The sequence below is a fragment of the Hydra viridissima genome, unplaced genomic scaffold, assembly GCF_058129835.1.
Source record: "Hydra viridissima isolate aposymbiotic clone 2 unplaced genomic scaffold, HvirCarnegie_v1 scaffold_7, whole genome shotgun sequence".
Lineage (NCBI taxonomy): Eukaryota > Metazoa > Cnidaria > Hydrozoa > Anthoathecata > Hydridae > Hydra > Hydra viridissima.
Genome location: NW_028324306.1, coordinates 5,388,156 through 5,449,352, shown reverse-complemented (window position 1 = coordinate 5,449,352; position 61,197 = coordinate 5,388,156). Strand labels below are relative to the sequence as shown.

Here is a 61,197-nt window from a genome sequence, read left to right as displayed (position 1 = left end):
AAATGGCTTCTATATCGACGTAATAAGAATTAACAACATGTTTCTATCAAGAATCAGCTATCACTGTGACAGTATTGAATACAAATTTATAGACAGTTTGTGCAAAGCTGGAAAAAATAATAATTGCAAAGCGCGAGCGCCCATTAATTGTTGCAGAAAACAAAGTTGCAAGAAAGAGACGCACAACAAGCATTGAAAACCGTTCTAAAGATATAAGATTTAATATTTGTAGCCACTTCCCAGTATTTCAAGAAAAGCAGTCGTCGTAGGCAGTCTGGAAATGGGTTGTTTTTACTTAATATATGAAATGCAAGAACAACCTGTCTTTTTAATCCTTTACATGTCAGGGTTGCCGTATGCAACAAATATAATAAGATTACTTTAATTCTATAAATTTTTAACTAGCCCGAATGCATTTTACTAATTGCATTAGCAATTAGTAAACAAAGATTGCCCAGTAAACATCGAACAGTTGGTAAGTAGTTGGCCCGATCCTAATAACCAACTATTAGCTACAGTTGGGCCAACAGTCGGCTATTTAGTTGGTACCGTGAAAAAAACGTAACGCTTTTACCAACACTTAGCCAACTGTTTTTAAACAATTGTTTGCCATTAACGGCCCAACAGTAATAAAACAGTTGGCTAACAGTTGGTACCATTACCGGCCCAACTATATGATTTTTTTTCGCGATTTCTTAAATTCACTTTCGCGCTTAAATTGAAAGTGCAAAAGTTATAAATCATGTTTTGAATATTGCTTAATAACAAAGTATAACTTTGCTTTTTAATATTTAATTTTCTATCTAATAGTGATTGTTTGTATATCAGACTTTACCAAACAGTACTACTGTCGACACAAAATATTGTATTATTTATAGATAACTTAGTTGAATACAAAAAAAAGAACAAATTTTTTATCATTACACTTTTATTTCCAGACCATTAAAGAAAAATATTTACAAATAAAGAACTAAAGATATTCTATTATTGTAGTTAATATTATTAAAGGTTTGAAACTAATATTGGCAACTTTAATTAAAAACAATATTGTAAAACGCTAATATTTAAAAACGTGGCGATTTATTAGATAATTATTAATAATAATAAAAAAAATTAGATTTATAAATAAAATCAAGAAAAATAAGCTTTTATAAATTTTCAAAAGAAAATAATAACTAAATATTCTTTTCATTGATTAACTGCAACTGATTTTTTATAACCTTGCGTTTCGTCTGTCTATTTATTCGCCCATCTCCTTGATCATTTGCGCCCTGAAACCATCTTGAAACCATCGGGTAAATATCTTTATCCTTGGAATTAAGATACTGAACTCTTACTGCTGCTAAAAGAATAAAATGAAAATAAATTTAAAAACTCAATTTATTTTTTGTTTAAATATAAATTATTTTTAAGTTATTTTTAAGCTCTTATACGTATACTTTGCAAATCAAGAATTACATTAACTGGTTAGCAGTTTTAAAAATATGTGCATATGATAATAAGTTCAAGTCACCAAGGGAGAATATAATATCTTACAAATTCACAACTAATGACAACACTGGCAATTGTCATAAGTACTAACATATTATATTCTTTCTTAGTGTTGTAAACATATTTTTGTAAATATAAAAATATGGTTGACTTTAATAGACTAAAAATTTACATAACTAGTAATACTTACATAGTAAGCACTTTAACACAAAATGATAACATCGCAACTTAACCTTGCCCATTCCAGTAGCTATCATCTTACTTGAAGATCCATTTAGATGACATAAAACGCTAAAATTTTTGGAAAACATGGCTCCCAACACACATCATATGTATTTTGGACGTTCAACTTTACCGCCAATAGAACGCAGATATTCGACCTAAAAACAAATAATGCTACATATTACAACTTTTTTTATTTAAACTATTTTTTCAAAGGTAAATGAAAATGTAATGCGGTATAATATAACTAAGGTATTATTAAATTACCTTTGATAAATTACAATTATAAGACTTATAAAAAAACTTATCTTTGATCTTATAAATTAATAGTTACTAGTTTAAACGCAACCTGAAGACTGCTAGAAACATTATAATACAAAAAATAATTTCAAACTTTATAGAGAGCCATCTCAGATTTCATCTGTATCATAAGGTTAAGCCTCTCCAAATCTTCCTTACTTTCCATTGGAAGGCCAGGGGGAACAACAATATCTTCATTATCCAAAAAACTTTGAACTTCTAAAAACTTATTTTATTGCTCCAGTTCTGTTAATCTTAACTCCAAAGCTGCTAACTTCTCTATAAACATACATAAATAATTAAATAATATTTGATTGCATTTGAATCTTATTGGAAAACTGGTTTCAAAAACACAATCTAGTTTTTAAATTGAAGACATACATGGATAAAGGTGTTATGGAACTCAAATATTTGGAGTTAAAATTTTAAACATTCATGTTATTTATCCCTGTAGGTGAATTGATTGCTGTAAAAATGGTATTCTAGCACATTTTTGTGCTGTGTTATTAAGGCCATGGAAAAGAGCGTTATTTAAAACCTTTATCTGCGTAAAAAAGTAGAAATGTGTATTTTTGTAAAATGAAATATGTATTTTTTTAAAGCCTTCATCCATTTATGACTTTAGTTAAAACACAAATTATTTTTTTTTACAAAAAATATAAATAGTTTTCTTTTGTCAATATATGTCAGCATCATAATCAATGTATGTATGTGTAACACATATACAATGTATAACAAGTAGTAAAACAAAAAAAAAACAAAAAAACAAATAGTTTATCCAAAACCTTACTTTCCTGATTCCCAAAATTTTGAACAGTTTTCTCATAGTTTTCAGAAGTTGAAGTCCCTTTTAATAAAATGCTATAATTATATGCATTATATGAATATATATATATATATATATATATATATATATATATATATATATATATATATATATATATATATATATATATATATATATATATATATATATATATATAAATGTTATATATGCTTAATATGAAATGTATATGTCATATTGATATATATATATATATATAAATGAACATATATATATATATATATATATATATATATATATATATATATATATATATATATATATATACAAATGTTATATATGCTTAATATAAAATGTATATGTCATATTGTATATGCAATTGCATATACCATTTATTTATATACTGCATATATTATGTCAATATTGTATATGGCATATATTATATGCAATATATACAAAATACATAGGGATGTCTGCCAATATTTTTAGGTGGATTTCTCTGACTTTTCCCTGATATTTTCCTGATCTTCTACCTGTTTTCCTTGATTTAATTTAAAGTTACCCAAATTCAACTTCACAAAAATTGACCTAGATTTGTTTAGAAAAATGCTCTTCAACTGCAAAAATGTAAACAATAATACAACCCACACTAAATGTATCAAGTATTGATACATTTAATATGGGTTGTATAATTGTTTACATTTTTGCAAGTGAAGATTCAAGATTCGCTTGATGCAAGTGAAGTTCATAAAACTATCTGCCAAATAAACTTTTATATTACATGTACTATGTACAACTTATTTAAGTTATGTAAGTTTGATGAAGAGCCATTTTCCCTGATTTCTCCCTGATTTTTTTAAAATTCAACCTAATTTTCTTGATTATCCAAGATTTTTTGCAGATATCTGATTTCCCTGACTTTTCCCTGAATTCCCCTGATCTGGCAGACACTCTGTATATATATATATATATATATATATATATATATATATATATATATATATATATATATATATATATATATATATATATATATATATATATATATATATATATATAGATAGATAGATACATACAAACATACATACATATACATACAGAAATACACACATAAACATACTACTATACACGCACATATACATTTTAGCTGTATTTCAACTTTTGATAATAGTTAAAATAGAGCTAAAATGTCTTATACAAATACAACAATGGTTTCATCATAAAAATAAATTGAAAACTCAACCAATGTTAAAAATTATATCTGAATGTGTCACTAATGGATAAATGTAAAATATTTCTACTTACCAGCGTAACGGTTATATTAAGAGGTGTACGAGAGTTTGAGTTTAAAAGTTTAATTAAAGGGTAGAAAAAGCGTTTGAAAAAAAAAAAATGATAAAAAGCTTCAAACTAAACTAACTCTATTGAATAGTTTTAATCAATGAATGAATCTATTTGAATAATTTTAAAAATTAGTCGCATGGTCTAAGTGAATATATTTATAATATACATTTACAAACTTACGGGGAACTTTTACGATTCAAAAACACGCGGTATACAGTCGGTTAATGGTTGGCGAGAAATGCCAACAGTTAGCCAACTGTAGCCAATACTGGCCCATGAGTTGGACCAACTAAAGCGTGTTTACTGGGTGCAGTTAAGTGGCATTTTTTATGAGAATCATTGCCTAGGTTGTCGCTACATTTTTCGGAATAAAATAGGTATCTATTTCAGGCAATCAAGCGGTGTCAGAACTTTTAGTTTATTATTATATTTATAGTGAATGTTAATTATAAGAATTTGATCTGTATTTTTACATCATTTGTTTTTTACAAGATTTGACTTAATAATGCATAACTTCATAAAAATTTTTTTGTTGCCATACTGTAACTTTGTCCAATCATGGATATATTTTGTATCAAATCTTATTTTAGATATATCCTTACTTCATATCTTCAAAGTAAATAATAATATTCTGATTTCATATGTTTCCCTATATATATATATATATAAATATATATATATATATATATATATATATATATATATATATATATATATATATATATATATATATATATATATATATATATATATATATATAATATTTATTGCAAGAATATTTCTGCTTTTAGTTATTTTATCCACATTAGCATGAAAAATCAGTATTTCAAGCATTATAGGCAAAGAGACAAAGCTGTGTCGTCTATTCTCAAAAAAAGCTCCTTTTGATTGAAAAAACATGGGATCATCGTTGCCTAGAAATAACACTACTTATGTAGATTCCTTTCTTAATGAATCTATTTTAAATTTATACCCAATCTTGTTCTGTGGTTCATGAAACAGATTTTGATTTTGAAGAGACTTCTTTTTCTGCATATCCATTGGATAGTAGTAGAAGTGAAGAAAGCTGTGCAGTTAAGGAAGACAAACCTTTCCAAAACGATTCTTCTAACTTTGTACTAAAACACAACGTTTCCAGACAACTTTTAGAAGATCTTCTTAAGCTATTAAGGGCAAGTAGCCATCCAGAACTCCCTAAATCTTACTGTGGTTTGTGTAACAACAATGTATCTGACTATAAAATTCAAGAAAGGTATGGTGGCGAGTATATTTATCTTAAAAATTCTTTATCAAAGTTTGCAGAGTAAGAATTAGAAAAACAAACCTTGGAAATCAGTTTTAATATTGATGCCTTAACTGTGTTTAATTGTAAAAAAACATCATTTTGGACTATTTTAAGCCTTATTAGGAAAACGGTGTTTGTTGTTGCTTTGTTGTATGGAACGAAAAAACCTACGCTGGAGCAGGAATTTCTCCAAGAATTTTCGGAAGAACTTGATACTCTTTCTGAATATGGTTTAGCATCAAGCATAGGTACTCACAAAATTGTGGTCAAGGCATTGTCTGTGATGCACCAGGATGATAATTTTTTAAATGTATTGTTGGCCACACTGGTTATGAATCCTGTAAGCAATGTTTGGTAAGAGGAAATTGGTTAGGTAGGGTTGTTTTTAACAGTGATGATCTCTTATCTTTGAGAGTTTCAGTAGATTTTGACAATTTAGAGAATCTTGAATGTGTGAGAGTGATGTCATCTACACGGCCGTTATATTTTTTATTGTAATTACGGACCATTAAGTAGTTGATCTGATTTTGTAATAGCACGCGTGTCAATATGGCCGCCTTTTAATGTTAACATATAGATTATATATTTATTTAGTACTAATTCCTCCATTATGACTTACCCCAACTTAACAGAAAGTGGTCACCAAATTGGAAAATCTCTATTTATTGAAATGGTTTGCTGCCTTAGTCAAATTGTTCTGGACTACATGCACTTGGTGTGTCTTTGAATTATGAAACGAGTATTAACTTTAATGATTAATGGACCGAGGATTTGCAGGCTACCTGCAGCTACAAAAGAATCAATATCTTCAGACTTGTCCATGTTGAGTCAAAAGCTTCCCTCTGATTTTGCAAGACAATCTCGATCACTTGATGAGCTCAGCTACTAGAAAGCCACCAAATTTAGACAATTCCTTTTGTATACTTGTCCCCTTGTGTTAAAAAAAACCGTGCTTAAAAGGTTTTATGATATTTTTCTAGTTTTACAAGTTGCAATGTCAATAATTTTAAACAATAATGATGGCAAGTGAAACTACTTTTTAGATTATGCTAGATATCTTGTTCAGTATTTAGTAGCAAATGCAAAGCATGTCTTTGGAGAGACCTTCTCAGTTTATAATGTTCACTCTCTCATTCATCTTGCTGATGATGTCAAAAACTATAATTGCTTCTTATATCAATTGTCCGCATTACATTTTTGAGAATTTTTTACAGTAAATTAAAAAATGCATTAAAAGTGTTCACAATCCAATTGCTCAACTTTGTTGTAGATTGGCTTCACCAAGAATTTCAAATGAGAGTGGAAAAAAGTAAAAAATCTGTAAAAAGATTAAGAGACTCATGGTTCATCCGTGGAAGCGGGAAATTGTGTTTTGTTAAGGAAAAAATTGACAAATGCACTTATAAATGTGATGTCTTCAGGAGAAGGGACTTGTTTTGTTAGAGATAATTTGAACAGAAAGGCAGAAGATGTACTTTTGAAAGCCGATGAGTTGTTTAAAAAAGGTGATGTATCACCATTTGAAAGTGGTCATGCAATTTTTCCATTGTTGGATAGTAAAGAACGCTAAATGCAATATTTGGCCATATAATAAACATGATTTTTAGATTATTTATATAAATAACAAAGTATATATACCATATTATCCCTGATAAATGTCCCCTAAACCCAAACTCATATTAAATTACGGATACAAGCCCTTTGATATATCCACTATATATTAAAATACATTAATCACAAAAACTATTAACTGGATATATTAGGGAAACTGACAACAAAGGGGATAAGGTTGTAAACTCAACAAAGAAAGACTATAATTCCCTTCGGACATCTGCTGATGTAAAATGGGTTTAGATCGCGTTTAAATGACAATTAAATAAATCTGAACGTTTAGAAATGAAATTTAAACGGATTCGGAATATTTAGAAAGCGTTTAAACGCTTAATAAAGGCCTCATCGGGCATTTTGACATTTAATAGACATTTAGTTGATGTTTAATGTTTCAAAATTTATTTTAAATCCGATTAATTTAAAGTAAATTTTGAATTTTACTTTAAATTAATTGAATTCGATTTCATTAAAAAATAAAAAAATAAAAGAGGATTTTTTTTCGTTAGAAAACAAATTGAATAAAAGCGATTATTGTTTTTTTAAAGAAATGTGTTAAAAATGCCTTATAACTTAAGCCACAAAACAACACATTTAGAAGACATTCACAATTACTTTTTTTTTTGGAATAAAAAAAAATTTCTTTCAAATAAATGTGTTGATGACATGGAGTTTTTAGACAACACATTTTAATTAAACATTATTTTATAAAGTATCTTTTTTAACGCAAAATAATATGCAAAAAATGTGATTAGTATATATTTTAATGACATTTAAAAATTTTTTCCATGCTTTCTCTAAGGTCATTTGAATAATTGTAGATTTCTTTGGTTTCCTTATTTCTGACTTCAATAAAAAGTAAATATTTTTAAATGAAATATCTACCTATAAGAACCTAGAAAAGAATAAACCTAAGGTATGTTTAATTTTTATACTTTTTAATTTTTTTTTTGATTATTATGTAATTAGTTTATTACTTTGAATTTTGTTTTATAACCTAGGAATATTATAACATAACATAAGATTAAAAGTATGAAGCAAAAATGAAAAGTTAGTTCTGTAGTTTCCAAAAACGATTTTTTTTAAAGAGGACCTTTAAAGCTAAGGTCACCTTAGCTTAGCTTTTTTTAAAGCTAAGGTCATCTTAGCTACACCTTAACGGTGTAGCAATACTTTCATAATTGTTTTATTAAATTGTCAGAATGAAAGCTTTATAACATTGAACTTAAGTTAGTTTTTTTGTTTTTGTAATCACTATTTTGTCAGCGATGCATCTTTCTTACTTAATAAAGTCACCTGTAAAAAAATTATACGTTTTCAAAACAACATGCAACTGACGACTCATATTTTCTTTTTTTTCTAATTTCTTGCTTCTGTTCCCACGTACCAGAGTGATCCTTAAGCCAGGATTAGTAAAGATATATTGTTTCTATACCAGTGACCATCAGAAATAAATTGTGATTAAAATTAAGATATGTGAAGTTTTAAATTAAGTAAAATTTTACTAAATTTAAAACTGAGTACAATACTTTTAAAAGTTAGTACCATACTTTTCTATGGTCATATGTGATTGCAAGTGAGTTCATATGTGATTGCAAGTGCCTTGGGTTACATGTGAATAAACCTAATTTTGTAAGTGTTTAACTAATTCTAGCAATTCTAGTAAACGAAGATTTCCGAGAAAGACCCCCAGTTGTCCATTATTTCAACTTTTAAGAAAATTGGAATTTGAAGATTTTAAAATCTAATTAAAAATAGTAATTTTTACAATACCGTCAAAAATTTTTGGACGATATCGTAAAAATAACATTGAATATATTTAGTTTAAAATCATGTCGTGTGAAATAAGTGATAAATTCATTTTTTTTTAAATTTTGACTTAGACTACTTTCATAATTATGGGCACAATTCTCCTGCAGTCACCTTTTGCGTCAAGAAGAAGTTTGAATTCTAAGATTCCTATATTCAAATTGAGTGTGGCTGCTACACCAAAACTAATAAAATGGTACAATCAAGTAGGATCTCTAAATTTCGTAATACTTTTAATGTACATAACTTTCACCTTTGGATGAAATTGACCTATGAACGTTATAATTCCTACACAAAAAATCCCAATAATAAAAGTTTTTTTAAATCAATTTTTTTATAAAATTTTAGTAAAGTTTTCGTTAAAAATGACTTTGCAAGATGATGTAATGATATAATTATTTACATCGTAGCTAAAGCATCAGTACTTTCACAATCTCTTTGTCTGTTAACTAGAAAATTTAATTCCAGGATTCCATTATTGAGGCAGAGAGAGCCTATATCAAAAGACAATATTGTGGATCAACCAAGTAATACTTATTTTTTTAGAGTTGGTGTTTTTATATTTTTGTTTTTTATATATTACTTATGCTATTTAAAAAGGAATTTTTATTTAAAACTTTTTGCATAATTAATGTAATGCAATGGTTTTTTATATTGTAGTTAAACCATCTGTATTTCCATAAACACCTCTAAAATTAAACAGAAACTTTCAAACAAGCAGCAGTTTTATGGCAACTGCACCCCAAATAAATGAAATGATCAAGCGAGTAAGTTATCAAACTTTAAGTTTTTTAATTTTGTCTGATGTGACCAATGTAGTTGCTTAAGATAGAATCTTTCTTTTACTATTATCTCTGGATCTTATAACTGTGAAATATGGACTTTGATTAAATATTGCATAAAATTTAAGCATGAATGTTACAACATACATTTTAAAATAGATTTAAAAAAGCAACTTAAGATTTAAAAAAGTAATTAAGCTAGTGTACCAATATTTTAGTTGTTTTTTAAAAATCTTTTTCTTATATGAATAATGTAATGTTTTTTACAGAGTTCCAGGGAAAAGTTCTCTATCAGCTAGGTTATTTGGTAAATGAAATTAAAGATTTCAAAATAGCAGTTGAAATGATGGGTATACAAAGTTCAGAGCACATAAAAAGTGGTGAAGTTCATCTGGAAGTTATTGCTGAACCTATTCAGACCTTGAATGGATTTAGAAATTTAGAGGAGCAGTGTGGAATACTTGTAAATAAAATAACTTAAGTTAGTGTGTAGCTCATATTTTCTATTTCAAGTTCAATATACTATCATTTAAAATTTGACTATGATTTTAAAATTTTCATTCAAGACTGTTTGTTTTGATGTCTAAAATAGGTTTTGCTTTTACTGAATAAGCAGAATTTATATTTTGATTCTAAACTGGAATTCCATATCTATTAAAAAAGGCATTTTTAGAAATAGTTTATTTGTAGTTTCACCTTCTTTCACGAATGGGGGGAACATCTACTAAAGATACTTCAAAAAATCTCTTAAAACAATTTTTTTCTAATTTTGTTATGTCGCATTTAAGTATGGATGGAAAAGGCACACTTAAAAAATTTCCATTTAGAGACGCTACTTTATGTCAACTTGTTGTTGGTAAAGTATTAACTTTTTTGTTTAACTAAAATCAAACTTAGGTTATAATTCTATTCTTTAATGTACTTCATACCTTAAAGACCATTTAAACTATGAAAATAATATTTGAAGGGTATGGTATAAACCTATGATACGTTGAATAGGGCTTTCAAAGAGCATAGCGCCATCTGATTAGTAAAATGATTAGTAGAATATAAAAGTAATGAAGCAATTTAACCGATTTTATTAATTTGTTGGTGCTCTATCCACGGCTCCTTTTGTATCACTGTTGATTTTTTGTATTTAACTTTTTGCATCCACATGCTTAAATCTTCTGACCCTTAATCCAACATTTAGTGTAAAAGTTAATACTGATTTAATCGTTTTTTGAAAAGTATCGGAAATACATTCACTGATTGGTTCCCATCTTAGCATGGCTTCCTTCCGTATAGGTGGAGCTGAAAAAAGCCAATTAAATGCTTATTTTTCAAATTCTCAAGATGGAGAAGCTGGATTGATCAATTTAAGTAAAAACGATGGCGAGAATGATCATGAGGACGATCTTGATGGCAATAATAATTATTAAATTGTCATGAGTTTAAATGTATTTTCGTCAAAGTTAAAAATAAATAAAATAAAAAAAAAATATTTTTGACGTTTAATTCCTTTAGACGTGTAAAGACAACGCTTAACTTTTTTGACGTGGAAGTTAAGAAAAGTTAAACGTTGTCTAAATTTAGACAACAATCGTTTTAGATTACGGGTAATTCCATGTAAAAGTGGGACACTCATTTCAGTCACCCCTTGGGTTTTCTTTAAATTTTAACCAGTGGAACCTATTAATGAATAATGAAAAAATGCAAAATTTGAACTCCCAAATCCAAACGGTTCAAAAGTTATGGCATTTTGAAATTCAGCTTAAAACGCCCTGTTTTTTTCCACTTCCGCCATTATGAACTTTGTAGTAGAACTTTTAATTGAATAATTTAAGATCTAGTGGAATAACGTGGCTAAAATTTGGTACCTGACCATTTTCAAGGGTGCTGAATTCAAAAATGTAGATAAATTTGAGATACTTAAATTTTTTGACAGTTATTTTTTTATTTTAAAATGGCCAGTCAAATTTTTTGTTCTGTTACCATGGGTTGCCCTTTCATTAATTCCCGGAGTTGCCCAAGTCTCATCGATTCCATTTTTTTTTTCAAATGAAGTAGATGATCTCAGGCTATCTTTATAAAAAAGATGGTTTTGGTTTCTTAAAGCATAATAAAGATATGTCCTTTTGAAATTCAGACAAAAAATTTCTTTATTTGGCCGCTATTCTCTTTTATAGCGATGCTTTTTGTGTGAATAACTTAAGTTCTAGTAGAGAAATATGACTGAAAATTGGTACCTGACCATTTTTAAAGGTGTTGAATACAAAGATGAAGAGAAATCAACCCAAATCCTAATCTTTTAAAATAATTTTTAAATTTTAAAATGTCAACAATCCCTTTTTTTTTCTTGTAACCATAACTTTTATTTCACTTATTTCTGTAGTTGCCTTACTCTAATTGTGAAATAAGATGTTTTGGAAATGTTTAGGCCTCTGAAATAAAATAAAAAGTTATTTTGTTTTGAATAACTTGCATATTTATAATCAATATTTTCAAAAATATACATGGAAGTAAAATTTACTATATAGTAAATTTTATTTCCATGTTTATGTTTTATTTTTTATTTTATATTTATGTTTTATTTTTCAATGTCTTGTATATACAAGACATTGAAAAAATAATTTCTTTTTTTATTATTCTAATAATTAGGTATTATTTCAAAATATTGGTTGCATGCTAAAATTTTAGCTTACATGCTCAAATGTTGTGTTAAAAAATAAGAAACTAAAATGCAAACTTTCTTGAAAAATATTATAAACCTGCTTTATTGAAAAAAGCTCAAAAATGAAAAGGACTAAACCAAGTATAACTAAAATTGAAGTTTATATCATTTAAATAATGAAAGTAAAATATTAATCAACTTTCACTGAAAAGATAAAACTTGTTCAAATAGAGTTTCATCTTCTTTTGAGATATGGTACTTACGCCCAGAAGATGCTGAAGGTGTTTTAACAAGAGAAATTACATTCATTCTTGGCACCCAACAATTATCATCCCGCTTTGGCCAGTAGTACGACCGACTTGGATAATGTGGATGCATAAACTTTACCATAAAATCATCATTCTCTATATCAACTTCAGAAACCATATCAAGCCAGTAAAAATTGTCGTATTTGCAAAATAGGTATTGTGACATCATAACATTGTCAATTTTAATAATTTCAAATTTTTGTTTTTTGAGGAAGTCAAATGTTAGTGCAAAATCATCATCATCGGATACCCTTTTCATTTTTATTATTGAATGAGAAGATGGTATAAATTGATGGAAACTTCTTGTCCCAGGAATAGTGGTTGCTATTAAAAGTCTATCAGTAAGTCTGTTTCTTACTAGCTCCATTTCTTCAGCAGTGATGTACACAAACGTAATCCCACTGATTGACTTTTGACAGTATTCAAACATTGCTTTAGAAGACAGTATATGACCTGTGGTTGGACTCTGCAAGCTAGCTGTTGCAACAAGCCTTTTAACAGTGCCACCTATTCCATCGCATGGAGATTTGCCATGGCTTGTTGCAAAGAAATTCCAGTGCAATGAACAGAAAAATCTTGAGCGTGGTGACATAAATTGAAAAAATGTTTGCAGTTTTTATACTGCCCTGCACAGCCATCAGAAAAATAATGAATTTTTGTAATTGTGGGACAAAGATGAGTTTTTATATAATTAATGGTTTTATGCATAACTTCATTGATAAATCCAACATCATGATTCAAATCATCTGAAATTACACAAAAAGAAGATATTTCCAATTTCACTTTCTTGTAGTAGATGACAACTGGATGAAGGGAACATTGACTCTTGCTCCAATGGTAACTCTGTATCTCGTTTTGTACTACAAAAGTGTAATTCTCTGCAAAATCTGCCAGTACAATAGCCTCATCAATACTAATTGTTTCTTTCAGATGCTTTAGATAGCTAGATTGTGATTTTGCTATAAATGAATGAGAAGTAATATTATCAAGTTTTTCACACAGGAGCTCTATGAATTCATTTAATGGAAGTTTTATTGTTAATAGTTCAATTCTATCTGTTGTTGTCCACTGTTTAAAATCCACTGACTGTTCATTTTCATCACTGTCATATTGCTCTTTTGGATCATCATTTTGTGTGAGATACTCCTGGAAATAATTTTGGGCAGCTTGTATGCCAGGACAACTATTGCATCGGTGAATCATACAAACTTTAGATTTTCTGCTGCAGACAATCTATTCAATGATTTCATGGTAAGATGTTTCAAGGCCTATAGCACTCAACATTAATTTAACATTTTGGTGTATTGTACACACACAAACAGAATGTGTACCTTTTGGACCAGCAAGAATGCACCATTTAGGCCGAAGACTGCAAAATTTAGAAAAACCCATTTTATGGCCTGGGTACTTTGTCTTATATGCCACATAGAGCTCCTTTAAGTTACAGAAAATCAATTTTTTTGACATGTATTTTTTTTCCCCAACACTTACAGTCTTTTTTACCTGGCATTTGCCTTGAATACTCATCGTCACAGTAAAAAAGCTTTACAAGTTCTATAACATCTTTACTGATTCGATGCCGTTCAACCAGATCAGGGTATGCTATGATGCCTTTTTGGTCGCATAAAAGCTTTGCATTTTGAATTTTGCGTTTGGACACTGAAAACTCTTCTGCTGCTTTTCTGATAGACCAAGATTTTGAGGGTTAATGTCAAAATTTGAAGTTGCTGCCTTCTGTTAGAAACCTTAAGTTTTTCTTTCATGCATTCTACAAGGTAGTCTAGATCACGAGCTTTGGTTTGAATTTCCTTTAGAACTTCATTTTTTGGTGCAACAAGATCAGATTCGGTTACATCCAGAGCAGTTGCAAGCTTCTTAATAACTGCTTCTTCAACCTGCTTTATCTTTCTCTTTCCAAGTGAAGGCTTGTTAGAGGTTTTGGGTAAATGAACTTTTAGAGGAGACACTTCAAGAGTGCATAAAGTACTGTTGAGCAATGATCTTGTTGATTCCAGTATAATTTCTTTTTCCATATTATCTTCAGTTAACTTTATCTCCAACTCGTTCTCTTCTGATTCTTCACTTGACGCTAATTTATGTCTGCATTGTGGACAAAGTTTTTCACCTGGAACTACGAATTTGCCTTTACTGCAAAGGTACTTTGCTGTATCCAAGTTAATTTCACGAAGACTACCTAAAAAAAGGGAAGAGCACTTTTAATATGTATAAAAATATTAATAAAACCTTAAAAAGTTTAAAATTGTATGGCATTTAATAGTGCACTTTCAGAAGTCAGCTAAAAGGTTAAATATAGCTAAATTAGAATTTGGCTGCCAATAATTTCATTATTGTAACTCACAACATTTTCAAAAAACTAAAAGTTATGATTACTGTAAATACCTTTTATAACTTTGTTATGCGTATTAAATGGATTGCAGCATCGTGTTAATTTAGTTGTATAACGCTTCAAATAAATATGTTTATGATGGAGACAAGTTGTTGGTTTGACATTTATCATTGAGAGCCCAGTCCTCCACATTAATATTTCTCTTTCATATTCAGGAATATCTTCAAAAGGTTCAATTCCCAGCAACGATGTATATGTTGTGAGATGACATTCACTTTCTAGGTTGATTCCAATGGAGCACTGTTAGCTGTTTGTCATGACTAAGAAACTGAATTACCAAACAAGATTTAATAATTATTTAATCTAAAATTAAAATAATTTTTTTTCATTGAAATTTGTTATTGTTAACTGTTGTTTCAAAACTATATTTAGGCGACATAACTGACGCCCCAAAACTATATTTATACATCACAGCAGGCATTAGAAAAATTTATTTTTCATAATAACTCACTTCACAAAAATTTATTTATATATCAAAACCAACCTTAATAAACTGTTTTTACACACCACAATTGAACCCATGACAGTTAGGCAATTTGTGAAAATATTACCCCGTTTTATGGTTAAGTAATATTATACCATTTTAAAATTCAAAAATAATTCTAAAAGATTAGGATTTAGGTTGATTTCTCTTCATCTTTGTATTCAACACCTTTAAAAATGGTCAGGTACCAATTTTCAGTCATATTTCTCTACTAGAACTTAAGTTATTCACACAAAAAGCATCGCTATAAAAGAGAATAGCGGCCAAATAAAGAAATTTTTTGTCTGAATTTCAAAAGGACATATCTTTATTATGCTTTAAGAAACCAAAACCATCTTTTTTATAAAGATAGCCTGAGATCATCTACTTCATTTGAAAAAAAAAATGGAATCGATGAGACTTGGGCAACTCCGGGAATTAATGAAAGGGCAACCCATGGTAACAGAACAAAAAATTTGACTGGCCATTTTAAAATAAAAAAATAACTGTCAAAAAATTTAAGTATCTCAAATTTATCTACATTTTTGAATTCAGCACCCTTGAAAATGGTCAGGTACCAAATTTTAGCCACGTTATTCCACTAGATCTTAAATTATTCAATTAAAAGTTCTACTACAAAGTTCATAATGGCGGAAGTGGAAAAAAACAGGGCGTTTTAAGCTGAATTTCAAAATGCCATAACTTTTGAACCGTTTGGATTTGGGAGTTCAAATTTTGCATTTTTTCATTATTCGTTAATAGGTACCACTGGTTCAAATTTCAAAGAAATCTGAGAGGGTGACTAAAAAATTTCAATTTTTTGTCTCACTTTTACATGGAATTACCCTTACATTTAAGTAGTTAGTACGTCTTTTTTATTGAGTTATTATTACAATTTATATTCACAATGTTTTATATAAGTTAAGCTAGTTAAGTTTTATATAGCCTGTAAAATAATTTATTTGATCATGTTCTATTACAATTTTAAATGCATAAATGAACAATAAGATGTCTTCTCATTACTTTTCAGTATTTAGTATGAATGTTAAACTCATACTTAATACTGAAAAGTAATGTAAAACAACCGTTTCATTTGTTACATTCCTACGGCGTTTAAAACTAACATTTTGGGTGGAATTCAAGAACCGAACTTCAAATTTGAAGTCGAACTTCAAACCTAAAATGCGACTTGAGTGAATGCAAGAAGCGAAATTGAACTGAAGTCAGACTTGAAAAACAAGAAACTTTGGATTTTCAAGTCATTTTTCAAGTCTGCCCCAGATAAATCTTGATACCAAACTTGAAAAAAAAAAACAATCCGCCATTATCATTTTGCTGATGCGTAACAAAACTGTACTATTACTATATAACTTATTACAACCTTTGCAAATATGAAAATGAGTTTTTAACAAGCAAAAGTAGTTACTTGGGTATATTGACGTGATTAACTAAAAGGTTACATTGTGAAAGTATATTTGTCAATAAATTTGTTACAGAAAACTGAATACTATCAACATTTTATACCAGCAAATGATAATATACTCAAGTAACAATAAATAAACTCTTTTAGAGAATAATAGGAGATTTGGAGGAGCTGAAAGTTAATCTGTTTGATGTGTGGTTAAGAACATTTCAATTCAAATGGCCAACAGAAGCTGATTCTTTAATAAATCAGCAAAATTGATTATAAGTTTTCATGGTTCTCTGATTTTGCTCTTTCATACAAACTTCGAACTTTTCTTAGATAAAGAAAATATATATATACATATATATTTTTCATTTTTAGATATTGCGAAATTCAAGGATTTCCAGGATGTTTAGAAGCATTTGATGGAACACATATTCCTATAATAATTCCTTGTGGAGAAAGCGCACAAATATATCGAGAGAAAAAGCGATTTTTTCTTTGAATTGCCAAAACATTGAAGGTCATTGAAGACAATGAAATACAAAAAAGCAATTTTTAAAAATAAGTCAGTCCAAAACTTGATTTCTCTTTGTTTATGCAAAAATATCATTTGTGAATGCTTCAGCACCATATTCTTCATTGCTATTTTGAATGCCTCCACAATTATCATTTTGTAAAAGGGCAATGTTGCACTATGCTCGGAAAGATCACTTTACTTGGCCAAAACTATTAAAACTTAAAATAACGGAATTTTTAACTGGAATATGAATTTGCTGTATATTTTAAGTGTTTTTGTATAAAATAATTAATTTTTTTTAAAAAACTATCAACATTTAGAATTAAAATTTAAAAAAAAAACTTTTACATTAAACTTTTTTTTCTTTTCATTCTGAGTTTTTATTTTTTTAGTTCTAAATTAGAAAACATACGATATCTACGAGTAAATAAGTTGTTTCTGGATATTGAAAATGTAATTTACACACGTATTTACGAAAATATTACAACTTTATTAATCTCTTTAATTTAAATACAATTCATTATCCAAAAATGTATTTTCCTCTTCAAGTTGTTCTTGATAATCGTCCTCGTCGTCATCCATATTTTCTAAATTCTCAGTCGCACATGTTTCACCGATATCCTCACAATACAATAATTCCTTTACTTCTGGTGGCAGTGTTAAACGCTTCCTTTGGTGCACACGTGTATTTAAGCGAAGAGATGAAATTAATGGATCCGATGATCCAGAACTCTATGAAATACATCGAAAACATTATCAATGCGGCTAATCTTACGTGCATGGTGCAGTCTGTCGCTTTTAAATATTTTGTTTTGTGACTCAGCTGCATCCTCTCCGAAGTAACCAACAGGAAGTGCTGTATTCTGCATTATTTGCTTTGAGTGAACTATAAATATATGTACTGTGGGAGTCATTGGCAACCAGGGGTACTTGCTTTGATGTAATTGACCAGTTTGAAAGCAATACTCTTCAAATTTATCCAAATTTAGGGAAAGTTGACAAGATAAACATATTAATATTATTCTCATTCGAGATATTAATTCGGTGTCTAAAACTTTCGAAAATTTATCATATTCCGTAAATGCTCTACGCGATGTGCTGCCGTCATTTGTGGAACCACAACCACCTGCTCTCGGAACATCAACACGAAGACTTAGTTCTTTCCAAAACTCATTCTGAGTATACTCTTTTCTTTTCTTAATTGCATCTTTATCTTTATCCGATCTTCTTTGCCATTTTTTTACTTCCATCTGGTATCCTAAATGTAGTACGAACTCAAAAAATCAAATCCAGCAGTGCAGTGGACTAATTCCGTACTTTAGATTTCCATCTCTAGGATAAAATTTTACGCTGTTATAATCTGTGCCTTTAAGAAAGTCAGTTTGAGTAGCATGGCATATTGGAAATTTTTGATTTAATTTTGTATCGGTTAAAACATTCAAAACTTTTCCATCTATAACAGTTAAAAACATTCTGAACGTTATTTCGATTGTCTTACCAGCTTCGACTTCAACACGTAAGTTTTCAAGCTCTTGAATTTGTTTATTTAATTTAGCAGCTTCTCTTGTTATCACTTCCATCGTTTCACTCGTGTACTCTAATTTTAAAGGCCGACAAATTCTTGTGGACTGCGGAAAACAATTATTCCAAATCGGGGCTCCCGCAATACTCAAGAGTCTCAAGGGAAGCACTGTTGTGGCCAAAAGACATGAATCAGCATTTCGTGATGTACTTTGATCAAGGAAAAATTGCTTATATTGAGATTGACCAGAGCTGCTGTCAAAACCGTAGCTAAATATCATTTCCGTTGATATGAAGTTACCCGTAATTGTCGCAAATACTTCCTTTTGCATCTCTATAATTCTTTTAGCCGTATGCGTTTAAAGCATTTGTAAAGAAACCTTTGCACATTTGTCGTCTACAAGTACACCATCGGGTCTGCACTTTTTATTGCTAATATATTATCAAAGGGTGGATAAATATTAGAGTTACGTTGCTTGCTTTCAGTCTGGATGGAACAGTATTGGCTCTTCGAAAAACTGTTTTCGAGAAGAAATGCTAACGCTTCCTCATCAGACATTACAATAGGTGCTTTTACATCATCGACATATAGCTTCCTAATCTTGGATGGTCTTGATGGACTTTCGATGCTTTCTTTTAAAACAACTGCCAAATCTACTTGTCCTTGTTTTCGAGCCAAAATTGATGCTGCTTGAACTAACAGATTTGTTTCGTTGTATTCTGACATCGAGAGGGTTGCTGCTTGTCTCCTTTTACTTCGTTCAGATTTCTCAGAGTACTTAAGTTGCGGGCGTCTAGTTAGTGATACAATTTTTTCATCTGGGCTTAGTTCTACTGTGCATTGAGTCTCTGTGGAAGCAATTTCTAAATTTATTTGTCTGTTTATTGTAGTTTCTGAGCAAAGCCAGGCAGAATATGTAATTTGAAAATCATCTATTTTTCTTTGACACTTTTCCCACTTTGCAGACAAATTATTGTTAAGCATGCGTGCTTTTTCTGTTAAATATTTATCGCATTCATCTAAAATTTTATCGGCTCCACATTTTTGTATAAAATAATTTGTTAGTGCGTCCTTCTTTTTTCCTTTCTTCTGCTGGGTCAACCAAATATCAAAAACTGCTGAATTCTGTAAACATAAGACGACTGAAAAAAAAGAATTTACTCAAAAACCGCAAAAAACCGCAAATCGAGATAAACATTTTCAAAAACTAAACACTTCAAAGTAATTTTGGTTTTTAATCTTATGCTTAACACTCCTAAACGAAATGTGTTAAGCTTACTAAACTTAAAAAATAAAATAAATTCCAAAATGTTAAAGACTTTTGGAAAAAGTTATTTTGTTTTTTAGAGTATCCAATTTTTGAGTATTATATTTTACAAAATTAATAAACTTACCATCACCTTCGTTTTCCATTTAAACTTTTATTTAACACGCTTTGTTTTCAGCTTTAACAAGCAATTGAAGTAAGCACTATAAAACACCGAACGCATTTCTGTTTAAAAATGAAGCAAACAAATTCAATTTCGATGACTCACCGAATAACGGTGAATTGCATATTACAACAACAAAATTAATTTTTGGTTGTTTTGGAGTGTTAACTACTAGATTTAAAAAACAAAAACATATTTCGTGAGTGTAAACATTTTGACCTTTGGCCAATAAAAGTGATGTTTCCGACAATAGTGTTTTGTTAAGCACAAAATAAGATATTATCCCAGCCAACATTGACAGACGGGTACCATACTGGGCCCATACGGGTCCGCAACTGGGTATCGTATGGGAAGACCAACGGTATCCCGTCGGATCCCTGCCGCGGTTTCCATATGGGGCCCATATGGGTATGCCCGCTGGGTAACCCATATGGGTCCCAGTCAAATCCCGTACCTTAAAACCGTAAGGGGCCCATTTGGGTTTGCAACTGGGTCCCATATGGTAAACCCATCGGGAACCCGCCGGATCTTGGCCGCGGTTTTCCTCTGGGGCCCATATGGGTATGCCCGCTGGGTAACCCGTATATTTCCCACAAAGTTTGCCAATTGCAAATCTTGCAAAACTACGTTTATAATTTACAGATAAAAAAAACTGTATATGATTTGATTGTTTGTTTCAAACAAAATAACAATTAAAATTTCAATGTCAAAATTGAGAGAATTTTTAACAATTCTTTAATCGCGTATCATCTGATTTCACGGTTGTTTCGCGAATTGAAAGCTTTTCCATCGTTTTATTCTCGTTTCGAAGCTTTTTCTTGTTTCAATATAAGCTGTAAAAAATAAAATTTAACTGTTAGTCTGAAATTTTTTAGGTAAGACACCTGGTTTTATTCATTTAATATATTATAAAACTCTCTACTCAACACTCTTCAGATAAAAAATTGTTGTGGTAGTAAATGTATAACATTCCTTTAGTTACTGATAAATAAATTATAATTTTATATTGATATTGTATATATTTTTAAATAAATAAATAAATGTATAAAAATGTATATATATACATATATATATATATATGTTTTATATATATATATATATATATATATATATATATATATATATATATATATATATATATATATATATATATATATATATATATATATATACAATAACCACAACGACGGAGGGTGGGGGTGGGGGTGGGGACAAAGACCCCCTTGATTTTTTCAAAAGGACCTCAAATATAATTTTTCTCACTAAGAACTTAAAAAGTATTTTAGGTTTTTTTGGTACTTCGGTCCCCCACTAAAATAGGTTTGTCTATACATTAACCAAGATCACTAGCAACACATGCCTCCAATCTTCCCTGTCTTTGCTCAAGATTGGTCAACTTATATTAAGTTTACGAAGAATGAACATATTCATAAGAAACTGTCCTGTTATGATAACCATAATAAACAATAAACTACATATTTATACTTAAAATATTATACTACTGCCATTCATTTCATATGCCAAAACATTTTGTAGAATAATTTCTTACCCCTAGTAATACAAAACATTTAAACCTTGTGCACTAAATGGTTCAACTTTAAGTCAGCTGCAAACCCCAAGCATACTACCATGTATACGCAGTAAACTTGAATCAGAAGAATCATGGAGATTTAACTAAAGTCACAACAAATATTATTTTCAATAGTTTATATAACTTTAACAATTTATAATTACCCTTTGAAAAATAAAGTCTAAAGCAGTTTTGTACCATTATAAAACTAATACTTAACTGACATAAAAATATATTTCTAATTTAATTTAATAAAATGGATATGTACACCAATACATATTTTACATGTATTCCTTGGGCCATATGTACTCCTAAATGTGGACCTTGAGATTCATATCTAATCTCATTATTATTTATATCCTAGGGTTTTAGAGCATGGTGGCCTTATATACCAGGATATAAATAGTATTACTATAAATGCAGTAAAGATTAAGAGAAAACATATACATGAACAATAAATAGTTTACAGCATACAACTGACTGTATATCTGACCGTGGAATGCTTGAAACCTATATGAAATCATTAAAAAATTAAAAAACACAATCAAACTTTTGTGTACCTAAAATATATAACTAGATCCCAATTTTCAAAAACTTACAATTGGCTGGGCAATACAGGTAGTTGAAAACTGAAAACCTTTAAAAAAAAAAAAGCGTAGCAACAAAACACCTTCATATAAGAACAAATAAATCATCTCATCACGATTAACAGCAGAAAAGTAACTTTTACTTACATCAGATAAATTAAGAGATGTTCACGCTGGTAATTATCTTATGTAATTTCTCCCACTTGCGGATTTATTTAAAAAAAGAACCGGTTGTCGATAATCTAGCAATTAAATTTAGCTAAACATTTGATCTAAAATAATTATATCGTTTCCGTCAATTTTAGTATTTAGTAGTTTAAGAATATGGAAATTAGCAATTTGGGTTTTAAAAAAACTCCCGCATATATATGCCATCATAGTTTTTCATTCAAAATGGCGTCCTCCCAAACTGAAAGAAGTGGTAAATTCTGGATAAAGACTGAGCTGAGACTTTCATCATTTGAGCGACCGTGGTTGCAAAACGAAATAAAATTTCCGAAAGACTACTCAGTGTGAAGTGAAATGGACTCAAAAATTGAAAAGAATGTTGGAAATCACCTGGTATTGGTTGGGCCGATGCTAGATGGCTATTTAAAAGAAATAGGAATTGCAATGCTCTCCAAACTCACCAGAAGTCATTTAACAGGTCTTGTTTCATCAATTAAATTATACATTCCATGGAAAATAATGAGGTTTATGGCAGCTATTTTAGAGAGATATGGAGGACGCATAGAGTTACTAACGCCAAGAAATAACACGAAAAACCTTCTTTTTTTAATAGAAAAACAAGATACAGCAGTTCAACTGTTTAATCCATTAAGATTTAATGGAATAAATTACCTTAAAAAAAGAAATTATTCTAAAATAAAAGATCATGGTATATCAAAAACAAAATTATCTTATGTTGGGGAATCAAATGTTGTTGTCAGCATAAATACCCCAATACGTAAGAAATACTTTCATAATATAAATCATCTCAAAGTTTCCTTTTATATACAAAGATATACTGCTGAAGGCTTTGTTGTTGACACTGCTGTTCAATTTCTTGTCAACAAAGAGTTCAATAATACCTGAATGGTGATTCAAAAACGGTTATTTTCATAGCCACAAAAGCTTTTAAAAGCATTAATAGGCATAAAATAAATAATAATATGAAAACAGCAATTTAAAAATTGTGTGGATGCGAATGTGGATATTGAGGTAATTATATTTTTATGTGAGAGTAATTTTTTATTTTGATGAGCAAATAAATTAATATAAATTTTATTTTGATGATTAACAAAATAATTTAAAGCAAAAATAAATAAAAATATACTTAACCAATTCTTCGAGGTATAAAATAATGCATTTTTGAATTCTTTTTCTTCTTAACTGGTTAAATGTTCTTATATCATAATATGTTTTTATTAAGATTTGTGGCTATGAAAATAACCGTTTTTATGAAGCATCATTTAAATTTACTAATTATGCTGAAATGATCCCCTCTTGGTTCTTCTGTTCTCTCTTTCTGAAATAAAGAGGAAAATAACTTCAAAAAAAAACATAACGCAAGCTGAAATTCAGTTCGAGAAATGAATTTACTATGAAAGTTTTACATAAGTTCACATATTCATATATATGTGAACTTGTTTAAAACTTCCATAGAAATAAATAAGTTCATATGTCAATATTAATAATTTTTGAATTTTATAAAACATCAACTAACCAATATGAATAAAATATAGTAAATTTTTTATTTATATTTATTTTATTTATTTTATATTACGGCATCAGCGAAACACCTTTCAAACTAAGGTATGCGAACCACCAAAAATCCTTTAACATTGAAAAATATAAGAACGACACAGAACTATCGAAAGAAATATGGAAAATGAAAGAAGAAAATTTCACACCTACCGTTAAGTGGAAGATAATCAAACATTGCAAATCGTACAACCCGGCCACAAAATGTTGCATGCTATGCCTGCATGAGAAGTACATGATTATTATGTTTAATGAAGGTACCTTATTGAATAAGAAGAACGAATTGGTTTCAAAATGCAGGCATAGAAATAAATTTCTTCTTTCGAAATTTGATACTGGTGACTAGGCCTATATTATTTCTTTCTTTTCTTTTCTTTCTTTCTTTCCTTTCTTTTCTTTCTTTCTTTTCGTTCTTTTCTTTCTTTTCTTTCTTTCCTTTTCTTTTCTTTTCTTTTCTTTCCTTTCTTTTCTTTTCTTTCTTTTCTTTTCTTTATTTCTCTATTGCTTTCTTTCATTTCTTTACTTCTTTATTGCTTTCTTTCTTTCTTTCTTTCTTTCTTTTCCTCCTCTTTTTCCTAATATGACGTCAGAGCACACGATACAGTAATTTTTGCAATTTGTAACGGTTTTTATAGATTTTTGATTTGTATTTCATGGGTGATGATTGCCGCTAGGCATGAAACTTTAAGTACTATACATAGTTGTTGTTTCTTCGTTTTATATATATATATATTGCTCTATTTATACAAAATATTGAGCACTCTTATACGAACAAGAGATATTGTATTTGAAAATAATACAACTTGAAATAGCTATATATATATATATATATATATATATATATATATACTTTGAACAATATATCTATTTTAAAAACTAACCTAGGAAAGGAATTAAAAGACAATGAAGATCAATCTGAAGATCTCAAACATTTCCTAGATAAAAAAGGTCATTAACGGAAGCGATGTGAAAGTAATTGTACAAGCTTTGATATGATTAATGACTCATCAAATTCAACTCGTTATAGACGTCGTGAAGAAACAAAAAATGTTCTTGAATATGTTCATGGTGGAAGAAATTGATCAATTAATGGTGCATGGGATTATTTAAGAAGTATTGCTACAATATCTGAGATGGAAAACTTAATACTTTCTTATAAAAGAGGGAAGTTTCTTGAAAATTTTGTTGGTAAAATATCAGATGTTCATATAAAAAGTGACACTTGTTTACGAAAAGCAGTTCTAACAAAATATTTAAATTATATGTCAAGGAGAAAGTATACCATGCTGTGTAAAATACAAAATAATTCTTTCACTGAACACAATAATGAAAGTAATATAATATCTTACGGAGAACATAACATTTTATTGAAAACATCAAGTATTTCTGATAGAGCTGTTGAAACTTTTGTTAACAATCTCGATATTGGAGATATTCATTTTATAAAAGGAGGTGTTTCGCGTACAGTGACAGCATTAGTCACAATGATTGCTGATCTAAATTTGAAAGTAAAAACAATGAAAGATAAACTTAGGTGGTTTAATGGGAACATAAATCATTTTGTTGTTGAGTTTTCTGATGATAGCGCACCTGAGTCAAAAGAAGAAACAATGACTATAGCTACAATGTCATTATGGAGCTATGGAAGTTGTATTCGTAGTCGTGAATTCCACTTTCCCCTTCATATGTTAACAGCTGGTGAAAAAGATGATGTATGTGCAAACTTATGGAGACAGCATAGTGAGGAAATGGAGTTAATTGAAGGTAATCTGTTTTATATAAACAATGAAAAAGTAACATTTTCCTTTGTTCCTGCTGGTGATACATCCTGGTTGTATTGGGCAGCAAATGTGTTTCCAACAAGTGCTACCTACCCATCTCTTTTCTGCAATGTTCACAAAAGTGAATTTACTTTTATAGACGGATCAATTGGGTATTCAACTTCTGACAAGAAATGGAAGATTTCTGATAACACTTGTCGAAAAAATGATCTTACCATGTTACAACAGTTTTAAAATGGTTTTTCAAATGTGTTGTCAGAAAATGCCAAACATCTAAAGTCTCTGGATTTTATGGCTGAGAATGGATTGCGTCAGTTAGGTGAATCAAGAATTGGTATATTTTCAGACAGAATAAAACCAGACCCCCTACATTTAGAAATAAACAATTGGACACATTGCCTAAATGTATTATATTTTGAAGCAACAAGACGAAACAGATTTGTTGAGTTTTGTAAAATCCTAAAAGAACCAGCTAAGCATTCTTCTGATTCTATTTTTGGCATTGGCTTAAGTTTTATTGGTAAAATGTATGAAGAACATTACCTTGTGGAAGATAATCGGTAAGTTATATTTACAGTAAACAAATTTAAAATTATTATAAGTAATTTTGCATATTGGTTTTTTTATTATAATTTTTGTATCAAAATATCATATTGTAATATTTATTCATTTCAAAGATTGAAGACTCCATCTGTCAGGATTATTGGTGCACAAGCGATATCGATTGCCCAATATAGTTATCGCTTAGTTGACGTTTTGAAACATAATAAAGAATCAGAACAGGAAAAAGCTATAAGACTAGTTCTAGCGCAGATATTTACTGCACTTCGAGATGTTGGAAGTATAATTAACATTGTAGATGTTGTTGATGAAAATTATGTTGAAAGTGTTACTGCTGCCTGTCAAAGATTTTTTTTATTATTTGCGCTTTTTTTCCCTCTAAACTGCAACAGTACAGTTTGGACTATTGGTTATGTTGTTCCATTTTATGCGGAAGAAATTTTCAAGGGTTATGAAGTTGGTTATGGGATTCTTTCTATCCAAGGAAAAGAATCCAAACATTCATCCATTAAACAAGAATTAAAAACTTTTAGCAACAGATCTACAAAACAAGACGAAAGAGGTAAATGATATCAACTGATGCGGTCTAGCTATGTACGAAATTTTTACTTGCCTTATCATTTTCCAATACCATCCATGTATCAATCTCATTTTCGACCTTGTAAACCTGTTACAGACAAAGAATGCTGTAACTGTTCACGTTCACTACAATCTGAGCTTTTGTGTCAAGTTTGCATCGAGTCTGTTTAAATTTTAGATTGTGTCCAGAAGAAATATTTGACCGAAGATATTTTATTCATAATAAAGCCTGTTAAATGCAAAATATGTAGCAAAAGATTTACAGATGCATGTTCGTTGAATAAACACACAGCAAAAAATGAATGCAATCAAGTTATTTCTCAACTTATTCCTCAAGCATTAACTATTTACCAGCTTAGAAATGAGCTGAAAGCTCGTAAAAAGAGTGTTATTGGTTCAAAAAAAGACTTGATAAGACGTCTAGAGGGCTTGTTGTAAATATAAATCATATGTAAGAGTTTTTTTTAAGTTAATGTTTTTCTTTCTTTCTTTTCCTCCTCTTTTTCCTAATATGACGTCAGAGCACACGATACAGTAATTTTTGCAATTTGTAACGGTTTTTATAGATTTTTGATTTGTATTTCATGGGTGATGATTGCCGCTAGGCATGAAGCTTTAAGTACCATACATAGTTGTTGTTTCTTCGTTTTATATATATATATATATATATATATATATATATATATATATATATATATATATATATATATATATATATTTATATATATAAATTATGTTAGTATATTCTACAAATAGAGTGCTCAATATTCTTAAAGAACAGAGCAATAATAAATTAAATTAGTAAAAAACACTTATCTAATTTTTGTTTTCTTTTACACTGTGTTTTGCCATCAGTAGGTTCATCAGGAAGAGTCCTCTTCCTGATGAACCTACTGATGAGTCTCTTCCTGATGAACCTACTGATGGCAAAACAGTGTAGAAGAAAACAAAAATTAGATAAGTGTTTTTTACTAATTTAATTTATTTTATATATATATATATATATATATATATATATATATATATATATATATATATATATATATATATATATATATATATATATATATATTATATTATATTATTACTATTATAAAGCAATCTATATAAATAAAATAACCTATATATGACATAGTATATCACAAAAAAAAAATTTAACGCCTTACTTACTTTCAAAGGCAGAGCGTTTATTTAAGTTTGTTTTTTTTAACATCAACATTTTTTTTTGATGAAATCTTTGAGCAGAGGAGATTTTCCAAAAACATGAACGGGGTCGATGTTTATCACATGACCCAGAATGCATATTTAATTTAGAGCAGTTCTTTTTCTATATACATAACCTAAGAAAACTAAAATACTAAACTCTTAGTTATTAAACTATAGAGTTTAAATTATGTAAAGTTGAAACTTTGTTAACATTGATTTGTTAAACTGCTCTGAAAAAAAAATCAGTTTAAATATTTAATAGCAAACCCAATAATATAAGAAATATATAAAATAATATAAGAAAGATATGCGATTTAAAGTTTTAAGTACTAAAATTTGTTATTTTCTTCTTTGAATAGTTGAACTTTAAAAGATTTGAAAAAAAAGTTTAAAAGATTTGAAGGAAAAGTTTAAATATAACTATAAAAAGATTTTTTAATAAAAACATATGCATTTAGAATTTTTATTATAATCTTAATTGTAACAATTATAATACAATTATGTTACAAGTATAGTATACAAACATAAGTAAATAAAACAATGTTAAAAAGATATATTGCTAAGCATGCAACATTTTTCAATTTGTATACTATTCTAAAAATTATATTTTGATTTGTTAAAAAAAATCGTTGTTATTGTTTATATAAAAAGATACGAAAATCCATAATGGGCGCAAAGTCAAATTAACATGAAACACAAATAGTGAGAATCAAAATGCATATTCGTAGTAGATAGGCTTTCAACCATTTCCTTAAATACTTAGGGAATGACTTGTATATACTTAAAACTACATTTTGTCTTCACAACTTTTTTATTGCTTTCAAATTGCATATTTTAACATTAAAAGCTTAAAAAATATGTTTTTTTGACACATTTTCGAAACTTTTAGCTTCTTACTAACATTTTAAAACAAAAGTTGCAAACTCAAAACACGTAACTTTATAGCAATTATTGCAATATCTAGTTTTTAAACTTTTTCGTTAAAGCAATCTCCTCAACGAATACCACTTTTGATTCCAATATTGATACAGCACAATGGAAAAGTAAAATTTACGCCTAAAAACACTTATTATTATGTGTTTTTTAATTAAAATGGTTTTTTATCTCTTTCCTGAAAATCTTCTAAAAAATCCACAACAAAATACGTTATACTTTTGCATAAATAACGTTTTAAAGTGTACTTGTTTTTACTAAATTCAGGCAAATTTTTGCGGAAAATACGTTCTTTTGGACTATGATGTGGGAGATTTTTAACTCAAATTTACCAGCGTGTCTTATACAATCAGGCTAGAACTAAATTAAAAAAATATTATTAAATGATATTTATTTTAACAATGACATTTAGCAACTGATAATATACATTTATGCATGATTAAAATTACATTAAAGAAATTTGATAATGTTAATAACTTACATGTGGGAATGGAGATTAAAACATTCAAATTTTGTTTTCACTCAAACTCAAACAGAAATAAAAACTTTATATGAAGAGATAAAAAATGACACTTGGATTCTTTTTTACTTTCATGACTTTCTCTTAATGAAACTTTACCTGAAAAAAACAATTTTTTTAAAAATAGGCCTTTTAGCACTGTAAGGTACAGAGGTGTATGAGTTTGTTCAATTAGTTTGACTAATTACTCTTAGTAAAAAAACTGACAGCAATCTTTTTTGTAGCATGTGTTTGGTGAGTATTAGTCTCAAAAATTAATAATTTATATTAGGGGACGTCCATAAAGTACGTACGCAGTAAAACCAATGCTTTTGGACCCCCCTCCCCTCTTGTACGCACTTGTACGCTTTAACACCCCCTCCCCCTCTGCGTTCGTACGCGTTATTTATTAAAAAAGTATGACCTCCCCCCCACCCAAAAAAAAAAAGTTTTCAAATCATTAAATACAAAAAAGATCAATTTAGCTATTTATATTTCCACAAGTGGTGACTAAAATAAATTGAAAATGTTATGGAAAACAGGCATGAACTCTGCTTCTAATCTTTCATTAGTAATCTCCTCACTGACTTCTTCACTTTCACTTAAACCACTCTCCATATCAATCTTTATTTTTTGTTTTTTATGTGCTTTCTTGTGCCGTTTCATTGCTGCCTCGCTCGGCCAGTATTTATTGCATTTGTCGCAAATTCCGTTTAAAAGCTTTTTTTCCAATGAAGGGCAATACAGATCAAATGGTATAATTTTGTACTTTTAGCCTTCTGTAGGTATATCTTGTAGCAAAAGCCTATGCGTCAGAGGTGCAAAGTTTGAATAGTTTGATATGTTTTTAAAATATCGAGACGGTTCCATCGCTTTGTAACCATTCTCGCAGTACTCGTAGATGGTCGGAAATGGAATGAAACGTTGGGGGATGGTATTCAGCCAATTTGTTTCAAACGATGAACAACATAACTTGTCTTGGCATTTCACAGCTTGTAGAGAGTATCGCGATTGCTGGCAATGTTTCTCTACCCAAACAGGATCAGGATTCGGCGGTTTATATGCTTTTCCAACTGGTACTGCCCGGCAATTAACAAGCTAACCGTCGATGACGGTTTTCTCCCAAACTTGGGATAAAACGTCAGCCGCTTTTTGGAAACTTTCTACCTCCAGTTCTTGGTTGATTGTCTTCCCAGAAGAATCAAGGTGATCGCCAAAATAATCATGGGGAAGAACTATTCCAGCCAAATCACGAGAAAGAGATGCCATTCTTCTTTCAATGGGATGAAGGCTGAAAGCCCAGCTGCATTCACACCGTGAAGCAAGACATCTAAATCCAGCAAGCGGAAGAGATCAACAGCAGTTGCTAACGTTTTAGGGAAGCGTGGTGCCTCATCTTGAGCTCCATCAGTCTCCATTAACATAATTGGTTTACGTCTAACCATCTTGGTTTCAAAAAGTTCCCTAACATCAAAAGCATGTGTAGAAGCATTCGATGTATCGTGTTTCCCACTTCTTATGCGTATGAAAGTGTCTCCACTGTAGGATACATTTCCATTATTGTTAACTTCGCATATGCCATACACCGATGGGATTAACTTGTGCTGTGGGCCAACGACAAAGTCATGATCCATAAGTTTGACCTTGTATTCCATATGCATCAGCAACGGCGCTTGAAGGCTTGCAGCAGTAAGAGCCAACGGTACCCTGGCTTTAACATCATTGGACATGAAAAGCACAGCTTTTGGTCCAAACAAATTGCAAACTTCAAACATGTCATCAATAAAAGATTTGGCAAACATTCTATCATCATTAATTTTTCGCAGTGAATTTTCTGGACGTAGTAGCTTCACAGGAACTGTTTTTACATGCTTTTTTCATTCATGGGTGTTTTCACGTCGTGGTAAAAGACGAAGGTACAAACTACTTCTACTGAAGTTGAAGCCTATTTTTGTCAGCTCTTTCTGAAGATCATCCAAAGTGGAGACACTGCGAAAACATTCTGTTCTTCGACGCTCATCTGCTTCTGATGAGTTTTGCACAATTTTTGTGATTGTTGATAAAAGTTCTGGTTGATCAATTTCGAGCCGTGGTCGTCCAGGATGGTTTCGCATAAACTGTTTCAAAGCACTTGATACTTCAGGGTTGTTTTGACAAACTGTTTCGATGCCCTCTTTAAGTTTTTGTCTCCGTTTTCTTTGTCGTGCCGATTCACGAATCAATCTGAAAATAAAATATTACACAAATCTTTGATTCCGTTATAAAACCTTCTATACTTAAGGTTTCCTGGATTCTGCGAACTTTGTAAATCCTCAATTAGAAGTTCTTATTGACAATTTGAAAAACAAAATTTTGAAAGTTACTGCCTGCTTAAAAGTTTGGTTTTTATGGCGAAGACGTCTATGCTTCTTAGCTCTATTCGATATATCTCTTAACATTTACCTGTCCAAGTTTGTTTTTTATCTTCTTTTGCTTTCTTTCACATTGTCTAGTTGTTTTCTCGTTACAGTAGACAAACCAGAACCGCGTAAAATTATCAAGGATGAAAGCTGTGATTCAAGATCTGAGATTTTCTTCCGACTTTTAACTTGCGCCGGATTTGCTCTTTCCTTCTCGTTTGATGTTAAATCTAAATTAGGAAATACCCAAAAATAAACTATTATAAATTCTTGACAGTTATAGAGGTTGGATGTAGAGAAAATGGTCAAGTTGTCCAGTTATGATGAATAAAACTATGCAATTGCAATATAGTCGTACAATGTAGTTTAATTACCAATTCGGTTGAATTCAATATATAGAAAATCACGAGAGAAAAAGTTTGTAAATTATTACAAAAAATGGCTTACTAAGTTCAATCCTTTCAGGTTCTGTCGTAGTTACGTTCGGAAAACTTTGTATTTTATTTGACGAAGACGACCCTGGATGGATATTTTTTTTCTTTTTGCTAGGCGGTGATAAAGCATTTTCCCAGAATGACATGATTGATCCTTTTGACTTTTTTGCTTTCACTTTTAATTCGTTTATTTTTTTTTTCATACAAAGACTGATCATACTTTACTATTTTCCAGAACTCCTGTGCGCGCTGATACTGCTTTTGTTTTTCAAGTGTTGAATATGCTTTCTAATATAACTCAAGGAGTTTAAGATACTTTTTCTCGTTCCCAACAAATTCGTTCGACATCTTGGGAGTAAGCAGTTTTTTTTTGTTGCAACGTTTTTAATTATTCGATTAGAAAGATAAAAGTTTTTGTTTATCTGGAAATAAACGATTTAATCATAAGATTCAGTGTCGTTAAAGCGAAGAACGTAAAAAAATAACCCGACTCAAATTAATTGCAGTAAGATTTCGCAACGAAAGGTGTTGGTCTCTATTAGCATTAAAATTGTTGTTTTTAAAAATAATTGTTTTTTATAATCAGAAAAAATACATTTAAACTTTAATAATAATTTGAAGTAGTACATTGTTAATAAAAAGTTAATAATAAAATATTAATTTAAAATAATAAAAAATTAACTTGTTGTAACGCTTTAATTGAAAAGAAAAAAACCAGGTTGCGTAATTTAAAAAAAAAAAAAAATTTTTTACATTCGAAAAGTTCATTGCTTTTTATACTGATCAAGTTTTAAAAATAATTCCTGAGAAAGATAGTCAAACCACGTACGTACTCGCTGTCTTGAACACTCCCCCTCCCCTTGTACGCATTTGTACGTTTTTTGGTAACCCCCCTCCCCCATACTGCGTACGTACTTTATGGATGCCCCCTTAAACAAAGGAAATCCTAATTTACATTCATTGCTTTTGTGCTCCATTTATACATACAATCCAGCTTTACGGAGTTTCTTTCTGAATGGTTCAAAATTGTTCTGTTAAATCGTTTTTTTCCGAGTTTTAAAAATCCAGAAAATTAGAGCCGATTTTGGGCTAGCCCGAGTTTAGCCCTAAGCCGCCCCTTATTAGGATCTGCCCTAAGCACACCCTAACTTTAAAAAATCATCAAAAATATACTAATTTTGTGCTGAAAAGTAATGTAAGCTGATATTTTTTAGTTTTGATAAATAATTGTTTGAGAAAATTTGCCCTTAGAATACCCTGAAACACGAAGGGACCCTTAAAGGGCCCTTAAGTCATTTTAAGGCGGGACCTAACATTCAAAAAGATATTATTATTAAGGGTATTTTTGTTAACAAGAAATGCGTTTGATTTGTTGATTCTGCAAAAAGTCTAGATGTGATACTCGACAATCAATTATCTTTAAAAACACAAATAAATACGACTGTTAAAAACTGCTACAATATAATGAGAAAAATACCCAAAATAAAACAATTCTTATCCCATAAAGATCTGTGCACCATATTATGTTCACTATTATTTTCACAAATATATTATTGTAACTCCCTCTACTTTGGAATTGATAAACACTATTAAAAAAAACTGCAGTCTGTTCAGAACAGTGCAGCAAGACTGGTATTTAAAACCAGAATAGAAACTCAAGTAAATAACAAAGAATATAACAACTTGCATTGGCTAAAAATTAGAGAAAAAATATATATCAAGGTCGTTTTAATAATGCAGAAATCTATTAAACAGGAAGCACTAACATCATTATGCAATTTAATTCAATACTCTATGTCAGAAAGAACACTAAAACTAAAAGAAACAAAATACAATAATTGTTTCAGCAATCAAGCATTATCCCAGTATGGTCTTAAACTTTGAAATATACAGTCGACTCTCGATATCTCGAACAGTAAGAGGACCGGAAAAAAAGTTCGAGATATCGAGAGTTCGAGATATCAAGAAAAGGGTTGAAAATAAATAAAATTGCCCGACTTTCATTAAAACAAGTTATTTTTCTGACAAAAATCATTAACAAAAAAAACTACAACTTTTGGAAAAAATCTGTTTTCTGATATTGCTTTAAATTATCCATCTTTTCCATCTTCATTAAATCCTCAAGTTTTAGTGCTAGGGATTGTATTTCATTTCCGTATTTTGAGCTGTATAGCGAAGCATTTTGAATTGTTTCAAAAGCAATTTCTAATTGAATATCAGATGGGCGTGGCGGGGCTTCGACGTCAATAGCTTCGTCAACGCTATCTTCAACTTCATTATCATCGTTTTCAAAATTAGGGTCTAAAATCTGAGCAATGATTTCAGCATCAGTAGCAAGTGAACCGGTGGTTACTACATCGCAATCTAAACCAATGTAAGATTCCGCTGAGAGATCTTCTTGGACGGCATGAGGATCTAACTCTCGCAAACGGTTAAGTTCTTCTGTCAAAAATTTAAAAGATTGATCACCATCAGCTTCTTCAATACTCTTGTTTGTTTTGCTGATACCAGCTTTTTTAAAGCAGTTGATGACAGTCTCCTTCGACACAGCATTCCACGAAGAAACAAGATCTTTCATTGCTTGAAGTATAGAAATTTTTGGCATGGGTTCGTTATTATCGACAGCCTTGATACACAAACGCACAATTTTGTGACGATAATGAGCTTTAAGACTTCGTATTACGCCTTGATCCATGGGCTGAAGGACAGATGTGGTGTTAGGGGGGAAAAATATTAGGTTGATGTTGCTTAGCCCTTCAATGTGTGGGTGGGCAGAACAGTTATCCACCAGGAGTGCTACTTTCCTGTCTTGAGCACGAAAAAATGAGTCAAGTTTCATTACCCATTCTGTAAAAAGGTCTCCGGTCATCCAAATTTTTAGCTGATTTTTATATGTGCAAGGAAGTTGTTTAATGTTCTTAAAACACCGTGGGTTTTTAGATTTTCCAATAACAAACATAGGTAATTTTTCTCCCGTTGCACTCCCTGCTGCTATGCCTGTTAGTCTGACTTTACTATTTTTTCCCCCAAAACATTTTTCTCGTGATAAATAGTATGTTTTGTTTGGTAGGCACTGGTAAAATAGTCCAAACTCATCGGCATTGAAAATGTTTTCAAGCTTGTAATTCAAAAGCAATGTTGGAAGTGTAGTTTCATTCCACGAAGCAGTCATATTATTCGTCACGGCGGCACATTCGCCTGAGATTATTTTAAAGCTGATGCCGTTCCTAAAAATAGGAACAGAATAATTGAATTTTAGTTACACGTTTAAAAAACTAAATAAATTAAATATAAACAGATACATGTTATTTGTTTATATTAAAATTGAACAAGATTTGACAAAATTTAACTGACCTTTCTTTCCAATTAAGAAACCAACAATCAGATGCTTTAAAATCCAACTCTCCTAATGCTTCTGCGAATTTTAGTGCCTTTTCTTTTAGTATGGTACCATCAATTGGTACTTATTGACTTCTTTTTGCAACGAACCAAGTGTATATGGCCTCGTCTACATTTTTGAAATTACCACTACAAAGTTTCTTCCGTTTAGATTTTGTGCCATTTTTTTCCAGTGAGGTTAATAACTTGGTTTCATTTTTAATCCAGGTTGATAATGTGTTCTTTGGGACTCCATACTTTTTGGCAACCTCTTTGTTAGACATCCCAGTCTCTAGGTCTTTTAATGCCTTGCATTTTTCTATTATAGATTTGTTCGTGAGTTTTCGTTTAACGAGCGGCATGTTGCTGCGTTTGACAAAAAGAATAAATTATATATTAAAGGAAAACTTTTCAGAAATTCGATTCTTAAAAAAAATCGAATTTAAAAATGGAATTAAAAATTTTTTTTTTTCGAAAATTGGAATTTAAAAAAATTAAATTTTATTAAAACATTTTTGAAAAAAAAAATGTTGAAAAGTTCGAGATAACGAGAGAAAATTGCCCTGTGGACCGAAAATATTGTTCGAGATACCAAAAAGTTCGAGATAATAAGGTTCGAGATATCGAGAGGATTTTAGCCTAAACTAATACGTTATGTCCATGGGACCGCTAAAAAAGTTCCAGATACTCAAAAGTTCGAGATATCAAGTATTCGAGATATCGAGAGTCGACTGTACTTCTAAATAGCATCAGTGACAAAAAAAAACACAACTATTTTAAATGAAAAACTAAAATCATATTTAATGGTGAATGGAGAACTATTCCACCAGAAAACTCTTGATTATTAAAATTTCTCGCTTTGTTTAATTTGTTGCACAGCTGAGCAAGTGTTTTGCACACCACATTCCGTTTTAGCACAAGGACCTGCAAGTAATGTTAAAGGCTCTAAATTATATATATATATATATATATATATATATATATATATATATATATATATATATATATATATATATATATACATATATATATGCAATATATATATATATTATGTTTATATATATATGTATAATATATACATTATATATATATACATATATATATATATATATATATATATATATATATATATATATATATATATATATATATATATATATTATGATTAGTAAAAGACTTCTTCACTCGAGAGTGCTCAATAGCCTGCTGGCAAGAGCAATTACATAGAAGATACAGCAAAGGATTACAACTTTGTTGGTACTTAAAGTTTCATACCGGCGTGCCGGCAATCATCAGCCAAAATACATAATGAAAAAAACGTTACAAAAAGAGAACATTAAAGAAAAACGAAAAAACCGTTAAAAATGTCGTTAAAAAAGAATTGTTCTTATTAATGGCTTCAAATTAGTCTTTACTGTCAAATGACGCAAGCATGTATTTATTCATATGCCTACACTTACTAACCAGCTCTTGCTTTTTATTTAATAAATTTGCGCCTCTATAGATGGCAATTTCAGTTTTTTCATTTAAACATAGAGCGCATCTTCTTGTGCTTGGTTGATAAGGTTGGCATTTCCTGATTATACTCCTAAATATATATATATATATATATATATATATATATATATATATATATATATATATATATATATATATATATATATATATATATATATATATATATATATATATATATATATATATATATATACCTTATTAAGTTGAACCCTGGATAAATCAGACTTTTACTAAATCGGAAAGATTTTCGATTCCCCTTGAACACTCTATACATAAGTAGAGCTCGCTTAATTATGACATTTTCTATCTATTATCTATCTATTCTCTTTGATATTTCATATATATATATTAGGGCTGGTACTGATTAATTTTTTTTTGTTCGATTAATCGTCTAAAATTTTAATCAATTAATTGATTAATTTCGATTAATTCTGAAGTCGACAGAATAACCTGCTTTTCACCACTGGTGAGGTGAAGTTGTTATCGGTAAACGTTAACTAACTACAGTATTCACAAACGTTAACAAACAAGACACTTAATGCCTGCTATACTGTATTAAGTTTAATTGACAAGTACAAGTAGGCATCACTTTAGCCAGTCACGTAAACAAACGAGGACGTTAACGTTTTCTGGAAGTAGACAAGATCGCAATTTGTTGAAAATGTACCCTGACGAACTAAACAGTCTTTCACAAGGAACAGAAGTGGCAGGTACACACAGAATTGTCTGCACAAAACTGCTCAGGTTAGGGTAACGATGCCTGTTCAGTTGCCACCACATGAGGGGATTCTCAGTTTCTGGAATTACACCTTCTTCTTGATATCGTGTAAGCTCAGCCAGTGAGCCATGTACTGTTTGTGATTCATCTGATGAGGATTGCGATTCCGAGTCGCTGACCAACAGAGTAAGTTTCAATTTCTTACGCACAGGTTCTGATGCCTCGCCAGTGCTGGTAGTAGCTTCACGTTCAGCTCTCTGTCTTTGGTTACAGTACACCCAAAATGCATTAGAAAGTATTGTCCAAACTGCTTCACGTTTCTCTCTTGAGAGACAGCCAAGTTTCTTGTAACGTGGGTCTATGCCACAGCCATTTGCAACGTTGGCAATGCATCAATGTTTTCAATGCAACCTGAGAAGTCATTTAGTGTTGCAGATTTGAAACGTGCTATATACCCTGGATCGTCATCATTAACCCGCAGAAGTCTGCGCAAAAATGTTTCAAACGGAAGTACAGCCGAACATGTAGCATACTGTTCACTACCAATATTCTCAGTAGCATCTGCAAGTGGACCCAATACCGAGACAAATTTTGACATTTTCTCCCAGTCCAACTCCCTTAGTTTATCTCCAGTGTAATTCTCGGGATGGTCAATATGATACTGCTTAATGGCATCTTTCACTTCCAGCAATCTGGCTAACATTAGGTAGGTACTGTTCCACCGCGTAGCTACATCCTGCCGCAATTTATGAAACTTCACATCGTCAGACCTGTTAGAGGTACTGGCTTGGCTGGCCTTTAGCTCTGATGTATTCCTTGAACTGCGCTTAAAATGTCCAACTAGCTGTCGACATTTAGCCAGAAAAGGAGATGAATCAGCTGCTTTCAAACCTGCTAGTATGGTCAGTTGAAGACAGTGAGCAATACACGATATATGGCTGTAATCCGTCCGTCCTATAGCAGCAACCATATTTCGTGCACTGTCCGTTACGATACAGCTAATTTTTTCAGCAATGTTCCACGTTGCGGCAAACTCTTCATAGAAACTGGCAACATTATCAGCAGTGTGTCTTTCTTCAACATTTATGCAAGCTAAAGCGACAGACGTCAGTTTCCACTCAGAATCAATCCAATGACCTGTTATCCCACAGTACGATTCAATGTTGGTGGAGGTCCAAAAGTCAGTAGTTAGAGCAATACTATGAATGCATTTTAGAGCTTTCTTGTGCTCATTCAACTTCTCGTTGTACATCTCTCCAATGACAGTGTCGATTGTACGGCGACTGGGCAAAGTACAAGTCTGGTTTTGAAGGGCAATACGAAGCACCGCCTCTAGTCCAGCATCTTCTACAATTGCTGTTGGACGTCCAGAACTGGCAATCCAATGAGCTATTGCCACCTTCAGGTCGGCTGAGACCTTTTTACTGACAGGCTTGTTTGACTGACACGTAAATAAATTGGTGATTGATTTTATCTGAGGGGTCATCTTACGTTCACTGTCGACAACCTGTTGATATTTCAGAGGATGCTTGTGCTGAAGGTGATAAGTCAGCGATGTGTTTGAGCCACGGAAAGCAAACTGTTTCTTGCAGTGAACGCAGTATATTTTGTCACCTTCGTCTACTTTACCATCAGCATTCAACTTGAAAACAAGATGCTTGCTTAACTTTCCAGTTAAATGTTTGACAGAAACGTTGCTTTCATTAGTTGCCGCAGCCATATTTGCAAAACAAACTTTGTTTACTTTAGAAACGGATATAGAAATGTAAGATAATGTTCCCAGGTCAGTAAGTATTTTAAAATATGACAAAATTTTTAGTCGAGATTTTCAAGATACGCGCTTTCAAAATTAATTTTATATTTATCGAATTCTATTGAAAAGTTCTAAATTTAATACTCTTTTTCGTCATGGCTAATGACTTTGAAACAATTGATTTTGAAAAGTTGCCTTTAGACGTTTTTAAAACTTTTAAAACTGAAAATAACTTCTTTTCGAATGATTTATATGAAAACGATATATATTTTTTTATAAATTTTTATGCTTAACATTTATCAAATTAACAGATATCAAAATATATTCTTCATGCTAAAATTTAAATTAGGCCATGTACCATACCATTTCACAAATAATTTCTTTATAAATAACGTTAATAAATATAATATAAGAGAAACAGGTAATCTTGAGTTTATTCTAATTGAAGAATATTAAAGTTTACTTTAATATTCGATTAGTTTTAATACAACTAGTTGTACTTAATATATAATATATTACCTATATTGAACATAATATATATTATTCACTTGTAAGCTTCGTGATAAGATCAGTACGATCTTCTTGAAGTCCTGTCTGTACTATTTTAATTATAATTATAATCTCGTTTATATATTTTGACTAAGGAAACTTGTAAATATTACTATTATAAATTACGAAACTTGTAATTATATATATGTACGGCAAAAAAAATAACAAAAAAACAAGTAACGGAAACCGGCAAAAATTAATCGAAATATTACTGATTAAAGAAATTTTAATCGATTAAATAAATTAGCGATTAATACGCAGCCCTAATATATATACATATATATATATATATATATATATATATATATATATATATATATATATATATATATATATATATATATATATATATATATATATATGTTAATAAAAAACATCAAATAATACGAATTCTCTAAATACAAATATTAATTTATGATGAAATTTTCGCTGGATTATGGTTACCAGCATCATCAGCTCGATAAATTTTTTATAAATTTTTATGCTTAACATTTATCAAATTAACAGATATCAAAATATATTCTTCATGCTAAAATTTAATCTCGTTTATATATTTTGACTAAGGAAACTTGTAAATATTACTATTATAAATTACGAAACTTGTAATTATATATATGTACGGCAAAAAAAATAACAAAAAAACAAGTAACGGAAACCGGCAAAAATTAATCGAAATATTACTGATTAAAGAAATTTTAATCGATTAAATAAATTAGCGATTAATACGCAGAAAAGGTATAAAACACTATAAGGTAGTTCAATCAGGGACTTAAGGAACTTTATTTAAAATAAACGTGGTGTAATGAGATTTATCGAATGAAATTTATCGAGCTGATGATGCTGGTAACCATAATCCAGCGAAAATTTCATCATAAATTAATATTTGTATTTAGAGAATTCGTATTATTTGATGTTTTTTATTAACATAACATACACTCTTATACAAGATGTCAACATTCAAATCATATATATATATATATATATATATATATATATATATATATATATATATATATATATATATATATATATATATATATACCATAAAACATTATAAAAAATTAAAACTTTCTCCTACAGAAAAACCTTGACAATGGAAGCTATAATATTCATAAAAATTTTTATGCAATCTATAAATGACAAATATTTAATTGGAACCTAACATTATAATAGATAACAATTATCAAAACAAGTATTAAAGCAATATCTTAATCACTTTTCTCAAAAGTCTTTTCTTGATTATCTCTAAAGGATTGGCAAAATATCAAAAGTATTATTATTTTTTTTGAAACTTTAATAACTCATAAATGTACAAGTTTTAAGCCAGTAACATTAACATAAACATCTTTTGTATGTTTAATTAAAATTATGTAACTTTATATACCTACTTGGTTTTGATATACTTCATCAACATTTTAGGTATCTTCTGCATATCTGCATTTTTCTTTTGCTTCAGATTCTGTCTAAATTTTAAAAAGTACTTATGATAATTATTGATGTATCAAAATTTCATTTTTAAATTTCAATAATTATGATTAAATGCTTAGATAAATTTATAAAAGATTATCAAAATTATTACTTTACTATCTTTGAGAATATTATATAAACTACCTGCAGTTGACAAAATTCTTCCTGAAAACATAAGCCATCCAACCTCAGGTTCTTGACATATTGATTTAGCTAAGCCTACTTTTTTCATATTTGTCCAGCAAGGCCAATAAAAATCTGTAGATTTTCTAGAGGAAATTGTTGATAACACATTTTCACTCATAGCATTCTGTATTGTTTTCTTCATCGAATGCAACTATTGCATACAACATCTTACTCAGTAACACAGTACAGAAATTACACAGTAAGTTACTCTGCTACAAAATGTAACGAAAATAGAAAAAATCCATACTCTACAATCTCCTTTGTATACGAATAAAATATTACTAAATTGCACTTTTGGTTTTAAAGATAAATGTTCAATGGTCTTCAAAATCTATTCATGATTCTAAGAATATATGCCACAAGGAAGTAAGACAAATGTGAAAACCCTCACGTGAACTTTATAACATTATATGCATTTCCTTGTGGCGTTACTTTTCATAAACGTAAATATTAATGATTCTTTAAAGTATTTATTGTTCAAATTGCATGTAAAACTTTGTAAAATTTTCAACTATTTATTAAAGAAAGAAAATATTTATAACAACTTTTTATATAGAGTTTCATAAAAAACATAAAACAAGAAAACGATTATAACTTTAATTTATACGTTATATTGTAAAAACTTTTTTGGCACAAGGTAAGTTGCAAATGGCAATAATGGTCTGATTGCATAGATTTTTCCGCATATTACTTTCACCAGATGGGTCCCTAATGGGAAACCCGTAAAAATCCCAGTTTTCTTAGCCCTTATAATCACCACATGCGGCCCATATTACTATTTTTGCTTAATTTTTCAATCATACGGGACCCGTCTGGAAACCAGAACACAAACCCTTCTAAATCCCGTTCTCATAAGCCCAGTTAAAAACCATATTGTACCCGTCTGTCAATGTTTGCTGGGATTATAGTTATGGAGTTTTGCAGTTTTGTTCGTAAAGGAATATTAAGACGAAGGTATTGTTTTTTCGATACGCCAAAACAATATTCAACAAAAACATTCAACATGCGTGTACTTCTAAAACTGTAATTGTATCGGATTTCACTTTCATTTTTTGGGTTAAAAAAAGTTGCAATAAGTTATATAGTAATAGTAAAGTTACGCATCAGCTTTGTTACGCATCAGCTTTGTTACGCATCAGCAAAATGATAATGGCGGTTTATTTATTTATTTTTTTTTCAAGTTTGGTTTCAAGATTGGTCTGTTGCAGACTTGAAAAAATGACTTGAAAATGCAAAATTTCTTGTTTTTCAAGTCTGACTTCAGTTCAAGTTCGCTTTCTGCATTCCGTTCATGTCAGGCTTGAGATTTGAAGTCTGACTTGAAACTTCAAGTCGACTTCTTGCATTCGGAAAGAATTTTTACTCTCTCAAGTCTGGTTTGAAGTCAGATTTGAAAACGGTCTATTTTTGCTTTTCAAGTCTGACTTGAGTTGAAGTTCGCTTTATACATTCGCTCAAGTCGCACTAAAGGTTTGAAGTTCAGTTCTTGCATTCCACCGTAAATGTAAACGTTTTGGGCGAACTTTAATTAAACGTTTATTTAAATGTTAGTTTGCTCGCAGGGTTTCTTATATAATTATGTCATATATAGGGAAAAGCCGGTTCTGGCGCATGAGCACAAAATGCATGAACAGCGCATCAATTTTTTTAATGAAAGTAGTGTCTAAAATGCATATTTTGTTGTGTTTGAAGGTGATTTTGATGAATTTTCAGTTTTAAAAAGCGTGCATCCTTTTAAAAGTGAGCTTTAATGTTGTTATGAAGTTGTTATCTTGTAGTGACCGATGGCAAGTGTGTGAATTCCGTCATCTAAGATAATTCTTTTGTCGTCGTTAGCGCTGAGTGCGACTTTGTTAATTTCTTCGGTGTATACGTCATGATCATGGGATCGGAAAACGTTCATGGTTGCAAGCTTTTCTTCCTTATTTATTAGGCAGTCTACCACAAGGTATTGATAACTTCTTGAAAGTCAAGACCTTCATCCAACTTTTTCAAGACGTAAAGACACAAATGGCCACAATAAGAAGTGTCACCAAATTGCACTCTTTCACTGTTGTAAAAGACAGGGCTTTTCAAGTAGTCGACCAGCTCAACAAGAGGAGGCTGAGCATAAGAGTCGAAGCTGTATTTTTTGTCAGCGTCTTTATACCAGCACACCCAATGAAACCCACCAGTGCTCGAATCCCCCGTGTTGACAATCCCACATTCTTTTCTTCTCGGTTTTTTTTATAAATCATCCCTCACAAAAACACCTTGAAAGTTTTTCAATTTTAACTGTTTAGCAACCTTTATCAATTGAAAGTTAGTTAAAGCTTCATTAGGTAAAACAATTCCTTCTACGTCAATCCATTGAAAGTCGATCATTTTTTTAATTTCTTAAAAAGTTTATCCGAATTTTTTAACAAGCGATTTTCATAGAATGGAGCCTAAAATGGGTATGCTATTGAAGGGTGAATTTGGACCGAGAAGTAAACCAGAACCAGAAATAAGAGTGCTTGCAAGCGTACCGAGTAAGGGGAGTAGAGCACCGATGAAACCTCCTGTTATTTCATGTCCTTTTCCAGTTTTAGCAAAGAGTCCTTTTCCAGTTTTAACAAAGAGCCCATCGCCTTGAGTATTTCCAGTCCAAGGTTTTAAGAATAAGCCTGAACCAAATTTGGTTATTTTTATTCCTTTTCCATCTTTGCTCAAGTAAAATGTTTTGGGTTTTTTATGATTAAAACCTCGTCCAGCGATAGAATCAACCATAGCTGAACCGGCAGATGAAGCAAGTCCACCTAATAAACCTTTTGCAAGTACTGGAGCTGCACGGGATGCAAGCGTACCGAGTAAGGGGAGTAAAGCACCGATGAATCCACCTTCTACTTTTGCGTTGTGCATGAGTTGTTTTTTGCTGAGTTTGAGCGTGAGGCCTTTTCCAGCTTTATAGGCTTTTGCAATTTGGTTGAGTTGCGCGTTAGTGACAGCAAGAACATGTTCGCCGTTCAAGTCTTGATGAGTGAGTTTTATGCTGGTTGCAGTTTTATCATGCATCGCTTTTTTAATTTTGTCAGCTTGTCCTTGCGAGATGTTGAGTTTAATGTTTTGATACATTTTATAGAGTTAAGAAATTTATTTATTTCACTTCTCGAATGTGATAACGGATTGTAACATCCTCTCCACGAAAATCAACCAAATCTCCATTGTTATCAATGATGCGAGTAACCATTGTTGAAATTTCAGGAACTTGAACAGGAAGATAAATCAAATGCATAGGTCTTTCGATGATTTTGTAACCAGGGTCAACTTGCGGGTAAAAGGAGTAGATGCAGTTTAATTGCTTACCATTAACGTAGGATGATCCGATGACGTTATTAACAATTCTAATGGTATTGATGCTTAAAATTTTGGCGATATGATCTGACTCGTGTTCTGAATTGGAGTTTAATTTTCTTTTAGTAAACCCTAAAACTGAAGCAATGCTGTTATCCACGTTAAAGTCGATTATATAATTCGCTCCAAGTTTAATGGTTGATTTTAAGGTGTTGACATTCACTGCAATTTGAAGGTTGCTTGATGAGTAGCTAATTTTATTCGCAATAATATAACTTCCACGTTGAGCCTTTTGTATGGTGGATGAAATTGACCTTTGCATAAACTCATTGATGTCTTTAATTTCGTAGCTTCCGTCAGGGATGATAACGGTTTCCCAATGAGCACCATTGTTCATGCTGTATTTGATTGAATTATTTTTGCTGTTTATGTTTGGAATACTGTTATAGGTCTCAAGTCCGAGAAAAGCCATTTCGTAGCTTTTTCCTTTTTCAAAGACGATTTTGTCTAAAAAATTAGTCGTGATAACACTTGATTTATCATCTACATCGATTATAGTACCTGACATTTTTTAAAAATGGACGAAATTTTTTTAGATCCTTTTGGATCCGTGGAAATTCTTCGAATTTTTAAGTTAGAAAAAGGCAAATTCATCCAGACCTCTTCTGTATTTTCCATTATCTTTTTCAGAGGATAGATCAATGACGACAAATCCACGAGGTTTAGACCAGCAATCTCTACAAAACTTTCTAAATTCTTTTATGTCCATATCACATGAGGCGTGTCTTTTATAAATTTCACCAACAGTTCCATCGTCTTGAGGGAATAGACAAATAAAATTGGCATTGGTTCTAATGGCATGTCCGTCAAGATCGAAAAAATTTTGAGCGAGATAAAAGCAGTCTGCGTTAGAGTGTCTTCCATGCGTGTAGTATTTTTCACACATGCTTTGTTTTTCTCCTCTTAAATCGTCGAAGATCATCAGATTGTTTTTTGTTCGATCAAGTTCGGAAGGGTTAGGAACGTCTTCTTCATTTTCGAAAAAATGACACTCTATACACTCGTGTTCAGAATAATTTTTTGATCCTCCAGATCCGTGGAAATTCTTCGAATTTTTTGAAAGTTCATCAATCACATCTTTAGGGTTTAAATTCAATTTTTTCATTTTGTTTTTATTAAGCAATTGGAGAACGATTTCTTTTGGTAGTTTCTTCTCAAAGGCTTTTTTGAGTATTTGATATTCGGGTTGGAAAAGGGATTTGCCAAAGACTTGCAAGTGGTTATAATCCAGCCATCCAGGTCTTAATAACAGGTTTAACATCAATGTTGTTTTTCCACAACCGGACTTTCCAACGATGAGTCCTCGAATGTCTCTTGGAAAAAAGTTGTTATGATTTCTTGTGCTTTCTTTATCATATGACAGGTTTAACATCAATGTTGTTTTTCCACAACCGGACTTTCCAACGATGAGTCCTCGAATGTCTCTTGGAAAAAAGTTGTTATGATTTCTTGTGCTTTCTTTATCATATGACAAATCAACAATGTCCATTTTTATGTTAAAAAAACTTATTTATATATGTTAAAATGTACTGCGTTAAATGCAAAAGAGAAACTGAAACCATTCACTTGAAAAAGGAGATGACAAAAAACAATAGACCTATGTTGAAAGGGACTTGCGACTCTTGCGGAACGACCAAATGCCAATTTATTGCTAAAGATGCTGTCGAGACAACAAAAGGAGGTGATTTGGTAGAGTCAATCAATAAGCTGTCGAGCAAAGTGAAGCTTCCATGGGCAAAATTTCCAGGAGAAATGCATATTCCTGGGATGAACTTTGCAAGGCCTGGAACCAATTTGGATAAGAGATTGACTTCTACGGACATGTATCAAGATTGGAGCAAGCCGGTAGACAGAGTGGACAATGCAGCGTATCACCATGATTTGGCTTATAAATATTTTAACGACCGACAAAACAGGAATGTGGCTGATCAAATGATGCTTGAAGAAATGAACTCCATTCCCAATCCTACTCAAAAAGAGATTAATGAGAGAAAGCTTATTGCTCCCATCATCAAAGCCAAAGCTAAATTTGGATTGGGTGTAAGTGATTTGAAATGGACGGACCAGCTTGCAGAGGAGCTTCATAAACCTGTCATTCACCATTTTAAAAGAAGAAGGGTGATTGTGAACGACATCGATGAGATATGGGCTGCAGATTTGGTCGATATGAAATCGTTTTCAAAATTCAACAACGGCGTGAAATATTTGCTCATGGTGATCGACGTGTTTTCAAAGTATGGATGGATTGTTCCGTTAAAAAGTAAAACAGGTCTTGAAGTGGCTGAAGCGTTGAAAAAGATATTGCAAGAAAGAAAGTGCATCAAATTGTGGGTAGATAAAGGAAAAGAATTTTACAACAAGCACGTGAAAGCGTTGGGTGTTCAATTGTACTCTACTGAAAACGAGGAAAAAAGCTGTGTCGTTGAGCGATGGAACAGGACGATGAAAGAGAGGATGTTTAAATATTTTTCATCCAACAATACCAATAAATACGTTGACGTTTTGGACAAGATGGTGAAAAATTACAACAACACAATACACTCTTCCATTAAAATGACGCCAGTGGAAGCCAGCGATGAAAAGAAAAAAGGTAGGGTATGGTGGAATCTGTATGGAAAGGATCAAACATTACCAGCAAAACGGAAATTTTCTATGGGTGATCAAGTGAGGATTGTAAAAAAGAAGTCTCATTTTGAAAAAGGGTATACGCCAAGATGGACTGAGGAGGTTTTTACCGTATCAAAAGTTCAGTATACGGATCCGCCCACGTATAAAATCGCTGATGCTAACGGTGAAGAAATTCAAGGTACTTTTTACGAGCAGGAAATGCAAAAGACGCATCAAAACATATTCAGGATTGAAAAAATCGTTCGTAAAACAAAGACCAGATCGTTAGTCAAATGGTTAGGGTATCCAGACTCGTTTAATTCGTGGGTGGACAACGATGAATTAATCAGTTTGCAAGATCCAAAAAGGATTTAAAATTATTTTCTTCATCTTGAAAATGCATGCTCCTCACAAGTTTTTTAGAAATGTTGCCTCAGCTGAAGTTCACAGTTTGGAATTGCAACTAAAATTTTTAGAAGAGAGGATTAGGGAGTTGGAAGAGAGAAAACCAAGTAATATTATTATGTATGCGAAAACGTTGGATCATCCACCCTATTATAGCGACAAAGGACAGTATGAGATTTTTGCTCAGAAAGATATTAAATTTGCTGCTCTCTCACATACAACGATAGCTTTATCCATTGGGTTGAAGTTTGAGAAAGGTATTGCAGTGGTGACATTAATGAACAAAATCACTGAGCAGTTGAATTATAGAAAGAACGAAGTCATTATTTCAGAGTCTGTAGAAAACGTTATTATGGACGTGAACAGCAACAGCAAAGAGGACGTGATTGTTAAAAAGGGTGAAAAGCTCTGCACGATTACGCACATTGATTTAAAATAATCTTTCTTAATGAAAAAATGGAGATATTGAATGAAAAAATTTATCCAGTTCTTCCATCAGCTCCTGTAGATGAAGGACAACGTCTTCAGAAGATCGGCGAGATTCAGAAAGAAATAGAAACTGAAAAAGTGAAAAGAATGGCTTTGAGCAAAAAGTACCATCGCGTTTTCAGGATCATTTCGAATGTGGACAATACGATGCAAGGTTTATGCATAGCATTTGGTGCGACTGGAATTGGTCTTTTGTCTACGATTATTGCAAGTCCAGCAGCGATTGCGTGTGAAGGGGTGGCTATTGGAATGGGTTTTTTATCGATTGTCGGAGGTCAAGTGAACAAAAGAATGGCTTTGAAAGCGGAAAAGCATGAAAAGATAAAAGTGCTGGCAGAGTCAAAATTGAACACGATCAGCGAGCACATTTACAAGGCGTTGGTAGATGGAAGAATAAGCGATTCAGAGTTTCAGTTGATTCTTGATGAGCTTCAAAAGTTTAAGACCTTGATGGAGGAAATACGAACCAAAACTAAAAACGGAATAGATGAAGTGATGAAAGAAAACTTGATCCAAAAAGGACGAGAAGATGCCATTCAAGCGTTCAACAATATGTTTAAAAAATCGTAGATTTTCCACGGATCCAAAAGGATCTAAAAAAAATTAATTTTTTCCATGGATCCAAAGGATCTTAAGAAACATTAATGTGAAAACTGATTTAGGATATTTTGTCTACGTATTTTAAAAAGATGTTTTTCTTTAAAATACAAGACCCGAACAAGAGAGATGAGATTGTGAAGGAAGTGAATGACAGAAGAAAGGGGATTTATCAGAAAAACATCAACGACAACATTTTAGATGCTGATTTTCAAGCTAATGCGAGCAAGCTGTTTAGACCTCTCATTGAAAGCAACGAGAAGATTTTCCATAAATCTAAAAAATCTGAGATTTTCCATGGATCCAAAGGATCTAAAAAATTTGTGTCAAAAATGGCTTTTGAAGTGAATAAGGTTGGAGATAAAATGTTTATTGGTAAAATGGAGGTTGAAATGGATGGAGATGACATTATTGTTGGTGATGAAAGGTATGAAAGGACAAAAGGTCTTTGGGAGCTGATGACTAAATTTGAAATACCAAGCGAGTATACGGATGAAGATTTGGAGAATTATGAAAAAATTTTAATGGACAGCGATGCTATAAGATCTGATACGAAGCCGAATAAACCGAAAGCTTCAAGAAGACCAAAGTATCAGAAACTTATTGCTCCTATTTGGGAAAAAATGGTGCGTATTGAAAAAGGGAAAAAAGGTCGTGGAGTGATTATTCTTCCGAGCGATCCGAATGCGTTAGTTGAAAAGCTTAAATTGAGTATTGCTTCCTGGCATGCTGGGAATACAGCATCGAGAAATGTAGCTGTGAGCATTTGCGATGAGCTGTTGAGACAAAAGGAAATTAATAAAGGGGAATACAAGTCGTTAATGAAGACGATTGATAAAATTTAATACACACCACGGATCCAAAGCATCAAGGGATTTAACATGAAAGGATCTTAACGAAAAATGCTCATTGTGAACAAAAGAAGATATGTGAAAAAGAACGTTGTTGGAGGAGGTGGCATTGTAGACTTGATTAAAAATTTCATCAAAAGAGCAGCTTCTTCAAGTATGTCAAAAGCAACAATGAATTTGCTTAAAAATGCTGCATCAAGCAAAATTGGGCAAGAAGCGATTACAGCTGCAAAATCTGCTGGTACTGAGTTAGCCCTTTCTGCCATTTCTGCTGCTAGAGATGTGACTATTGATAAAGGTAAAAAGACCATTGAGAAATTAAAGACTGTTTCATCCATTAGTAAAATGTCGAAACAGAATTCGATTCGAATCCAAGACTTAGTGAAGATGGGAAGAGGCATGAAGATCGCTTGAAGGATGAGTGTGAAATGATCTAAAAAAATTTTTTCTTTCTATAAAATGATAACTACTGATCGATTAAGAGTGAGTGATAAACTAGAGAATGACAGTGGCATTGAAAAAGTGGATTTTTTTGAGTACCTTCCAACCAATCTTGATTTAAATTCTTCAGGCACAATCACTTTTGAAATTGACTGTCAATCTATTAAAACATTACCATCAGAGGCTTACATTCTTATTGAAGGAGTGTTAAAAAAGAGTGATGGAACCTTTTATGAAGCCACAGACAAGATCGCCTTGGTGAATAATGCTTTGATGTATTTGTTCAACGACGTGACTTATGACTTGTCTGGAGAGCAAGTGGAAAGAGTTATTTATCCAGGTCATGCCACCACCATTCTTGGAATAGTGAAATACCCTCACGGATTTCAGATGACAGATGGTATGAAGCAAATGTGGTTTATGGACACATCAAATCTTGTTGAAAATGAAGGATTTAAAGTTAGACGAGACCATTTGTTTGCAGACACTACATCCGTTGGCGCTTTTTCGTTTAGAATACCTTTAAAACACATTTTTGGTTTTTGTGAAACCTATGATAAAGTTGTTTATGGGTTTAGACACACCATCACCTTTACAAAGAAAGAATGTGATGATGCGATTTACAGAGCGGAAAGCGCTAGTATAGGAATGATCGATCTTAAAAAATTCAGGCTTTATATGCCACGCGTTGAATTGAGTGTTTCTAAAAATGCTGAATTCATGAGTTTAATAGCTCAAAAGATACCTATCAAAGTAGCTTATAAATCAAACAAATGTGAAAGACAGCTTATTCCTGCTGGTCAAACAGAATTTACCTGGTCGCTTGGAAGAATCACCGACAAAAGCGTTCCGATGTTTGTTTTGTTTGGACTTCAGACGAACAGACCATCCAGTCAAACTGTTAATCCGTCACTATTTGACCATTGCGATATTAGCAATTTTTACGTGACCGTCAATGGAATAAAGTATCCAAATTTTAATTACGACTTGAATTTTGGAGAAAAGAAAGTGACCATGGCTTATGCAGATACGTTTTCTTTTGATGAAAAATATTACGGCACAAACGAACTTGTTTGTCAATCTGGGTTAACCTTGTTTCATTATTTAAAATTGTATCCCTTGTTCTTTGTTGATATCAGCAAGCAAAAAGAAAGAGTGGCTTCAGAAACAGCTGAATTGGTGATCAACCTTAAATTTCGAACTTCAACTATTGCAAATACCGTTATTTTTGCAGTGGTGATTTCTGATAAAATGCTTAATTTTGTTTCAAATGGAACTCACATGACTGCTGTTTATTGAGCAAGATCCATGGAAATGATTTTTTAACTTTTAGCGTGTTAAAAAATTGAATTGACTTAAAAAAAATCACGGCGTAAATAAAATGTATTACACAAAAAAGTTTTTGAAAAATTTACTGAATGAAAACGGTGTTACTAAAACAGCTAAAAATATGCCAACGTTGTTGATGCTTGCGATAGAAAATAACTTGATTAGTAAAGATGATCTTTTGGAGAGAGCCACAGAAAAGAGAAAACGTCGACCAAGAATACATGAACATAAAGAAAAGAAGCTTGCTGATCCTGTTAAGAAAATCACTGTGAGATTGACCAACGTTGAAACAGGTGAGGTGACTGAGTACAAGTCTATGTACAAAGCGGAGAAAGAAACTGGTCATGGATGGAGATATTTTAAGCTTCGAGATGGAAAGGTTGAAAATGGAATCAAGTTTGAATATTTACACCCTTCAGAAAGGATCTAAAAAAATTTTTTTCTTCCGTAAATAAAATGAGATATACAACGTCGTATTTGAAAAATTTGCTTAGGGAAAACGGAGTCACCAAAACCTCAAACAAATTATTAGGTCTGATGATGCTTGCAGTTGAAAATAACTTGATTAGTAAAGATGATCTTTTGGAAAGTGTGAAAGAGTGCAGACCAGTTGGTATTCAAAAATGGGAATGGCTTCGTTCAGCAAGAAAAAATCCAATCACTGTGAGATTGACCAACGTTGAAACGGGCGAGGTGACTGAATACAAGTCTATTTACAAGGCAGTGAAAGGAACTGGACATAAATGTGAATATTTTGCTAATCGAAATGGAAAGGTTGAAAATGGAATCAAGTTTGAAATTCTTTACCCTCGTTGATTTTTTAAATTCTTTTTAAAGAATTGAAAATTGAACTCGAGATCTGCAGCGATGACTTTTCATATGATGATGATGAACATGAAGAAAAAAAAAGTTTGCTGAGATTGAAAAAAATTGAATTCGAGTAAGATCATTGATAGCGATTAAAAAAGATGGGTAATAATCAAAGCAAAATTTTTAAAGATGAATTTTTTGGAGGGTATGAATTTTACAAGAAAGGTGATGAAAAAATAAAAGTTAATCTTCATGGGATAAACAGCAATACATGCTCTGGTATGGTTATATATGTAAATAAAGATGGTAGGTTGCTAGATGGCTATAAGGCTCTTTAGGTTATCATCTATTGATCACTGGAAATTCTTCGAATTTTTTAATTCTTTTTAAAGAATTGAAAATTGAACTCGAGATTTGCAGCGATCACTTTTCATATGATGATTTGTCAGACGATGAGGCTGAAGAAATGGGAAGAATGTTGGAAAGAGAGTTGACTGCAGAAGAGTGGGAAAAATCTGATTGCGCTCCTGCTGCTTGAAAGTTTGCTGAAAAAAAAGTTTGCTGAAAAAGTTTGCCGAGATTGAAAAAAATTGAATTCGAATAATGCCATTTACGCAGCAAGAAAAAATGGATGCAATAAATGGACAATACGTGACAGGTCCCTCTGGTGAACAACTTTGGGAAAGTCGATATGGGTTTAGTCTTCCTTATGAATTTGACTCTTTCGGAAAAAGGGTCTTGATTCAAACGGATGAGGCTGGACATCAATATGTCGTTCGCGTTGACGACTTGGGTCATCAGTATGTGGAAATGCTCCATGGTTATGTCAACACCATCACTGTTTTTGAAGAGCCTGAAGATGATGTTGAGTTTGACGAAAATGGTGAAAGGTACGTCTGCTTCAACGATGGACTTATTGAATATATGATGGATAAATATGGTCATCGCTATCATTTATTTGAAACAAGACTTGTAGTTGAATACAGACATGATATACCATATGCAATCGTCTTGAACGAATCAGGGGATCAAATTGTTATTAATGTTCACAGTTTAACTGGAGATTCAACGCTTGGTGATGAGGAAATTAGTATTGAGTACAGAGATGGCAATCACTATCTTGCCAGTTTCACAGCCGAAGACATTGATTTGATGAACAGGATTTCCAATGAAGCAGCTGACGAACCTGAAGAAATGGGAAGAATGCTTGAAAGAGAGTTAGAAGCAGAAGATAAGTCGGAAAATGATATTATTGCAGAAGAATGGGAAAAATTCTCTTCGTCTTCTTGGAGAGTGGGCCGATTTTGCGCTCCTGCTGCTTGAAAGTTTGCTGAAAAAAAAGTTTGCTGAAAAAGTTTGCCGAGATTGAAAAAAATTGAATTGACTTTAAAAAATTTTCATGGCAATAAAAATGGAGAGGAAGTATGTGATTGAATTTGACGACATGGGTCGTGCTCATGTGTTTGTTGAAGACAAAGAAATTCATGCGGCTGGATGTGAATTTACTGCGCATGATGAATGGGGAAGAAAGTATACGATTAGATTTGATGAAATGGGTCAAGCGCATGTATACGACTCCATAAGCGAAATTTTTGCCAATTATCTTGTTTCATAAGATCCTTTTTAATTCTTTTTTAAGAATTGAAAAAAAATTGAATTTGAGTAAAATAATTTACAGCATTTAAAAAAAAAAGATGCTTAGTATTGATGAATCAGGTTATCTAATTGATGTTCTTGGAAATCGATATGTGTTTGTGGACCATTATGATGTGATTGATGAATATGGCGCTTCTTACACACTCGGCTTTGATAAAGATGGAAATATTCTTTTGGTTGATTTTGATTCTGGTTTTGAAGAATGGGAATACGATCAACAGAATTTGAGGGACTAATAGTTACCATCATAAGATGTTTAATTCTTCACGCGAGAATTAAAATATGCCGACAGTTTTGCCGAGATTTTTAAAAAAAATTGAATTGACTTAAGGAAAGTAACGGCGGAAATAAAATGAGCCGCCAATCTTCAGAAAAATTTATCGCGAAAGATAAAAACACCGAAAAATTTTTTCTTCCGTTAATAAAAATGGAAAATAAATCAAAAGTATCAATGGCATCATTAAGAAGAGATGCTAAAGAAAGGTACATCAAAGGCTATACCAAAATGACAAGTGAACAGCTCGTTGAAGCAATAAGAACAACAAAACCTGTCATTGGTCAAAAGTCTGTTAATGATCGAAAAGATCGAAATAAAATAACTGTGAAAGAATTAAGAGAGATGGCTAATGACCGAGGTGTCAAAGGCATCTCAAGAATGAAAAAAGCTGAGCTCATTGAAGCTATAGGACCCATCATTGGGTATGGTCCTGCTCCTCAACATGTTGCTCGTAGACGCACGACTGAGGCGAGACCGTTGCCTGCTCCGCGTCCTGCGATTGCTCCAAGTCGTCAAAAGCCTACTGTTGCTCCAAAGCCGACAATAATTCCACCGAGACCTGTTGTGCAGAAACCGACTATTGCTCCTAAACCGGCTCATTTGCAAAATCCACTAAAAGCTGGCTGGTTTTCAAGATTGACAGCAGCCGTCTCCAATGGTTTTAACCAAGTAAATAATATTATTGGTTCATACGTTCCAACCACGGTGAAAAATGCAGTAAGCAGCGTAAAAAGCGGAGTGGAAAAAACAATCAAGTCGTTCAAAGATGTTGCATTTGCTGCTCCGGTTCCTGCTTCAGTGTCTACAAGTCCGGTTCCTGCTTCAGTGTCTACAGGTGCTCCTTACACCATAAAGTTTAATATGTCTAAGCATTCAGCAGAGCGTTCAACCAGAGTATTTTCTTACGAGCCGTCTTCTCAGCAACAAGACATTGTTTCATTTCAAAACTTGGTGAGAGAGTCTGTTATTCAGACCATGCAAGGAGAAATCAACACAAAGGTGAGAATTTCTTTAGTCTGTGAAATGATTCGCGTAAGCATCTTAACAGGCGAAGAGACTACTCAGCCGGCAAACTTTTCATCCTTCATGGAAAGATTACTCAAGGGTACAGATGTGAGAGCGCTCATGAGTCAAATGGAAGAAAAAATCTTGGAAAGCAGTGCTAATTACAACAAGATGGGATCCAATTGCGTCTTGTCTAAGATTTTAAGAATGGACATTAGCTTTACTGATTATGAGCCTTTTAATGGATCTTCTTACATGGAGCTACCTGTCAAGTTGAAAAACAAAAAAGCCATCATCAACATGGAAAACAACGACAATGAATGTTTCAAGTGGTGTGTCACCAGAGCTCTTAACATGAAAAATAGAGACAACGAAAGAATTGATAATGAGTTGATTAAACAATCGAAAGAGCTTCATTGGGAAGGAATGGAATTTCCTCTAAAGGCGACTGATGTTGAAAAGTTTGAGAAAAATAATACTGACATTAGCGTGAACGTCTTTGAGTATGAAAAGAATAAACCGCAACCTTTGCAAATATCGAAATTTCATGATCGAAAGCATAATATCGATTTGCTTCTTATCTCAAACGAAAAAAACAGCCATTACTTCCTCATTAACAATTTCAGTCGGTTTGCCGGCTCCTCAACAACAAAACATCAACATAAAAGATATTTTTGCAGAAATTGCATGCATGGTTATGACCTTGAAGAAAAGCTTCAAATCCATCGAAAATACTGCTACGATAACGCTCCAATGAGAATCGATCTTCCAAAAGAAGGGTCAACCCTTGAGTTTAAAAACTACAACAACACCATGAGAGTTCCGTACTGTGTCTATGCCGACTTTGAAAGTTTCATCAAACCCATCGAGGACAACACTGAAATACCAAAAAATACCAAAAAATACCAAAAAATACCAAAAGCATGTTCCAAGCTCGTTCTACTATTACATCGTAGGACCTGATGGCTTTAAAAGTAAACTTGCCAAGTACACAGCCGAAAGCGAAGACGATGACGTAGGTGAAAAGTTTGTTACTATGATTGAAGATGACTTTTTAAAAATTTATGACGACATCGAATCACGGAAAGAACAATGGGAAAAAAAGAAACCTGGGACTGATGAGGATGAAAAGAAGTTTGAAGCTAAAACCGAATGTCACATTTGCAAAAAGGATCTTAACGGTGACAAAGTGTGGGATCACTGTCATTTGACTGGAAAGTACCGTGGTGCTGCTCATAAAAAATGCAACATTGATTATCAAATTCCAAAATTCATACCCGTTGCCTTTCATAACTTGTCTGGCTACGACAGTCATTTGTTCATCAAGAAATTAGGTGGAAAAAAGGCAAAGCTAACTTGCATACCCAACAGCGAAGAAAAGTACATTAGCTTCTCGAAAAGCATCAAAGTGAGAGATTCGATTAATAAGAAAGGAAAGCCAACAAAAGTGTATAGAGATTTGAGGTTCATTGACAGCTGCAGGTTCATGCAAAGCCCTTTAGAAGATTTAACTGACAACCTTGTTAAAGATTTGTGTGAGGAGTGCTCTAAATTAGACCCTAAGACATGCAAAAAGGACTGCCTTGATAAGAAAGGTAAAAAATGCAAGTGCAAAGCCAATTGCAAAGATTGCGCTCATAGAAGATTTAAAAAAGGAGACATCATGTGCAAACATCTCAATTCATTCTACAGCGGAGAACAAAGAAATTTGTTGCTAAGAAAAGGCGTTTACCCTTACGAATGGGTGGACTCGATTGAAAAGTTTTCCGAAACGCAATTGCCACCCAAAGAAGCCTTTTATTCTAGACTAAACGATAAACACATCAGCGATGAAGACTATGCGCATGCGCAAAACGTTTGGAAAGTATTTGGATGCGAAACCTTTAAAGATTATCACAAGCTGTACAACAAGTCCGACGTTCTTAATCTTGCCGATGTCTTTGAAAATTTTAGAGACACTTGCATGGAATATTACAGTCTCGACCCTCTTTGGTATTACACCTCTCCTGGTTTGGCTTGGGACGCTATGTTAAAAGAAACTAAAATTGAGATGGACTTGATCACCGATATCGATATGCTCCACCTGATCCAAAGAGGAATACGCGGTGGAATATGCATGATCTCGAATCGACTTGGAAATGCCAATAACAAATACATGGACAAATATGATCCTTCAAAACCATCCACATTTATTCAGTACTTAGACGCCAACAATCTTTATGGATGGGCTATGAGCAAAGCTCTTCCCGTTAGAAAGTTCAAATGGATGAATGATGAAGAGCTTGAAAATTGGAAATCGATGCCTTGCTTTCTCGAAGTTAATTTGAGCTATCCTAAAGAGCTTCACGATTTACACAACGACTACCCTTTGGCTCCTGAAAGATTAAAAATTGGAAAAGTCAACAAGCTCGTTCCAAATTTAAACAACAAAGAAAAATACGTTGTTCATCATGAAAACCTAAAACTCTATGAACGACTTGGACTTGTCATCACCAAAATTCATCGTGGTATCACCTTTGAAGAAGAGCCTTTTATGAAAAAATACATTGATGGCAACACCGATAAAAGAACAAGAGCTAAAAACGAATTTGAGAAGGATTTTTTCAAACTCATGAACAACTCTGTCTTTGGAAAAACCATGGAAAACATTCTAAAACATGTCGATATTAAACTTGTCACTACAAGAAAAGAAGTCTTGAAACTATCCAAAAAGGAAAGGTTTAGTCGATGCACCATTTTTGATGAAAACCTCACTGCCATTCACATGAAGAAAACACAAGTCACTTACGATAAACCTGTTTACTTAGGAATGAGCATCCTCGACCTGAGCAAAACTCTCATGTTTGAACACCACTATGACTACATGAAACCTAAATACGGTGATCGCGCAAAATTACTCATGACAGACACTGACTCGCTCATTTATGAAATTGAAACTCCTGATTTCTATAAAGACATTGCTGATGATGTGCTTGAAAAATTTGACACGAGCGAATTTCCAAAAGACCATCCTGCCATTCAAAACGTTGGCTTCAAAGTAGGCAAAAATAAAAAGGTTATTGGCATGTTCAAAGATGAGACCGGTGGTAAACAAATCACACAATTTGTTGGGCTTCGACCTAAGCTCTACTCCTACTACATCCCTGAAGAAATTGAAAAAGAAGATCAAGAACACAAAAAATGCAAAGGGGTTAAAAAGAACGTGGTCAAAAATCACCTCACTCATCAAGACTACTATGACTGCCTAATAAATAAGGAAGAAAAGCTTGCAACCATGAACGTTTTCCGATCCCATGATCATGACGTATACACCGAAGAAATTAACAAAGTCGCACTCAGCGCTAACGACGACAAAAGAATTATCTTAGATGACGGAATTCACACACTTGCCATCGGTCACTACAAGATAACAACTTCATAACAACATTAAAGCTCACTTTTAAAAGGATGCACGCTTTTTAAAACTGAAAATTCATCAAAATCACCTTCAAACACAACAAAATATGCATTTTAGACACTACTTTCATTAAAAAAATTGATGCGCTGTTCATGCATTTTGTGCTCATGCGCCAGAACCGGCTTTTCCCTATATATTATGTCTTAAAAATAAAATAGACGAAATTTTTGTCACATTTTTAATGTAGACTTGAAAAATATAAAAACTTATAAATTTATTTTGACACAAATTATTACACACCCGGATATATGCTCACCCGATTATCAAACTAAAAAAGGCTTTCCAATGAATTATAAGCCCAGTACCCTTATCTGGGATGATGCGGTATATATATATATATATATATATATATATATATATATATATATATATATATATATATATATATATATATATATATATATATATATATATATATATATCTTTATGTTAAATGTATCTTTGACAACTTGCCTATCTTTAAACTTTTGACTTAAAAATGTATTCTTTTTACATTGTTGCTTTTTTTTCTATGTTTTTATTTTTAATGAAAATTCATTGGCTTCATTGAAGATTTAATTTACCATTGATTTTAAATACAGTTCTTTTGTATAATTAAAACATTTTGCTTAAATTGAGTTTAAAAATGGATAGGCCGCAGCTGTTCTGCTACTAAATGTTAATGGTTGAAGTAAAAAGTGGATGGCGTGGTGCCAGTAAGATGTTTAGACAAGGCAGAGAAAAAATTGTATTGTCCCTAAGGCATAAATATACTGAAGTACAAAAATTCTCCACCAAACAAAGAGCGATGGTATTAGTATGATCTAGTCTCAATTAATTTAGTTGCAGGTAAGTGTTTTAAAAAGTTTTGCGGTTTAATTTTGAATTTTAACACATAAGCAAGGCTTAAATAGGCTTATAGTTAGAGTTTACAAACATTTGATATGTCAGCTAATTTTTTAATGTGTTGTTCTTGAAGAACGTTGTTTCATACTAAAGTGACCATACGTACGCGTTTGACGGTAGTTGTGCGCGTTTGGGGTTTATTTGCGTTTGTACGCGTTTGTACATTAAAAAAAGCAAATAAAGCTCCCCTGCGTTTTGTCCTGTTTGACCACTAAAAAATTGAAATTAAACATATATTCTAAAATTGTTTGTACAACTAAAAAAAGGGCAAGGCGTAACCGTCTTGAAAATGTAAAATATATAATTAATCATTTTTTACATTTATGCAAAATCATAATAAAAAATAAATGAATATAGGCGGTAAAACAAATTGCCCTTGGCGCCTTTATTTTTATTTAATTTTTGGCGCCTCTTAAAAAAGTGCTCCCCTTTTAAACAAAATGGTATTTAAATCAGGCTATGGGCCTGATTTAAAAATAATTTGTATTTATACATACCAAATTTATTCCTTTTTGGCGTATGGTATTTTTCAAAAATCTTATTTATTACATATTTAATTAAAGTATCTATTTCCAGACAAAAAAAAAACCTGTGAACAACTTCTGTTTGTATTTATGTTTTCAAGTGCCAGCAAAACGGACAATAGAAAAGAAGAAGCATTGAGTAAGCTAGCAATTTTTTTTTTTTTTTTTTTTCAATATTTTAAATGATCGGAATAGTTTTGATGTTTGTATTTAGTTAAATGATGAAATTGTTAAGACAAATGATTGTCTCTTTATCTTTTATCTTAAAGTTGTTATTTCCTTGTTAACTGTTGTCTGT

At 31.6% G+C, this 61,197-nt stretch overlaps 2 protein-coding genes, 1 long non-coding RNA gene and 3 pseudogenes across 6 annotated transcripts; 1 reads left to right on the top strand and 5 right to left on the bottom strand.

The window, feature by feature from the left end:
* Positions 1-1,030: 1,030 nt before the first annotated feature.
* On the bottom strand, positions 1,031-4,443 carry LOC149885801 (uncharacterized). 3 transcript variants are annotated; one of them, XR_016454567.1, is made up of 5 exons: positions 4,103-4,443; positions 2,804-2,874; positions 2,108-2,292; positions 1,682-1,871; positions 1,031-1,342 (listed from the first exon to the last, which is right to left on the bottom strand). It is a non-coding gene; the product is annotated as an uncharacterized LOC149885801 (long non-coding RNA). The 3 variants fall into 3 exon arrangements; XR_016454568.1 differs by having other exon boundaries at positions 2,804-2,860; XR_016454566.1 differs by lacking the exons at positions 2,804-2,874; positions 4,103-4,443 and having other exon boundaries at positions 1,039-1,342; positions 2,108-2,720.
* An 8,036-nt stretch (positions 4,444-12,479) lies between these two features.
* On the bottom strand, positions 12,480-15,251 carry LOC149885800 (uncharacterized; annotated as a pseudogene).
* A 3,584-nt stretch (positions 15,252-18,835) lies between these two features.
* On the bottom strand, positions 18,836-20,301 carry LOC149885799 (uncharacterized). Its single transcript, XM_090093713.1, has one exon. It carries the CDS (start codon positions 19,885-19,887, stop codon positions 19,300-19,302), a length of 588 nt encoding a protein of 195 aa, XP_089949839.1. The 5' UTR covers positions 19,888-20,301; the 3' UTR covers positions 18,836-19,299.
* A 4,059-nt stretch (positions 20,302-24,360) lies between these two features.
* LOC145184888 (uncharacterized) lies at positions 24,361-27,599 on the top strand (annotated as a pseudogene). The gene is made up of 3 exons (XR_016454587.1): positions 24,361-24,490; positions 25,119-26,574; positions 26,692-27,599. The product of XR_016454587.1 is annotated as an uncharacterized LOC145184888 (transcript).
* A 10,507-nt stretch (positions 27,600-38,106) lies between these two features.
* LOC149885798 (E3 SUMO-protein ligase ZBED1-like) lies at positions 38,107-38,967 on the bottom strand (annotated as a pseudogene).
* A 45-nt stretch (positions 38,968-39,012) lies between these two features.
* Positions 39,013-39,959, bottom strand: LOC149885797 (E3 SUMO-protein ligase ZBED1-like). The gene is made up of 2 exons (XM_090094267.1): positions 39,131-39,959; positions 39,013-39,065 (listed from the first exon to the last, which is right to left on the bottom strand). The coding sequence occupies exons 1-2, from the start codon at positions 39,957-39,959 to the stop codon at positions 39,013-39,015; spliced, it is 882 nt and encodes a 293-aa protein (XP_089950393.1).
* Between the last annotated feature and the right edge of the window lie 21,238 nt (positions 39,960-61,197).

What these genes read in the sequence shown, in the direction of transcription:
- LOC149885799 (XM_090093713.1), bottom strand. Translation starts at nt 19,887, where the DNA reads ATGCTTAACAATAATTTGTCTGCAAAGTGGGAAAAGTGTCAAAGAAAA.
- LOC149885797 (XM_090094267.1), bottom strand. Translation starts at nt 39,959, where the DNA reads ATGGCTGCGGCAACTAATGAAAGCAACGTTTCTGTCAAACATTTAACT. An exon ending in TCAACTGACCATACTAGCAG is followed by an intron (nt 39,066 to 39,130) that starts GTTTGAAAGCAG and finishes GGACATTTTAAG; the next exon opens with CGCAGTTCAAGGAATACATC.